The sequence below is a fragment of the Pipra filicauda genome, unplaced genomic scaffold (assembly GCF_003945595.2).
Source record: "Pipra filicauda isolate LSUMZ 115617 unplaced genomic scaffold, ASM394559v2 scaffold406_size631624_pilon, whole genome shotgun sequence".
Lineage (NCBI taxonomy): Eukaryota > Metazoa > Chordata > Aves > Passeriformes > Pipridae > Pipra > Pipra filicauda.
In genome coordinates this window covers 155201-216148 of record NW_024104539.1, presented here as the reverse complement: position 1 = coordinate 216148, position 60948 = coordinate 155201, and the positions used below count along the sequence as shown (strand labels likewise).

The window sequence follows — 60948 nt, the reverse complement described above, 5'->3', positions numbered from 1 at the left end:
CACTAAAATGTTTTGTTCCTGGAATTTCCAAAAGGGAATTTAGCTTTTCCTTTTACAAACAGTGGGATTATTTATTTTTTTCCAATTTTTTTAAATTTAAAGCTGTCTGAGCCTTTAAGGGTTAAACCAAAACTTAAATAACCCGAAAGCACCGTGTTCCCTCCAAGGTCACACGACGGGGTTTTAGGTGGCCCTTGATGTGCTTTTGAAGCAGCTCAACCTGATCCAGCGTGGTTGGACCCACAGTCATCCCTCCTCCAGGTCAGGAAATCTCTCTTCCATGGCAGGAGGTCCCTCCTGCGGGTCAGGAGGTCCTTTTTCCCTGTTCCCATGTCAGGAGGTCCTTCTTCCCTGTTCCCACGTCAGGAGCTTTGCTTTTGACTGGGTTAAAATGGTGTGAGTGGATTGTCCACCTCTTCACTCTCCAGGAAACCCCCAGGGAATGATGTCTGTCCTTCCTCCAGGTGGGCACACCCCGTGGCTCCCAGGCCCCCCAGCCACTCTCCCTGTGCTCCGTGCCTTGGCATTTCTGGGGTTCCCATCACACGGTCACTGGGGACGGTACGAAACCCCCCGGCTGGGACATTTATGATTATTCACCCAGTGACCATAATCACCATAAGGGGATGTCACAAGAGCCTGACAAGGGCTGCTGCCCATAAATCCCCCCTGATTGGCATTAATTGCACCGTCCTGCTCCGGCTCTCTATTAATTGAGTCCCTATCAGCTGCTCCATTATTCCCGGGATCGATGGCAGCCTGACAGCCCCGTAATTACCTGGGGCGGCTTGTTTGCCCTTTAAAGCACCGCCACAACAGCAGCTTTCTCCAGCCCTCTGGACCCACCCAGCTCTTCAAAGGCTGATTGAAAATCAACATTAATGGCCCGGCCGTTCCCCTTGGCCGGCGGTTTGTGACGTTCCCGTTCCCATTCCCGGGCTGCGGCTGAGCCGGAGCCGCCGAGCTCCACACGCCGGGTTTGACAGCTCAGCGGCCCCGGGAGGGACTGTGGCCATGGGAAGGCTTCCTTCACCAAGCAGAGATGCCAGCCCTGGGCTTCCTCCCGTCCAACAGCACCGAACCCCCCTGCCCTTCCCTCACCCTGCAGGTCAGGAATGCCAGGGCAGGACTGAGATAGGGGGAGGTCGAGCAGGGGGGTGGTGGGTGCTCTGTACTTGGGTGTGTCCAGGGCCAGGTTGGATAGGGCTTGGAGCAACCTGGGACACTGGGAGGTGTTCCTGCCCATGGCAGGGGGTGGAGTGAGGTGACTTTAAGGTCCCTTCCAACCCAAACCATTCCAGGATTCCATGACTCTATGACATTCTCCTGCCAGCAGCTCAGGTAACATCAGGGCCACGCAGGGTAGTTCCCTTTGGAGATCTCCATACGGGGGAAACCCCCCCAGCATGGCAGCCCCAGGGGCTGTGAGATCCCCCTTGGAGCATCCTCAGTGGTTGGCTGGAGTGGGGTATCCCTCACTCATCCCCAGGGATGGACACTTGGCATCCTGCTGGACCGTGTCCAGCCTGTGGGACCTGCAGCCGTGTGTGGCCCCATTTCCAGCTCTCCCCACAGCCAAGGAACCTCCTTGGTGCATCCTCCACCAGCCTGATGGACACAGGGATGTATTTAGTGTTAAACACAGGTTTGAGGAGGGCAGCTGGGGAGGAACCTGTAGAACAGAAGATGAGCAGAGTCTGGTGATTCCGGTGCCGGTGCTGGGTGGGCTCGGGGTGAGCCAGAGCCAAGGCCAGGACCCCCATGGCACCATGCCCAGATGCCACCCATGCTGTGAGGGTGCTGGGGCAGCCCCACGGGGTCTGTCATCCCAGCACACCCCCAGCCCACCCCAATAAACCCCTCTGCTCCCCCTGAGCTCTGCCAGGCTCTCCATCAGCAGCCACGGGGCAGAGCTGTGGCCAGGTGTGATCCCTGCCAGCCTCCAAACCGTGCCATGTCCCCAGCAGAGGTTGGGGACAGGGGTGGCTGGCAGGACAGGGGGTGTTACAGCCCTGCCTCCCCCTGTGGAGGGTTCTGTGAGGGTTCAAAGCCGGTGCCGTGGAACAACAATGGCTCTTTGTGTGCCGGGCTGGCCGCTGTTGGTGGGGTCGTCGTGGCCCAGTGGTGTGAGCAAACAGCTGCTGGGGGGCACAGCACGCCCAGGAGAGGCTGGGAGCACCCAGGGAGGGAGGAGAAACCTTGTCCTCGTCCTGCTGGGCACCAAGGAACAGAAACACCACCCTTGTCCTGCTGGGGACCGAGGAACAGAAACCTCGTCCTGATCCTGCCGGGACTGAGCCGGGGCCAGGGCACCCTGGCAGGGCGATGCCACCCCCACACCAGGGCAGTGCTCAGCACCCACCAGGTCCCAGACACGCCCTCTCCTCCTGCTGTGTTTGCTGTCAATAAACCCTGTTCTGGAAGCAGCCCCTTCCCGAGTTCCCTCCCTGCTGCCGGCGGGTTTTCCCGGGCAGGAGCGGCGGCAGAGCCCGTGCCTGTGGTGGCTCACACAGCTCCAGCACCTCCCATTTGTCTCCATTACCTGGAAGAAAGGCACAATGATCCTTGTAAAGGGCCCCTTGTTGGGCCACACCACTGCTCCTTCCCAGGTTTCCTGCGCCTAATGAAGACAAATGAACATTATCCTAACCTGTTCCAGCAATTCCCGCTTCCAGCCAGCGCTGGGAGGATGGGCAGTAACCCTTCCCTGGCTGTGCAACTGCACTGGCACTGCAAGGGAGCTGGGGGGCCCTGTGAGCATTCCCAGGGGAGTCCTGGCTCCATGAACCGGGCTTTGCTTTATTGCTCACATAAAATCATGGAATGGTTTGGGAGGGAAGGGATCCAGTCCCACCTCCTGCCATGGGCAGGGACACCTTCCACCAGCCCAGGTTGCTCCAAGCCCCTTCCAGCCTGGCCTTGGACACTTCCAGGGATCCAGGGGCAGCCACAGCTTCTCTGGGCAACCTGTGCCAGGGCCTCCCCACCCTCACAGGCAAGAATTCCTTCCCAGTCTCCCATCTCTCCCTGCCCTCTGGCACTGGGAAGCCATTCCCTATGTCCTGTCCCTCCATCCCTTGTCCCCAGTCCCTCTCCAGCTCTCCTGGAGCCCCTTTAGGCCCTGCAAGGGGCTCTCAGCTCTCCCTGGAGCCTTCTCTTCTCCAGGTGAGCCCCTCCAGCTCTCCCAGCCTGGCTCCAGAGCAGAGGGGCTCCACCCCTGGGAGCAGCTCCGTGACCTCCTTATTTTCCACCACTCCTGAGCATTTCCAAACGCAGCCAGGACTGCAGGACCAGTGGCCAAATCCCAGTGTTTGCACCCAAGGCCAGGGGTGACATCCCGGGCTCAGGAGGGGACACGGGAGGGTTTCCTCCTCTTTTATTTTATCTCCCCTCAGCAGCTCTTGGGTCTGCTGGGAAGGAACAAAGCCTGGGCTGCAGAGGAAAGGGAATATTGATGCCAGGAAGTGTGTTTAGGGGAAAGAAGTGGAAGGGTCTGTGTGGGATTATGGCTGAGATGTGCCACAGCTCGGGAGGGACAGGAGCAGCGCCTGTCCCAGGAACAGCTCCCACCCCCTGGCAGTGGCTTTAAAGGAGCAATTGTGCTGGAATGTGGGGAACCCAAATCCCAGCCAGGCTCTGAGAGCCAGGGAGCAACCCCGGCGCTCCGGGGAGGGCTTTGGTTGCAGTAGGATTTGGTGGGGGGCCACGGCAGAAAGGTTATCTCGGCTGCTGGGGGTTTGTTTTGGATGGTTTTGGCACAGGATGAGCCGTTCTGTAACCTGACGTCGGGTGTTTAATTCCCGAAGCCGGGCTGAGCTGCGGGAATGTCAAGCGAGGCTAAGTGCTTGCCCCAGCGTCACTCCCAGACAAAAGCTGACACTTTCTGGCATTAAATAGCTGAGAGACAGTCAAGGACTCTTCAATGCGGCTGCGAATTGTGTGGCCAAGCTGGGAAACACAAGGCACAGGCTCCTCTTGGCCTGCACACACCCGGGATCAGGGAAAATAACGGAGCAGGGAGCGAAATAACACCCCAAAATCCTATTTTTGGCTGGTTGAAATGGTGGGGAAAGCTCAGCCTGTGTCCTGCCTGCCTGGCAAACTCATCCCCCGGGCTGCAGGATCCTGCATCCTCATTTTCCAGCTCGGTGTTGGGGGTGTTGGCAGGATGGAGGCATTTGATGCCCGGGTTTGCAGGCAGGGATCGGGCTCCAGAGCACCAAGTGCATCCGTGGGGTGGGAGTGGCACCCACTGAGGCTGGGGAGGGTGCTGGGGCTGCAGGGAGGGTGTTGGGATCCCTTGGAAAGATGCTGGGGCTGCAGGGGAGGATCCTGGGGTGTGTGGGGAGAATGTCAGGGTACCTGGAGAGGATGCCAGGGCAGCTGGGGAAGATGCTGGGGCTGCTGGGAGGGTGCCAGGCCTACAACGGGAGGATGCCAGGACTGGAGAGGATGCCAAGGTACCCGGGGAAGATGCTGGGGCTGCAGGGGAGAGTGCCAGGGCTGCTGAGGAGGATGCCAGGGTACCCAGGGAAGATGCTGGGGCTGCTGAAGGGGATGTTGGGGTACCCAGGGAGATGCCAGGGTTGCTGGGGAGGATGCCAAGGCAGCCGGGGAAGATGCTGGGGCTGCTGGGGAGGGTGCCAGGGCTTTTCGGGAGGGTGCTGGGGCTGCTGGGATGGATGCTGGGGCTGCCAGGAAAGCTGCCAGGACTGCCGGGGAGGATGCCGGGGCTGCGGCTTCGAGCCATCCATTGTGGCTGCAGAAATGTTTAGGAATCAGCCGTTTAATGAGAACAAAAGAAATTAATTGGTGGTTTAGGCCTAATGAGACCGCTGTGCAAATTAACAGTCCTCATCAGCAGAAACAAACAGACTCCTTAAACGAATCGCGGGCTGATAAATAGGGGGTCGGCGGGACCATCTGCGCGGCCTCCCCGGCACAGGCTGCGGGCGGGAGGAGGCTCCGGGAAAAGAAAAAAAAAAAAGTAAAATAAAAACCCACCCCAGATCTCAATAAAGCAGAAATTCTCCGGTTTATTCATCCGGGCCCAGCTTGACACCACCATCTTAGCGCCCGGATAAAGGCGAAACCCACTCGCATTTGCATCTGAAAGGGGCGAGACGCGGCCCCTCGCTCGGGAGCCGGAGCGGGGGCTCGGGGGGCGTTTAGCCCCTATTGAGGCCGCACAAAGGGGCCCCCCCGGCCCGGCTGCCGGACCCTGGGTATCCGTCACACAGCCCGTTTGTTCCCGCTGTTTACTTAAGACGTTCCTCAATTCCCAGCGAGGATTTGTATTTCGGGCTTGGTTTACTTCTGCTGGAAAAAAAAAAAAAAAAAAAAAAAAAAAAGGAGGGGAAAAAAAAAAAAGAAAAAATAAATCTGTCTGATCTTTAATAATCAAAGTAATTAGAATAATCCTTTCAGGGCTGAATGGGGGATTATTTCTTCGTGTCATTTTAGTTTCATCCTCATTTGGGCTCATAAAATGTGGAAAAAGCACTTCAAAAGCCCCACTGTAGTCCCCGGCCCTTCACGCTCTTGAAAATTCCCACCCAGGCGCCTGCCGAGCCCCCGTTCTCAGGGAAAGCGCCTGTTTGGCTACAGCAAATTTATTTATTTCGGCGCTGGTCAAATAAACACCGGGTCCGGCGAGATTTGGGGATCGTTTGTTGTTTCGCTGTCTTGGGCAGATAAGGAACCCTTTGATGGAGTGAAGGGACTTTGTGTGTCTAATCTGAGCCCAGCAGCGATGGTAAAACGCTGCCGTGTCTGCAGGGAACAGTAATTACATCGGAGGATTAAAAGGTCCTAAACCTCACCTATATTTCACTTTTGTAAACTAGCGAGGAACAAAGAATTCTTGGCTCGCCCAGAGGAAAGAATAATTGACACAATTCGCAGGCTTGGGATTATTATAATGTAAATAAACGAAGGGAAGAGGACAAAACTAATTTAGCCCTGAAACTTTTCAGCTGGTATTTAACAAGGGGGATAAACACAGCTCCAAAAAAACCCCAACCCCCCCCTTTTCCCCCACCAGTCGCCACTTCCCACTTGGGGTGCAGCTCTCCGGGGGTTGGGGCTGAGCTGGGGGGGGGGTAAAAACAGAGGGAGGGGCGTTGCCCTGGGACTCTGCCGTGATTTAAATCCCTGGGGAATTCCTCTCCTGCAGCAGGTTTGTGCTCCCAGCGTGGACACGGTCCCGCTGTGGGGGCTGGAGGGACCAACATCCGTGTCCAGAGGGGACAAGGGACAAGGGACAAGTGCTGTGTCCCTTCAGAACTCTAGAACCATTAAAATAATAGAATTACGGAATTCTTTAGGTTGGAAAAACCCTCTAAGATCCGGGAGGCCAACCATTCCCCCAGCACTGCCAAGGCCACCACTAAGCCATGTCCCCAAGTGCCACATCCACAGGTCTTGTACCAGAATTAGACAGGAACAGGGGGAAAAAAAAAAAAAAAAAAGAAAACCAAACCCCATAAGGTAAGTATTAAAAGTAAAAAAAGGCCTGTTGTTTTTGGTCTGCTTGACTCCTGATTTCAGGTAGGAAAGGGGGCAAGGTCCCATCGGAGGCTGAAATTCAGGAAGGGTTTAAGGGGTGCAGGAGGGAGCCTGGCTCCAACCCAGAGAGGGTTTAAGGGGTGTAGGAAAGAGCTCAGCTCCAGTCTAGGAAGGGTTTGAGGGGTGCAGGGATGAGCTTGGCTCCTCTGGATTCTTGGAGTCCGGGATGAATTTCCCAGCTGCTGATCCCCTTCCAAGGAGCGCTGGGGCTTGCCCCGTGGAAAAGCAGGGCCTGGAAACATAGGAGAGGAGCCCGGGGGGGTGTGAGGAGCGTGATGGGTGTTGCTCCTTCAGGGGGAAACACCCCGGGCTGGGGCTCTAAATTGTCAACAATTATCAGCGGGAAAATGACTGGAATGAGAGAATGAACAAAGAGCTCAATCCAGGGGCTAAATGCCTGCCATAAACGCGTCCCTGTTAGCCCGTCGATATCGGGCTGGCAGCTCCTGTCTGTGCCCATTCCTCATTAGACAAAGCCTTGACCTTGACCTCATTGTCCTGTTTGCCGGGAGACAGAATCCCATAACAACTCGTTTGGCGAATGTATTGGACCAGTAATCCATAAATATTGATTCATTGTTTGCAGTGTAATTTAAATGTCAGTTATAAGCCCAGGGCAGATAAAGATCTGTATCAACAATAAAACTGGAGAGGCCATAAATCCCCCGGGGCCGCCCGGGTTAGAATGGATATGCAATGCCGGCGTCCTGTGAAAGGAAAAGCAAAAACAAAGGGGAAAAAACTCCCAAAAGCCACGTTTCCTGTACATTAGAAGGAAGGAGGATATTGATTATCTGGGCAACCAGCCCCGAACTGGGTGGCCCTGACTGTGCAGTGTCCCTGCGGCCTTTTCCACCCTCCCCATGGGACAGGAGGATCCTGCTCTGTCCAGTGATCATCCCCACTTCTGGTGAACCCCCTCTTGTCACCACTCCTTCTCCTCTTCCTTCTCCTCCTCCTCTTCCTCCTCCTCCCCTTTGTCCCCTCCCTCCAGCCTGGCAGAGGTTCCCAAACTGTGGGACTCCAGCTCGGGGGCTCTCAGCACCCCCCCCACACACACCCATGGCCTCCCTGAATTGTGTTTATTTGTTTGCCCTCAGCCAAGAGCGGGGGATAAACCTCGACTGACAGTTTAGGAAACAGAGGGAAAAGCAAGTTTTTGCAGTAAGTTTTACAGCAGCACTTTTATAACTTTGTGTTGGTGACAAACCTCGGCATCGTTTCTGCTGCCACAAAGGTGCAAAAGTGTTGTTTTTTAAAGAAAAAAATAAAAGCCCTTTTCGCTCTGACAGCCACGACTCCAACAGAAATGGGGTTGCAGGCCCAGATCCTGGAAATGCTTCTTCCCTCCGGGGCTGCAGCACTGCAGGATCAGGAGCCCCCTCTGCATCCACAGCTGGTGTCCTGGGGCTGAGCCAGCCCTGGCACGGCACAAAAACCTCGGGAACTGCCCCGGGAGCGGGCGCAGGGTCAGGCAGAGGGAGCAGCACCCGCTGCCGCCGCAGCCCCGCCCGGCCCGGCCCCGAGCGGCGCTTCCCGAGCCGGCGCTGCCCCTACCTGGGCTCTGTCCCCAACCCGGGCTCTGCCCCTAACCCGGGCTCTGTCCCCAACCCGGTCTCTGTCCCCAACCCGGGCTCTGCCCCAACCCGGGCTCTGCCCCCAACCCGGGCTCTGTCCCCAACCCGGGCTCTGCCCCTACGCGGGCTCTGCCCCGCACACACTGAGCCTTCCTTCGCTCCTCCCAAACATTTAATTCCACCCCCGGTTATCCCCCGGCTCAGGCTGGATGCTGCCGGACTAATCGACTTCCCTGCCACACAAAGCAAATCCTATTGAGAGCGGGGGCCGCGGGCGCAGCTGCCGGCCCGGCCCGGCCCGCAGGGGTGGGTGGGCGGGCGCTGCCCCCCGGCCCCGGCATATGGGACCCTCCGACCCGCCTGGCCGCCCCCCCGGCCCTGCCATTTGGCAGCCGAGCCCACACAAAGGCTCAGCCGGTCCGTGTGCTCGCTGGGTGAAGGGGAGGGAGCTCTGATCCTGCTCCGGGCACAGCCCCGAGTCCCGGCCGGCCCCCGGATCCCGATCCCAAAACGGCCCCGACCCACTGGCCGGCATCGCGGGGTGGGGGGCTGGAAGGGTGGCAGGAGGATCAGGATCCCACGGGGGGATGGCAGGGTACACCTGGAATGTCACCATTATGCCCACGACAGAGGGATGTCACCCCTGGCCATGGGAGGAGGGATGTCCAGAAGGAGGGATGCTCAGGAAAGAGGGATGCTCAGGAAAGAGGGATGTCCAGAAGGAGGGATGCCTGGAAAGCAGGGATGTCCATGGATGCAGTGGGACACCCCAGGCTTTGGGGGTCCCTCCTGGCTGCTTGGCCTTGGTGGGGAGGAACTTCTGGAGGTTTCTCCATCCTAGTTCTCCTCCAGCCTTCTCTCCCGGTGTCCAGCCCAATTCCAAAGCATGGGAGAAGCTATTCCTTGTTTTCTTGGAGCAAGGACTCTCCACAAGGAGATCTCAGCCCCGTCCCCTTCCCTCGGCGCCAGCAATGGGGAGGGGCAGAGGAGCACAAAACCTTCCTGCTGCCACTTGGCTCCTGGAAATGAGACACAGATTCCTGGCTCTCCCTGGCAAATTCACTCTTCTTTCTGCAAATGTGTGTAAACTCAACCCCATCACACATCCAGGTGTGAGGAGATGCCAAGCTGAAATGTTTCTTTTCCCATACTTTCTCCCCCTGGAATTGTTTTTATGCAACACACCACAGTTTTGGGCTTCGGTTTTTTAATTTTTTTTTTTTTTTTGTTTTTGTTTTGGCTTTAAGTAACAACCATTTAAATATTTTTTATAGTCTAATATCTCTGGGAAGCAGCTCCAGACACTGAGCTCATTATTTATTGAGCTCTATCAGTGACTTTAAAAGAAATCTTTTATATCAGATTTGCAGCGTAATAATCTCCTTAGTCTGTTTGACAGGAAGAAAAACCACAGTAAGTAAACTCCTCTACTGCTGCTGAATATAGGTTAAAAAAATCACATTTTTCCTGGTTGGAGGGGAAAATCTTGGGGATTAAACAGATTGGTGGGACCAGCACTGCTCCTGGGAGTGGGATGTTCACAGGGTTTAATCTCCCAGCTTCCCACTGCCAGAGGACAGGGATAGATGGGATATGGGGAAGGGATTCTTCCCTGTGAGGGTGGGGAGGCCCTGGCCCAGGTTGCCCAGAGAAGCTGTGGCTGCCCCTGGATCCCTGGAAGTGTCCAAGGCCAGGTTGGACGGGGCTTGGAGCAACCTGGGCTGGTGGGAGGTGTCCCTGCCCATGGCAGGGGGTGAGATGGGATGGGATTTAAGGTCCCTTCCAATCCAAAGCATCCCAGGATTCCATGTTTTGGGCATCTCATAACAAAAAGGACACTGAGGGGCTGGAGGGTGCCCAGGGAAGGGAACGGAGCTGGGAAGGGGCTGGAGCAGCAGGAGCAGCTGAGGGAGCTGGGGGGGCTCAGCCTGGAGAAAAGGAGGCTCAGGGGGGACCTTCTGGCTCTGCAACCCCCTGACAGGAGGGGGGAGCCGGGGGGGGTCGGGCTCTGCTGCCAGGGAACAAGGGACAGGAGGAGAGGGAACGGCCTCCAGCTGGGCCAGGGGAGGGTCAGGTTGGACATGAGGAGGAATTTCTTCATGGAAAGGGCTGTCAGGTCTTGGCAGGGCTGCCCAGGGCAGGGGTGGACTCCCCATAAGCCCTGTGGGTGTGGCCCTTGGGGACATGGTCGGTGGTGGCCTCGGCAGTGCTGGGGAAGGGTTGGACTCCATGATTTTAGAGGGTTTTTCCAACAGCAACAATTCCATGATTCCTCTCTTTTGGGGCCCAACAGCCCTTTGTCCATCTCCAGCTGCCCAGTTTGGTGGCAAAGCCCCCCTGGAACAACCTGAGGCTGGAGCCCTTGGGAGCACACCCTGTTTGTGCTGAGCTTCACCCCAAAGCAGCACCTCAGCTCCCTGCAACCTCTGCCTTGGGAGTTTTCCCTCTGGAATTAATATAAACATCCCTTGGAAGTTTTCATTAAGGCCCCATTACCCCGGGGCTGGGGGGCTGGGGACGCTGCCCAGGCACCTTTCATGTGGTCCCGAGGTATGTGAGCTCTAATCTCCCTGGGATCAGGGGCTGGAAGTTTAGGAGTTTAATTCAAACCCCATTATTATGACTTACCCTTTATGTTCCCCTTGCCATGATTAATCCCTGAAAATAAAAAGTCCCTCCCCTCATAAATTTGCGAGACACAAAAGGAGAAATAAGACATTTTCTGGAATAATTTAAGCTTTGGAGACAGATTTTGGAGCACTGGGATGGATCAGAGGGGGATGGGGGGGGAAACAGCTTATGGCAGCCTTTCAATTCAGGCAGTTACATTTTAATCCCATATATAGGAATAATGTGACCAAAAGGTCTTTTCAATTAGAAAATAGGAAGTAAAAAACTACCAGAGCTGAGCTGGAGCTGGTTGGGTAGAAGGGAATCCCAGCTCAGGAATCCAGGGAGAGCTCACACTGATGGCAGATGAAGGGAGCAGGACCTCCCCTTGCAGGACCTGACCCCTGAGTACCACATCCCCTCCCTCCTGCATCCTGGGTACCACATCCCCTCCTTCCTTCATCCCTGGGTACCACATCCCCTCCCTGCTCCATCCCTGGGTACCACATCTGCTCCTTCCTTCATCCCTGGGTACCACATCCCCTCCCTCCTGCATCCCTGGGTACCACATCCCCTCCCTCCTGCATCCCTGGGTACCACATCCCCTCCCTCCTGCATCCCCTTGGGCAGGGATCCCCCTCAAAACCGGGATCCCCCCAAGTCCCTGGATTCCCAGACTCCATTTCCCAGAGGAGGAAGGACCCTTCCTCTATGTTCAGGCTCTTTAGGATGCACTTCCCAGGACCCCAAACCCTCTGACCCCTCTCTCCACCTCCAGCAGCCCCTGCCAGGGTGGATGGATCAGGGGGTGCAGCTCCCCTTGCTGTGGGATCCAGCAGGACGGGTGCCCACGGATCCAGCAGCAGGATTTGGCCCCATCTGTTTTGCCTCTGCTTTAATTTACATTCCAGGACTGGATCAAAACCCCAAATAAAAGTGGGAAGGCAGTGCCAGCTCCCACATCTGCCTTCGGGAAACTTCAGCTGTGGCCGCTCATGTGGCCTCATCCCGGCCAGGCAGCACAGCTGGGAAGCTTGGGATGGGGGGACAGGTCCCACTGGGATCACAGACACTCCTGTGGGGGAGACCCCCACGTTCCCTCCACGGGAATCCTCCAAAGGCCATCACAGAGGGGCTGCACTGTGCTGGGGGAAGGGGGGAATCTCCATCCCAGCGCCGGCTTTGGCCTGGATTTTAATGGTTTGTGCTGAACTGATGGCACCAGATCCCACCCAGGGCCTCCCAAAACACCCCATTAGCAGCCAGGCAGCCCCGGGGTACGTTGTTTTTCCAGAGAGTTCATGGAGAGGCCGCATTCCCCCCTGAGCCCCCCGGTTTTGGAAGTGTTTCCATGTCAGCCAACGTGTTCTGCTTTGATCAACACGACTGCAGAGGCACTGGGGCTGCTGGTAATAGAAAACAAATTGAACCAGGCTGGAAGTGTTTAAAAGGAACACTCCACGCACAGGAGCCAAAAGGCACAGCCCAGCCTGTCCCAGGAGCTGCATCTTGGGACACCAAACACTGATGGGGCAGCGAAACACCCCCGACCCCTGCGCCCACCAAAGTGCTCACAGGGAGATGGGTGGGGATTGTTGTGGCTGGTTTTGCCCTGCAAGGCCTCGAATCCCTTCAAATATCCCTTAAAATGTGGCCAGTTGGAATTTTCCCAGGGATGCAGCTCTGCAGGGACACCTTCCACTGTCCCAGGTCGCTCCAAGCCCCGTCCAACCTGGCCTTGGACACTTCCAGGGATGGAGCAGCCACAGCTTCTCTGGGAAACCTGTGCCAGGGCCTCCCCACCCTCACAGGGAGCAATTTATTCCCAAAATCTACCAGAGCAAAAGAGATTAAAAGGTGTAAAGTAACCCCAGCAGACCCTGGGGAAGCTGCAGAGATTTTGCAGGTGTACAGAGATATCCCAGTGTGGGCTGAGGTTGGATCTGTGACACTGCAGGGGGATTATCCCATCAGCAGGATACACGAGATGGCACAAAGGCCCCCAGATCCCTACAGAGCAGCCCAGGGGTATTTTATTTTTATTATTTTGAAAACACTGGGCTTGAAAACATCAAGGAAGTCGCTGGGACTCTGGAGCCAACCCTCACTGGCACGTTTGGAAAGTGCACCCCCTAGATCAGACGAGGAAAAAGTTTCCACTTCCCAATATTTTAACCCTAATCCCCAACAGAAAATCAGATTTGGGATGTAATTTGCATAGCATGTCTCATGATTTCATTTAATCTGCCCAATCCTCTTAGGGAGCAGAACAGCATAAGTTATCACAGACAACGGGGCTGCTTAGGAGCTGCAAATCCCCCCATCCAGCAAAGCCTGGACCTGGAGTTAATCCCACTCCTGCCAGTGCCCATCACCAGGGAGGATGAGGAGGGAGCAGCTCCAGCCCCACCCTGCAGGGTCACCCCCAAACTCCCCGGAGACAGAGGGCAATCACAGGGATTTCAGCCCCTGCCTCGCTCTCAGGCACTTTGCCCATCCCAAATCTTATTAGGAACTCATCCCCCCCGACTGACACAGTAAAGATGTGCCGGGCTCCGTCCGCCTTCCAGGACTGGCTTATCCCGAAATTTCCTCCGAGCAGGGAAGCCACCCATGGCTCTGGGCTTTGTCAGTTAATAGAGCATCTCCCAGAGCCTTCGGGCTTCATCTTTAATTTGTGCCCATAATTACAGAGAAAACATATCCTTCCCAACGACCCGGGCCCGGATCGATCCCGCCGGCGGAGCCACGGCCTATTTTTCAATTAACTCTTCACCCCCATCCCCCCCCCCAAAAAAAACCAAAACCCAACAAAATACTTTTAAAATGATTTGTTGTGATCGAATAACTCCCCCAAATACCACCAAGTATTAAAATCCCTACTTCAATATCCTTTATCCTTTAAGGTTCTTTATAATTCAATAAACAGGATTTCAAATCCTCCCCAAACTGGGGGGGGGCTCGTTCTGCGCCGCCGTTCCAGGGCCACTCTTCTAATGCACACTCTTATTAAGCTGTGCAAGCTTACAGCTCTTTAATCTTTTGGAACACATGTTGAGAAGAATAAAAGCAATTTTGTTTGGGAAACTGAAGGCCATGTTCAGCTGGAAATCAGCTTTTTCTCTCCCCTCACCTCTCGCTGCACAGAGGCGGCCCCGGGGCCCTCACCCAGTAACCCCTGAAAGGCACCACCTCGCTCCATTCATCTGCTCTCTTTTCTCAGCCGGGGAAGGGGGGAATTAAGGTGGAAAAAAAAAAAAAAAGGCCTAATTTTGGCTCTTTTTCCCCGGATTGGTACAATTTTACAATTTCTGCCCTCAAAATAATCGCAGATCTGGGCTTCCTCTGGCTCAGAGCTAATCTGGATGTAATTCCCCTACCTCTGCCTCTGCCCTTGGCAACACACAAATACAGATTAGAGGGTTATATAAATGTAATTTTCTAATTAATCATTTCGGGGCAGCTGACGTGGGGGTTTGTGTGCGAGGGGAGGGTTTATGTAACCCCAGCTCCTGCCACGGGCTGCAAAATGAGCTGCCCCTTCCCACCCAGCTCAGCCAATCCCCCACAGAGACACCAGAGGAACCCCCCGCAGCCAAACCTGCACCCCAACAGGCTCAGCACACCCTAAAAGGGGTGGGACACCCCAGAAGGGACAGCACACCCTAAAAGGGGTGGGACACCCCAGAAGGGACGGGACACCCTAAAAGGGGTGGGACACCCCAGAAGGGACAGCACACCCTAAAAGGGGTGGGACACCCCAGAAGGGACGGGACACCCTAAAAGGGGTGGGACACCCCAACAGGTTCAGCACACCCTAAAAGGGGTGGGATACCCCAAAAGGGTCAGCACACCCCAAATTCCATCTCCCGTGGAACGACACTTTGTTCCACCCCAAACTGTGGGAAGCTGAAAGAAAGAGGATTTTGTTTCCTTTCTGAGCATCTCACAGAAAAACACCTTCCCGGCCTCTTTAAAACCAAACTGGAGTGTTCATTAGCTGCCCTATTTTTTCAGGTGTATTCTAATAGCACTAATTAACTCGAAGGTAGATTTTAGCACTTCAGCCTCCCTTTCTGCCTTCAAATGCCAAAACAAATCTTGCCATAATTACCAGCAATCCTTTTCATTACCGGCTGCCTAATTATCCTATTAATAGCACATCCTAAGAGACTATATTTGCTTGGCAGGCAAATATTTGTTTTTAAATTAGCAAACACAAAGACAAACTGCTCTGTTTGCTGAAGGATTTTGAAATGCAAAATGGTTTATATTCAGGGAAAAAAAAAAACATTAATCCAAGTCAAACCCAAATGCTTAATCCAGTTGAAGCAGTTGGATCTCTTCAACAAGGGGGGAGGGTCCCTGTGCCAAGGAGGTGTCTTGGGATACCTGGGCACCATCACCTGTGCCTGGGCAAGGGGTCCTGGTGGTGTCATTGCTCAGGGAGGGATGTAATGCCCAACAAACTGAGGGTGCTGCCAGGGAGGGAAGGTGCTGGAAAGGTGGGAGCAGGCAAGAGGATGGCACGGCAAGAGGATGCTGCCACGGTGGGAGGATGCTCCTGGGGTGGGAGGGTGTTGTGGTTGGTGCTGGGGGGTGTTGCCATGGCAGGAGGATGTTGTGGTGGCGGGAGGGTGATGTCACAGCAGCAGGATGATGTCACGGTGGGAGGACGTTGCCATGGCAGGAGGATGCTGCCGTGGGGGGGAGGGGGTTGTGACAGGAGGATCCTCTCGAGGTGGGAGGATGCTGCTTCCACCATGGAAGGATCTTGCCGTGGCAGGAGGATGCTGCTGAGGCAGGAGGATGGAAGGTTGCTGTTGTGGCTGGAGGATGTTTTTATGGCAAGAGGATGTTGTCGTGGTAGGAGGATGATGTCACAGTGGGAGGATGCCGTGGCAGGAGGATGCCGTGGCAGGAGGATGCTGCAGCCTCCAGGAAGCCTGGTGTCTCTCTGTAATTTACCCCACCAGGTCGGGAAGATGATGCCATAACGTTTGCTTTTAACAGGGAGCAGAAGTGCTCGCTTGCAGCGTGAAAACCCCCGAGTGATTAGCCAGAAGAGTTAATTATCCTGTCGTTAAGAGGAGAGGTGCTAAAGGGCCTCAGCAATGGGCTCTTGGAGGGGAGGGCACCGGGTATTTCTCAGGGGAGGGCACCGGGTGCTTCCCGGCGGGATGGTGACTCAAACCTCCATCCTGGAGGGGTGGAGGATGCCAAGACGCTCCTCTGCCTGTGCAGGGGAGAGCTGGCAGAGCCTGTGTGGGAAGCTCCATCCCCAGGATTCAAACCAGAGGAGGATCAATAGACTTATCTGAGCGGAGGAACTCGGTCTGTCAGAGCAGCTGAATTATTTATGGACCTGGAGGGGCCTTTCCCGGGAGGCTGCAGAGCATCCACCTTCACAGCCACAATTACAGCTCTCTTTACAAAACCAACACCTCTTCCCTGTCTCTTTTTTTTTTTTTTAATATAAAACCCCAACTGTTTCATCCCTGGGTTACAAAAGGAGCAACAAACCCTGAACCTGCCACCCTCTGAGATGAAGGAGATGAATGGGCAGTGCTCTGCAGCCCTGTGCTTCCCGCAATCCCAGCAGGCACAGGGAAGCTCCCTGGCTGGAGGGGGGTTCCCACACTCGGGGTGCACGTTCAACACAGGCTTGGGCCTGTCCCCAAACCCCTTGTGGTCACCTGTGCCCTCACACCTCCCAAAACCTCCCCCTCCCTCGCTGTTCTCTGCAGCCCGAGGGGGGTGAAACGTGTGCCCCTTCTTTCCAATTTGAGACCACCCTCCCACGCTGGGGGATCTCAGCCCTGCTGGAGCGGGATGGGGTGTCAGTCTGGATGTGATCCCGGTGCCTGCCATCAGTGCCATCAGTGCCCCCACAGTGCTGCCGCAGTGTCCTGCCCGCAGCAGGCAGCCTTGCCAAGGAGTTTAGGGGAGGTTTTTGGGGATTAGAGGGCCCAGCCATAGGACCAATCAGCCACAGACCCAAACCCTCTGCCAGGGACCCAAACCCGGCCCCTTCCTGGCACAGCCCGGCCCGGGGGTGCCACCCGGGGACACCCCTCTGAGGGGCAGAATGAGGCCGTGCCTGGGAAAGAAGAGGTTAATCATCCTGCACAGGGCCTTGCCCGGGTTTCCTTCAATGACTGGAGCCCAAAATCCAGGGCAGCAGCGCACAAAGGGGCTCTGCAACCCATTGTGCCCCGGAGACCACCCAGGGGAGGGCGGCAGTGAATGATGCAGCACCGCCCCAGACAGCCTGCTCCCTCCCTCCCTGTGCCCTCCCAGCCTGCTCCCTCCCTCCCTGTGCCCTGCCAGCCTGCTCCCTCCCTCCCTGTGCCCTCCCAGCCTCCTCCTTCCCTCCCTGTGCCCTGCCAGCCTCCCTCCTTCCCTCCCTGTGCCCTCCCAGCCTGCTCCCTCCCTCCCTGTGCCCTCCCAGCCTGCTCCCTCCCTCCCTGTGCCCTCCCAGCCTGCTCCCTCCCTCCCTGTGCCCTCCCAGCCTCCTCCTTCCCTCCCTGTGCCCTGCCAGCCTCCCTCCTTCCCTCCAAACACCAAATCTCTTGCAAAACTGAAGCCAAGGTCCTGCCCCGCTCCCTGGGGGACAGAAGGGCCGGGGGGTGATGCTCTTGTGACCCCCCACCCGTGGGGTTTCACAGCCTCTGGGCCTCTCAGTCTGTGGCTCAGGTTGACACGGATGTCCCTTGGCTCTGAAAGGCACCTGTGACCATCCCAAATACTGTCTGACTCCAGCAGTGGGACCTCTGGGACCTGCCAAGCCTTGCTGGAGCAGCCCAGGGATGCTTCCCAAAGCACCAGAAGCCAGTGGGTGCCTGATCTGCCTCCCAGAGCATCCCACGTGCATCCTGGATCCAGATCTGCCTCCCAGAGCATCCCACATGCATCCTGGATCCAGATCTGCCTCCCAGAGCATCCCACGTGCATCCTGGATCCAGATCTGCCTCCCAGAGCATCCCACGTGCATCCTGGATCCAGCAGCGACGCCTGGATGCCGTTTGTGACGTGTCCATGGTCACACTGCTTCCAGCCCCGAGCCTGGTGGGAGGAAGCCAAGAGCTGCATCCCTCCTTGAGGACATCCCTGCAGGTCCTGCTGACACCCACTGCCTTTGGAGGGAGATAGGGAATGGCCAGGCCTGTATCCCCACCATGGAGTCCTGGAATCTGCAATGGTTTGGGTTGGAAAGGACCTTAAAGACCATCTTGTTCCAACCTCCTGCCATGGGCAGGGACACCATCCAGCCCCCAGCCAGAGCATCCCCCAGAGCTCCTGGAGCACCTGGTCCAAACATCCCCTGGAATTCCTGGTCAAAACATCCCCCAGAGCTCCTGGAGCACCTGGTCAAAACACTCCCTGGAATTCCTGGTCAAAACATGCCCTGGATACCTGGCCAGATCATCCCCTGGAGCTACTGGATTCCCTGGCCAAAGCATCCCCTCTATTTCCTGGAGAGCCTGGCCAGGGCATCATCTGGAGTTCCTGGAGCTCCTGGATCACCTCCCCAGAGGATCCCCTGGAGTCTCTGCACAGAGGATCCCCTGGAGTTCCTGGAGCCCCATCCAGAGCAACCCCTGGAGTTCCTGGAGCCCCATCCAGAGCAACCCCTGGAGTTCCTGGAGCCCCATCCAGAGCAACCCCTGGAGTTCCTGGAGCCCCATCCAGAGCATGCCCTGGAGCTGCCCAGCCCCTGGTCACCCGCAGCTGGAGGAGCAGGGCAGGAGCCCTGTCTGGAGCTCTCCAGCCGAAGGCAAAGGGGAGGAAGCAGCGGCGGAGGAACCCAACCCCTCTCCCACAATTCCCGGGCTCCGTTTCGGCAGATGGCGAGCCGAGGGACGGCCCCGCCCGGGGCTGGGTTTGATGAGCTGTGCACATGTGAAACCCGAACATCTGCAGCGCCATGTGGTGCCAGGAGCGCCCCCCGCACCCCGACCCAGCTAAACACCATCAATTATTCATGACCGAGTTATTTGTGGTGCAAAGGGTCCATCAGCGACTTTGATTAAAAACCCGATGAGTAATGAATATGCAAAAGGCAGCGACTGCTCCGAGGAACAGATTTGTCAAATTGTCCATACTTCATCCGCGGCGAGGAGAACCTCCAGAGGTCCCGGGATTGAAAAACTGCCCCCCAGATCCCGGCACTGTGGGAAGGATGAAGTCCCTCTGCCACACCAACGCGTCCCCTGCATCCGAATGGGAAAGTGTTTGCGTGTGGAAGCCGAAGTGAGGGCAGTGAGGAGAGGGGCATGCACACGAGAGGAAATGTGATTTTAATTCACATTGTGACTCCACAGCCATTTAATTATTTTAATTAGGCTTAATTAGTGGTAAATTTACAATGATATGCTTGATACCTGGCATTAAATCTTTCATGCATAAATGTTTTGTTAAAATGAGAAAATAGGCACGTGGCATCCTGCCAGCAATTAGTGCTGAATGCGCTAATGAAAGATTACGGCTCTGCCGTGATTCCTGGTGACAGGAGCCGGGGGGGCCCCACCGGGAACAATCACCCGGCACCTGCAGCTCTGCCACTGCCTCCAGCCCGGCAAAAAGGCATCCCCAGGGAACTGCTGGTGGCCCCACAGGTGGCCCAGGAGGGTGTGGCCACCGGCTCCCACCCCGGGGCAGGAGAGAGATCACCCAGCACATCCCCCTTTTTCCCGACCCCTGCAGACTGGTCCCTCTCTGCACCTCCATCTCCATCCCAGAGTCTCTGCTGTCCCCCTCTCCCGGCCTCTCCAGGGTCTTGGGAAGGAATTCCTGGCTGTGAGGGTGGGGAGGCCCTGGCACAGGTTGCCCAGTGAAGCTGTGGCTGCCCCTGGATCCCTGGAAGTGTCCAAGGCCAGGTTGGACGGGGCTTGGAGCAACCTGGGCTGGTGGAAGGTGTCCCTGCCCACGGCAGGGGGTGGAACAAGATGTTCATTAAGGTCCCTTCCCACCCAAACCATTCCAGGATTTTCTGATGGTTCTATGACTGCTCAAAATTCCTCAGGGGTGGGTGTGTGCATCCTAATTTCCTAGGAAAGCCTTACATTTGGACTGTACTCCACAAACACCCCAACCCCACAGTGTGGAACAAAGGAGCTGCTCGGGCTCTTCAGGAGAAGAGTTTATTGGCATCTCCCCCCCAGATCAGGGTCTCCTGAATTTCCAAAGCTCCAGGGAAGGGCAGCTGGACAACCAGGAGGCTGCTCTGAGCCCCAGGACCAGGTGAGGAGAGGGATTAGGAAGGGAATTAAGTCTCTGCACAGAATCAGCTCACAGAGCAGTCTCAGATACGGTTGCCCAATGTTTCGGTTACAAATGTGCTAAAAATCCCAGGAAGATGAATTCCAGTGTTTCCCAACTACAGTTAAGTGCACCGGGAGGGTATTAACTCCCTCCCATCCCTATTGATCTTCCTGTCTCCCGCAACTACTGGAAACAATTAGAGGTCAATAAGCAACATGAGCTGAAATCCACAGCTGCCAGATAAACCATTTGGAAATATTTCCTTGCCCTTCTCCACCGGTGGGTCTGTCAATACCGCCATCAAACATTTTTTATGGAAAAGGACGGCTCTTAGAAAATCTATCCGTGCTGTCTCAGGGCCCGGGAGCAGAGCAGACGAATCCAGAGGCTGCTCCCAGCCCTCGGAGCGAAACCCGGAGTACAAATGGCAGCGAGACTCTGCTCCAACAGCCCCATCCGTCCTGGAGCCGCGCTAACGCAGTTACCCTCGCCGTGACCCCGCTGCGCCGGGAGAAATCCTTCTCCCAGGGCAGCCAAGGAGGAAATCAGGGCACGGGAAGGTGGGAGGCAGGTTGGGAATGGCAGATGGGCAGCGAGCCCGCGGACGGGGAGGGGGGAACACGGAACCGCGGCACCGCTGCAGGGGCTGGGGGGGGATGTGGGTTTGGGGGCTGGGATGTCCCTGTGTGCTCCTGGGGGCATGGGGGGGCTCCAGGTGGGATGCAGGTGTTGGACTCCATGCTGGAAGCTGTGTGGGATGCAGGTGTTGGACACACAGGTTGGATGCGTGCGTTGGATCCATGTATTGGGTACATGCATGTGGATGCACATGTTGGACACACATGTTGGATGCACCCATTGGGTACATGCATTGGATGCACATGTTGGATCCATGCAGTGGATGCACATGTTGGATACGTGCACAGGGAACATGCACTGGATGCACACGGATAAACATTGGACATGTGTTGGATGTATCCATTGGGAACATGCATTGATGCACATATTGCATACATGAATTGAGTGCACGTATGGGAGACGCAGTGGGAACATGGATTGGATCCGTGTGTGAGATGCACATGTTGGATACATGCACTGGGAACATGCACTGGATTACATGGATGCACATGTTGGACATGCACTGGGAACATGCACTGGATTACATGGATGCACATGTTGGACATGTGTTGGATACGTGCACTGGATTACATGGATGCACATGTTGGACATGTGTTGGATACGTGCACTGGATTACATGGATGCACATGTTGGACGTGTTGGATGCATCCATTGGGTTCATGCACTGAACACACATGTTGGATGCCAACCCCGGATCCGTGTTGGGTGCACAGGGACACCCCAGGAGCGGAGGTGCAGGAACACCACGGACCCAGCACAACGCCCCGGGATCTAATTCATCTCCTGCAGAGCTATCCAACCCGAGGAGATGCAGTTCCTGCATTAAAACCCCGGGAAGGCTCCCAGACGTGACGGATTTACTGACGCAGGAGTCACCGCGGAGCCATCGGCTCAATCCCGTCAGGAATCATTCATGGTACATTTAGTGGCTCTGGGATGAATGGGCTGGAGCATCCAGCTGCCATTTATCTCCTGCTTTCCCTGCTTGTTAACTCCTCCTCCCTGAGCTCGGCTGTCACCACATTCCCACCCCGATCCACCCGGCAGCCGTGTGGGATGGGAGAGCCGTGCCGATGGAGCTGGTGCTGCAGGGGAGGGCAGGGCTGGGGACAGGCAGCCCCCCACCATTCCCACTGCCAGAGGGACATCTCCGGACACGCAGGACCCTCCGGCTGCCAGCTGAGCCTGCACGTGGACCGGTCCTGGGAGGGGTGTCCCAGTGATCCCTCCTCCACTCCCACACCTCCATCTGCATCCTCGGAGCCACCCCAGAGCCATCCCTGACCTCCCACCCCAGCGCTTCTCCTTCCCAAGGGCTTTGGGGCTGGTTCCTCAGGGTGCTGGCTGGTGGGACACCACCCCCTCCTGCCATCTCTCCAAGGCTCAGGAATGGCTGGCTGGTGGTCCATTTGGAATCACAGGATCATGGGATGGTTTGGGTTGGGAGGGACCTTACAGACCATCTTGTTCCACGCCCTGCCATGGGCAGGGACACCTTCCCCTATCCCAGGTTGCTCCAAGCCCCGTCCAACCTGGCCTTGGACACTTCCAGGGAAGGAGCAAGTTTGTCCCCATTTCCCTGCAAAGGGCTGAGCCAAACCTCCAAACACTGACTCCAGGAGCCTCTGTTAAATCGACCCCTTGAGCCTTTTCCCAGCCAGATTCCCTTCTGAATATCCCCCAAATCCCCTCTGCATTCCATCCCCCTGCACTCCATCCCCTCTGCTCCTGCCTGACCCCCAGGCCCACTGGCTCCACACATGGTGGGATCTCTGACACTTCCCACCCCAGCCCTGCAGTGCTGTGGGGTATCCTGCAGGTAAGCAGCATTCCAGAGTGACAGAATCAAAGGAAACCTCTTCCTAAATCGCCCTTTTCCCCCCAGAGCTGGGTTTGGCGCTTCCATAACTGCAGCCACATCCTCCCCATCCCGTGCCTTGCTGCTGCTGGTGCATCTCCACAGCCTGAGCACGTCCCCCACAGCCCCTCTGTGCAGGCAGTGGCTCATTATGGGTTTTCTGTTCCCAGTCAACCCCTGGGCTCGGCTCCATCGATCCCTCACCCTCCCAATACCTGGAATTTGGGCAGGGAGGGAGCTGTGCATCTGCGCCCGCGTGCCACTGGGAGCAATTTTGTCAACAGCACTTTAACATCCAAGTGATTCTCATCACAGCTGGTGCCAGGGGCGCTGGGAGCGGCAATAAAAAGGGGTTTATATAAATTACCTCGAATTTGCATACAGTGTGGATAACAGCACACACTGACACGGACACCGGAGACTCCTCCATCCAGGGCTGCTCTGACAGCAACAAGGACAACAGTAAACACTGGAAAAGCTCTTCCCCTGCTTATACCTGATGGCAAACAAGGGCTGGAGCAGAAAACGGAGCAGTTCTTCATTAAACACTGATTTCAGAGTCCAGCCAGGTCCAGGTCAGGGAGCAGAACAGCATCTGCCTCTTGGAGGTGAGGACACGGGGAGGGAGGACACGGCAGCCCCCTTGCTCCATGTCTGCTCCATGTTTTCTCCATGATTTCTCCATGTCTGCTCCGTGTCTGCTCCCTGTCTGCTCCATGCTCACTCCACACACTCCACCAGTGGTCCCCAAACCCCCGTCAGCACCTCACCCCACCTCCATTATTCACCAGTGAACCCACAGGCACCTTCTGGAGAACAGAAGGCTCCAGGGAGACCCCCTTCCAGTGCCTAAACAGTGACCTGGCAAGGTTGGAAAAGCTTCCTGGCAGGTTTCTTTGCCAAACAAGCACCCCCAAACCTCAGGGCTGGAGCATCCCTCGTGCCCCAGACTGCAGAGCTCCAAGGGAACCTGCTCTTCCTGACCACCAAAATAATTTTCTTTCCCAAACTCCCAATATATTGGAGTAGGACCAGCCTGCCGGAGGCTCATCCATCAGCTGCTGTTTCATTATTAAAGCCTGGGTTGGTATTTTGGAGGATTGGCTATGGAAAAACCGTGGCACGTGTTCTGCCTCCAGGCTTTGGGATGCTTGGAGTGACTCGGCCACGTGAGGTGAAAACAAACACAAAATATTCCTACCTGGATGCTTTGGTTTGACACACTCCAATTGTCCTACTTCTGTTCCTCCTAAAGAAATCCTTGGCAAAGAGAAAAGTACACCTTGGAATTGTCCACATCCACAGCTTTCCTGGATTTAAACAGGAAAGAGAAAAGACAATTCAGGGACTGGTTATTCTGGGGAACAACAGCCTGGAGAAGGGCTGGGGACATCACCAGCCTGGAGATAAACCTGGGAAAACCCCACCTAACCCACCCCACAGCCCAAGGCTGGGACACCCCAAACGGTGCAGGAGCCCCTGGAGTGTTGGTTCTGTGGGAAAAAAACAAGGATGTTTTTGGACACACACACTCAGACCCAAAGCTGGACATCTTAAAACGCCAGAGCTCCCAGTGGCAGCCTGGAGCAGGATCCCATGGAGCCGAGCTGGGCCCTGTGGGACACAGAGAGGCCTTTGGAGCTCCCAGAGCAAATGTCACCGTTCGGGGGGAAGAGCCTGTTTGCCCAACAGCACAGCCGGAGCTCACGGCAGCTCTGCAATCCCAAAAACAAACTCACAGCCAGGGTTCACTGTTTGACTAAGGGAGGGCTCCCAGGGAGGAGATGGCCCTGCAGAATCCTGGGAATTTGCAGAGTGACCGGGGCAGAGGGATGGTGAGTGCAGGCTGGGAGTGTGGGCAGCAGCTGGGGGGGCTCGATGGCAAAGACTCTGAATTTGGCCATTCCGAGGAGAAATTCCCTCTCCCCAGAGCAGCCCCTCTGCAAACACCAGGATGCTGCTTCGAGGAACGGGATGAGGAAGCTCTGCCAAATTCAGACACAATTTTGAAAGCATGGAATTGTAGAGTCATGGAATCCCAGAAAGGTTTGGGTTGGAAGGGACCTTAAAGCTCATCCCATTCCACCCCCTGCCATGGGCAGGGACACCTTCCATTAGCCCAGGTTGCTCCAAGCCCTGTCCAGCCTGGCCTTGGACACTTCCAGGGATGTGTTCTTCCTGGGAAGGGTGTTCAGGAGCCCCTGGCCTCACTGAGGGGAGGACCTCAGCCCTGAGTATCCCCCCAGCTCTATGTATCCCTCCCAGCCTCCTCCATCCCCTCCTCCCCGTGCATCCCCCATCCCTGTGCATCCCTCCAGCCCCTTGCACCTCCTGGCTCCCTGTATCCCCTCATCCCTGTGTATCCCCCCAATCCCTGTGAATCCCCCCACTCCCTGTGAATCCCCCCACTCCTGTCCATACCCCGATTCCATCTCCAATCCCACAGCCAAGCTGGGAGTGTTGATCTGCCCCCATGCCCCCAAACCCCCCAGTCCTGTCTCCCAGCTGAGAGCAACCAGCCCCTCTCAGGAACAGCCCCTCTGGAAAGCTCGGGGTTAAACCCATCCCATTCAAAAGGCTCCTTATGGAAAAAACAACATTATTTACAGCTTCTCCCTCCTCCAGGGGGAATTTGCAGCCACATCATTAAGCACAGAGAAAAGCCTTTAACCAGGCTGGGCTGGGGCATTCACAGCTGGGGGGGGGGGACGGGGCTGGGGGTCCCCATCAATGGGTTTTGGTTAAAAAGGGGAGAATCCCAGAGCGGCCCCATCCTCGGGAGCCACACGGGGCTGAGTGACCCCGACAGCGCCGGGACACGGAGCCGATTTCCCGCCTGGCTGGAGGACACCCGGGAGCTCAAAGGGAGGCACACCCAGAAAAACCAACATCCCTCCCCCTGGGCCCTCCAGCCCCACATCCTTCTGCTCTCCCTGCTGTCCATCCTCAGCACCAGGAAGACGTGGAGCTGCTGGAGTGAGTCTGGAGGAGGCCACGGAGATGGTCCCAGCACTGGAGCCAGGCTGGGAGAGCTGGGGGGGTTCACCTGGAGAAGAGAAGGATCCAGGGAGACCTGAGAGCCCCTTGCAGGGCCTAAAGGGGCTCCAGGAGAGCTGGAGAGGGACTGGGAACAAGGGATAGAGGGACAGGACAAGGGGGAATGGCTTCCCCCATTAATAAATGGGAGACTGGGAAGGAATTCCTGGCTGTGAGGGTGGGGAGGCCCTGGCACAGGTTGCCCAGAGAAGCTGTGGCTGCCTCTGGATCCCTGGAAGTGTCCAAGGCCAAGATGGTCCCAGCTTCTTCTGAGGGGAGTTTCTCCCTCCTGCCAGCATTAGTTGAGGACAACATCCCAGGTGGAATAAACTGGTGGTTTCTTTAGAGGTGACAAAAACGGGCTCTCCTTCCAGTGGCAGGGCTGGAGCACCGTGGGCTCCTTTTGGATGGAAGGGTGATGGAAGGAGAGATTAAATCCATCCTCCCAGGGCACTCCTGAGAGCTGGTGGTTTACATCACACAGCCAAGAGCTGCTGCAACCCCCTGCAAAACGCTGTGCTGCTGGACCCCATTAATTCCCGTGCTCCACCTCCGGAGCTGATGTGCTTGGGATCCATCCCCACATGGATCCAAGAACCCCCCAGGATCTGATCCTCGGAGCTGGGGGTGTCTTGGAGCCCATGAAACGAGATTAATCGGGGCTGAGGAAGGAAAGTGGGAGATCAGAGCCCGGCTGGGGAGGGTGAGGGGGCGGAGGAGGTGCTCTCATCGGAACAGCTCCAAACACGGAGAGATTCACCACTCCCACCCCACCCCAGGGCACTCCTGAGAGCTGGTGGTTTACATCACACAGCCAAGAGCTGCTGCAACCCCCTGCAAAACGCTGTGCTGCTGGACAGCACAGAAGGACAGCTGGACAGATCAGAAGGATCCTGCTCCGGGTCACAGTGCAGACAACAGAAAGGTGTGTTTCTGTGGGTAAAATGAGGATACTGGGATTCAAACGAGCTGCCCTGAGCTGGGACCCAGCCAGCCCTTCTCCCGGGGATTCCCCCCGGCACTGACACATGTCACTACTCCCAAAATAATTTCCAGGGCACCTGAGCACTCCTGAGCTGCACCAAGACACGCTCTGGAATGTGCCCTGATCCCGGAGGCAGCACTAAATCACCCCGTCACTCGTGTTGTGTATCAGAGGTGGAACAGAGCCACAGCACTTGGATGTGGATTTGGACAGTCCCTGATTTAGGAGAGGGTTGGGTTTCGTTCAAATCCCATCAGACACACGGGCACTGGGGGGTTGGTTTTCCAGGAGCTGGGAAAAAATAGAAAGCAGCTCAAAAGGAAGGAGAAGAACTTTCTTCTCAGGCCTCCTTAACATGGCTCTGAAGGCAGAAATCACTCCAGAGATCCTTTAGACATGCTTAGCTGATAATTTAAGCTTATAATTAAAAAATGATTTATTGACATAAGCTTTAGTGGAAAATGATGTTAGAGTTTCATGTTAAATCCATAAAACTCCTCATTCAGATCCTTTAGACTCAAGGATTATTTATAACGAGCCCTTTATACCTCCGAGGGGTGGGGTGGGAGGGAAAGCTCTGTACCTGCTCCACTTCCCCCAGGGGGATAAATCCTTCTCCATTAATCCTCGGGCGGGATGGGACTGGAGGAACCACTTCAGCTTCACACTCCATCCCACGTGCCCTTCTTCACTGCACCAGGATTCCCACTGCTCCTCAGAGGAGGCAAATCCGAGAGCCTGAGCTCCCTGCAGGGTGCTGGCTGTGGCATCCCAGCTCGGGGCAGGATGAGAGCAGCCCCTGGAATCAGGACAAACAGGGGAGGCACAAATAATTAAGTGTTAAAGGTGACAAACAGGCCAAGAGAAGTGATTTTCCCCCTCTGCCCTGCTCTGGTGGGACCCCCCCCTGCAGAGCTGCCTCCAGCCCTGGAGAACAACATCCAAAGGATGTGGAGCTGCTGGAGAGAGTCCAAAGGAGGCCACGGAGCTGCTCCCAGGGCTGGAGCCCCTCTGCTCTGGAGCCAGGCTGGGAGAGCTGGGGGGGTTCCCCTGGAGAAGAGAAGGCTCCAGGGAGAGCTGAGAGCCCCTTGCAGGGCCTAAAGGGGCTCCAGGAGAGCTGGAGAGGGACTGGGGACAAGGCATGGAGGGACAGGACACAGGGAATGGCTTCCCAGTGCCAGAGGGCAGGGTTAGATGGGAGACTGGGAAGGAATTGCTGTCTGTGAGGGTGGGCAGGCCCTGGCACAGGTTGCCCAGAGAAGCTGTGGCTGCCCCTGGATCCCTGGAAGTGTCCAAGGCCAGGTTGGAGCCACCTGGGCTAGTGGGAGGTGTCCCTGCCCATGGCAGGGGTTTGGATGGAGATGGGCTTTAAGGCACTTCCAGTCCAAACCATTCCAGGTTTCCAGCTCTCCATGATTCTCTAACAGGTGCCAGCAGGAGGACTCCCCATCCTTCCGAGGACACAGTTCACAGCCCACTGAGCTTACAGCACCTCCAAGAACAGAGTTTCCCTCCCCAGTGACACCCCCTGGGCCTCAGGAAGGTGACAATTAGAGCCAACATCCCTCACGAGGTAAGGAAAACGTTTTCCTGCCGAGCTCACACCTCTCGGCGAGGCGGGAAGAAACCCCGGGAGAGGCGGCGATGGCAGCAGCGTTACTCCCGTTTCCTTTTCATCAGTTGTTTTAGGTCAAAGTCTTCCCTCTCCACGCTCTGTCAACAGAGGGATGCAGGGGGGAGGCTCACACGTGACTCTTTGCCGAGCAGCTGCGTGTGACTCGACTTTCCTCGGCGTTTACTCTGCGTGGTGCCCACAAATCCACCTGAAGGGAGAAGGTAAATATTTCCCGAGCTGCCGCTCTCCCCGAGGAATGCTTGCACATCACTCAGCTCGGCTGGAAATGAATCACCTCTCAAATATTTGCTTTATCTCACCTTACCGTGTAATTACCACCTCCACTCCCCCAGCAGCTGTAGTTTGTGAGCATTAAATAGTTGGCTCGAAACCCACGCGGAGCCGGAGGAGCCTGAAAGTGCTGGAGTAGGATCGTGTGGGAAGGAAGAGCCCGGACTACAACTTCCATCATGCACTTTCCCCCCCGGGACCTGCAGCCTATCCCTGATCCCAGCCTTGCTCCGAGCCCCAAACCTGCCCGAAATCAAGATAACCCCCCCAAATTCCCAATCCGGGGGATTCCCTGCTCAACCCCCTGCAGCAACACCAACCTTCCTCATCCTCATTGTTGGAAAAGTTGTCTCCCAGCAGCCTCTAAAGCGAATTATGTAGCTTTAATTAGTATTTAATTTAGATCAGAGAAGATAACGATTACATGTTTACTAAATATCAATTAGTTATTGAAGATCTGTTTGTCGCAGCTCCCGACGAAGCCAGAGATGTGTATCAGGCCTCCCTTAAACCTCCATAAACCTGTGGATTCTTAACAATCAGCTGTTAAAACACAACGGCTCTTCCAAGAGATGAAATGAGATTACCCGGGGCCAGGGCGGGATTGGGATGCTGGATGAGGGAGAGGAGCGGCGGAGGGGCCGGGAAGTGCCGTCCCACCTCCTGCTTCTCCAGCAGGACCCGCGCCCAGCGCCGGGTGGTCCGGGCTGTCCCGAGCATCCTCCTCCTCCAGGAGCTCTCCTGGGCCTTAAAGGCACTCGAGTGTGAGGCTGGGGATGAAACCGATGCTCCATCAGCAGGACGGGGACGAGAGGGGACTGTCACAAACAATGACTTTCTTTATCCCTCTGCGTTTTGTTCCCATGGCACGAAGGTCAGGAGGAAAGCAGATTTATTAAAGCATAAACAAACTGCATAAATGCTTATGGTAATTCCACTTCCGTTAAAAATAGCGGTTATTTTTAAAGCTACTTTAAATTATCTCCTTTCTAATGAAAACTCACATGTAATCTGTTAGTGAGGGATGTCTGTTGAACCATGAATTATTCAAAGAAGTCTCTGTTCTGTTATCTGGAGCCTCTGGAGATTATTCCCACCATTGTCCGTTGTGATGGGTCATTATGCACTCTGTGAATTTAATCTTTTAGGCTATCCAGCAGCACAGAAAAAATGTATGAATAACAATTTTCCTGTAATAACCTTCAACTAACCTTTCAACCAGAGTGAGTAATTCCAATCCTATTTTCACATCAATAGAAGAGTCAAAGCCAGGCAATTATCTCTTATCTGTTCCATAACCCTCCCCCTTTAATTTTTAAAAAGGATGTTAAAGCACTTACTGGAGGCAAGAAGAAGAAAGGAGGTTGGGATGAAGTGCGGGCAAATTTTGATGAGCAGTGATAGGGGTGCGGTTCAGATAATTATTAATTTCTCTCCCCCCCCCCCTCCCATTTTGCCGCATTCCTCCGTTCCCAGTGACACACCAGTTGCCTCACCCTCATCCCTGCCGGGACAGGCAAAGGAACATCCCCCCAGCTCCGTGGCTCCCCACTTTTTGTCCTTGAGCTGCGTGGGAGACGCCTCCGAGTGTCACCGACAGCTCAGGGGGCTCTGATGTGCTCCTGGGTGACAAGTGGCCCTTCCGAGGGGTGACACCGCCCAAACCCGCTCAGCAGCATCCCCAGAATCCCAACCCTGCTCCCTGGGATCGCAACACAGAGGAGAATCACCCCTCTCACCCCCCGAGGGGCGGCCCGTGGGCTGCGGCCACCGCGGGACCAGCGCCCAGCAAGGGTCCCCCGAGGACTCTGGTGTCCCCAAGGGGGGGACATGAACCTGCAGGGAGTTTTGGGGCAGGAATCGGGCTGTGCTGCCGATTCCCAGCTGTTTGGATGGCGGTGTGCTCGGCCAGGCAGCGCACCGGCCGTGTCTGAAGGTCAGAGGTTTGGGATGATAAGCCAGGAATGAGTAAACATCGCCCGGCGCTCCGGTGGGAATTTATATCGCCTGAACGCAGGGAAAACACTCTCCAAGCTCAGGAAGGGACTTTTTATCAGCGAGGGAGGCTCAGCTGGGGGTAGGAGCCGTGTTTGGGGAGCAGGACTTCCCCGTTCCGTCCCTGACCCCCGAGCAGCGCCCGCATCTCCCTGTTCCCGACCCGCTCCAAGCACCTTTCTCACCTGGTGGGATGTGGGCAGGAAGGGGAGGAAGGGATAACCCCTGGCAGCATTCCTGGAGTTGCAGAGCCCAGAGGTGCTGCTGTCCCGCTGTGTCTGCGTTATCCACCCCAGAAGGTCCCTCAGGATGAAGCCCCTCCCTCAGCTCTGGCAGGAGCTGGTCCCACCACCCCCGGCTCACATCGGGCCCCCTCCCCCCGGAAAACCAGCCCTGCAAGATCCCACGGACACAAAACTGCAGAACCATGGAATGCTTTAGGTTGGAAAAGGCCTCTGAGATCACCGAGTCCAACCAATAACCCAGCACTGCCCAGGCCCTAACCCATGTCCCCAAGTGCCACATCCGCAGGGCTTTTAAATCCCCCCAGGGATGGGGATTCCACCACCGTCCTGGGCAGCTGTGCCAGGGCTGGACAATGCTTTCAGTGATAAATTTCCCCTGAAATTCAATTTAAACCTCCCCCGGTGCAACTTGAGGCCCTTTCCTCTTGTCCCATCCCTCGGGAAAGAGCCCAGCCCTCACCTGGCTCCACCCTCCCGTCAGGGAGTTGTGGGGAGTAAGGAAGTCCCTCCTCAAGTTGTACCAGGGGAGATTTAGGTTGGATATTGGGAAAATTTCTTCCCCAAAAGGGTTGTCCAGCCCTGGCACAGCTGCCCAGGGCAGGGGTGGAGTCCCCATCCCTGGGGGGATTTAAAAGCCCTGTGGATGTGGCACCTGGGGACGTGGGTCAGTGGTGGCCTGGGCAGTGCTGGGGAAAGGGATGAACTCGATGGTCTCGGAGGGGTTTTCCAATCCGAGTGATTCTGTGATTCCATGATTCTGTTTTCGGGCACAACGATCCTTTCTCCATCTCCAGCTGCCCAGTTTGGAGTGAAAGCCCCGCTGGAAGAACCCAACTCGAAGCATCCCATAATTCTATGAGTATATATAAATATAATGTAAAGAGGGCGGGAGTTGCGGCCGCCTTTGCCGTGTGATCCGTGTGTGCCCTGGCCCAGCTGCCGCCGCCGCGACACAACAACCCCCATGAATGCAAATCCCCTCCCCTGGAAGTGTATAAATTGCCCTGTTTGCACTCGCTATTGCCTGCAGGAGCAGGAATATCGCCGGAGCGATCTGGGCCGGGCTGCACAACGCTCGCATTTGAAAGTCTAATGACGGGCAGATTCCTCCTAATCAGAGCAGTAATTTCATGGGCAAAACAGCCCATTGTGTGGCGGAGAATGGCAACCAGGAAACAAGAATGCCGCGCTAAACATTAATTGTATCAGTGCCCAGGCATTTAAGAGAGCAGGGACTTGTCGGAGCAACCCACCCCCCGGTTTTGGGGCCGGGTGTCTTTAAGAGCCCTGGAAGGGGATGAGAAGCTGAGCTGCCGCCAGCTGGCAGGATGGGAGCTCCGGATAAATCCCGGCTATTGTTCGGGGCTTCGCAGCACCAGCGGGATCAGAGGGAAGGGGAAAATAAAAGAAATTAAAATAAAAAATCGGTTGGCACCTCAGAGGTGAGGGAAGGAGAAGGGATGGGCAGGACAGGGACAGGGATGCTCACGGGGACACAGGTGCTTAAGGCAAGATCAGGAATGGGCAGGGCAGGGACAGGGATGCTCAGGGCAGGACCAGGGATGTTCAGGACAGGAGGGACAGGGATGCTCAGGGCAGACCAGGGATATTCAGGACAGGAGGACAGGGATGCTCAGGGCAGACCAGGGATGTTCAGGACAGGAGGACAGGGATGCTCAGGGCAGGATCAGGGTTGCTCAGTGCACAGGACTTGCCAGCACCTCTGCCCAGCACGGGGGTGCTCAGGGTGTCCCCCACCACCCAGGGGGGTGCTGGGTGCCAACTCACCCCTGGCATCCCTCAGTGGTGGGATTGTTGGGGTTGTCCTGTGTAAGGCCAGGATTTGTACTCAATGGTCTTTGTGTGTCCTTTCCAACTCAGGATCTTCTACATTCCTGTGCTCCCACGATCCCACTGGCCGTGCTTCCAAGGCCTCATCCTGCCCAGCTTGGAGCTGTGTCCAGCACCTCTCTCCAGCAGGGACCCCAGCAGGGAGCTGGCTCTGCTCCAGACCCGGAGCACACCATCTACCCTGGCTGTAAATCAGGATGGGTAATCACTGCCTGGCTCACCCCTCGCCGGGAAAGGTTCACAACCAGACCTTGTCATGGGGGAAACTCCTGTCCCGTGACCCTCCCCAGCAGCCCAGCCGTGCCCAGCCGTGCCCCTGGCCCTGCTGGGATGGCAGGGAGCATCCCTGGGCCCAGCACTGCCCAGTTCCCACCAGTTGGAGCCCGTGGGGGATCGGGAGGTGCTGCTCCAACGCCCTCTCCACGCGTGTCCCGGCGCGTCTGTCTGGGCAGCAGAACTGGGGGAGCGGCGCTGGCCAAGTGTCTATAAATTACTTCTTACTCACCCAGACTGAGATCTGCATCCCACAGCTCCCAAATAGCTGTAGGCTGAGAACAGTCTCTAAAAGCAATTAAAAAGACCCAGAAAATAAACAGAGCTGGGGGAAAACTGAGAAGCCGCCGAAGCCGGAGCTCGGCTGGGTCTGCTCAGAAATGTTGGGGGATTTTCTGTGGAGGGGGTTGGAAGTAAATCAGGCACTTGGGAAGAGCTCAGCCAGGTGCATTGTTATTGCCTGTGCTGGCTGTTCCTGGGCTATTCAGAGGAGAGGCAGGAATGCCTCCATCCCTGCCAGGGCAGGTGTGGGCAGTGCCAGCCCTTGGAGTGGTGATACCTGGGGAAGGAGATTTCGTTCAGCCCTTTGCTCCTTTCATTTGTTTAGTCCTCAATCAAAAGTTTCAGGAGTGAAAGCAGTGTGGGGGCCTGAGGATGATTCCAAGGGCTTGGGGACCCTTCTGTCCCCAGGGTGTCCCCAGCCCTGCAAACCCACCAGCCTCAACAGAGACCTCACCAGCAGTTACCCCCCCCTCTCACAGGGACCCACCAGCTGATGATCCAAAGGAGGAAGCATCACTTCCCGAACACCCAAGGAGCATCTGGGCTCCCAGGGATGTTGGGAGCAAGCCCACACACCAACAGCTGTGCCACATCTCTGTTGTCCCCACAGGTGGGCACTGAGCTGTCCCCACAGCCCCCAGCTCCTTCCAAGGCTTCCTCTGCAAATTCAGTGAGTCAGGGATCCCTTACTCGTGGAATTGTCCCTCAGGATCCTTTGCTTTTGTTTGATGACTCTCATAAGGGGAAATCAAGCCCTGGCACAGCTGCCCAGGGCAGTGGTGGAGTCCCCATTCCTGGAGGGGTTTAAAAGCCGTGTGGGTGTGGCACCTGGGGACATGGATGAGTGGCCTTGGCAGTGCTGGGGGACATTTGGACTCAATGATCTTAGAGGGCTTTTCCAACTTGAATTATTCCAGAATTCCATGCAAAGTCTCTCACCAGTTGCTATTTCAGGACTCCACAAACTCACACAAACCTGAGGTTGGACCACGACCCAACACTGGAGCTGTAAAACTCTGCCCTCCCAAGGGCCCGGCTCTCTCCAGAGGAGGATTTAATGACTCCACTTGGCTTCAAAGCCTGAAACACAATTGTGCTGCCCGTGGCCAAATTTCCACTCAGACAAGTCTTAAAAGTGCAGCTGCACGTCTGGGTGTCTGGATGCTCGTCCTCCAAGTCCCCTTGGGAGCCGACAGCCTCGAGAGCTCCACACGTCCGTGCTGCCCTGCTCAGCCCCAGGAGGTGGGAAAAAATGGGAATTGGAGGGTGGGAATCAGGAGGTGGGGATCAGGGGTCAGACCCTTCTGTTGGGACAAGGCAGTGGGTTTGGGGGATCACTTGAGAGGTCCCAGCCCTCCTCGCAAGTAACAAGTGACAGGACATGAGCAACAGGCTTTAACTTGCAGCAGGGAAGGTTTAAGCTGGTTATTGGAAAATTCCTTCCTGGAAAGGGCTGTCCAACCCTGGCACAGCTGCCCAGGGCAGTGGTGGAGTGCCCATCCCTGGAGGGATTTAAAAGCCCTGTGGATGTGGGGATGTGGGTTAGCACCGGCCTTGGCAGTGCCTGGTTAATGCTTGGACTCGATCTCAGAGAGCTTTTCCAGCCTCGGTGATTCCATGATTCTATCCCATGATTCTGTGGACTGGTGCCCACCACGCAGCCCCCCTGCCGGTGTCCCCACCGTGCCCAGCCCTGCTCTGCCCTGGTTTGCAGTTGTGGCAATCAGAGGCAGAGCCAACACCCCCTTCCCCATTCCCCAACACCCCCTTCCCCATTCCCCAACACCCCTTTCCCCATTCCCCAACACCCCTTTCCCCATTCCCCAACACCCCTTTCCCCATTCCCCAACACCCCCTTCCCCATTCCCCCCCCAGTGAACTGCAGAGCAAAACGCCCCAAACTTCATTCCCGGGTGGAGCAGAGGAGAGCAGGAGCTCATTTGCCACCTCCACTCCTCAGCACAGCTCCATCCCAGTTCCATCCCAGTTCCATCCCAGCTCCATCCCAGCTCCATCCCAGTTCCATCCCAGCTCCATCCCAGCTCCATCCCAGCTCCATCCCAGCTCCATCCCAGCTCCATCTCAGCTCCATCCCAGCTCCATCCCAGCTCCATCCCAGCTCCATCTCAGCTCCATCCCAGCTCCATCCCAGCTCCATCCCAGTTCCATCTCAGCTCCATCCCAGTTCCATCTCAGCTCCATCCCAGCTCCATCCCAGCTCCATCCCAGCTCCATCCCGGTTCCATCCCAGCTCCATCCCAGTTCCATCCCAGCTCCATCCCAGTTCCATCCCAGCTCCATCCCAGTTCCATCCCAGTTCCATCCCAGCTCCATCCCAGCTCCATCCCAGCTCCATCCCAGTTCCATCCCAGCTCCATCCCAGCTCCATCCCAGCTCCATCCCAGTTCCATCCCAGCTCCATCCCAGTTCCATCCCAGTTCCATCCCAGCTCCATCCCAGCTCCATCCCAGTTCCATCCCAGCTCCATCCCAGTTCCATCCCAGCTCCATCCCAGCTCCATCCCCGCCGCTCCGGCACAGCAAACGCTAACGAGGCAGCAAAGACAAACATTTTGTCAGCGCTGAAAAAGGTGAGCTTTTATTAAAGGGAGAGGAAAAAAAAAAAAAAAAGAGAAAATAGAAAAAATCCCATTAATTGGGCCATCTTGCAGAGGAGCCCCGGCGCTGGAAGCAGCAGCCAGCGGGGAGCCAGGTGTACTCCCACCAACGAGAGCCATCCAGGGCTGGCTGCGAGCAGGTAATTGGAGAGACAATGATTTAGAGCGAAGCACAGAGAGGATTTCGGAAACCATGGTACCAGGTCCCCACGGTGCTCATTAAGGTTGTACAGATTGCATTTCCCATCTCCCCGCCAGCCCTCCAAAGTGCCTGTTATTAATTCATAAAAACATTGCAAGAGTGATTGAATCCAATGATTACTGGAGCAGGCAAACACAAGAGATGGTAAAATATTCTGTCTCTCTCTATCAAGGCTCTCTGAGCAGCAAAAAAAAAAAAAAAAAAAAAAAAAAAAAAAAAAAAAAAAAAAAAGAAGAGGGGGAAAAAAAAAAAGGAAAAGTGTTGTGAAATATTAATCAGAGCTGTTTGCCCCCGGGCAGCGAGAGGGGCCCTGCAATCAATGCAGCACAAACCTCGCCGGTGACATCTATTTGAGAAGCTGATTACTGTGGGTAAACATCACTAAATATTCGGGATCCTTGGATTTCACCTCGAGTGTCGCCGGGAAAATCCGATTCCCTTATCGGCCCTCTGCAGGCGCGGCCCCGGGGGGATCCGGCAGCGCGGGACGGAGCTGATCCCCCGCTCCAATGGCATTAGGAACGGGATGAGCCCTGAAAGATGCCGCAGGAGCCCTCGGCAGAGCAGAGGGTTTATTGCCTGCTACGATCCCTGCAAGTGTAACTAATGGATTGAAGACACACGGGGAGTGCAAACAATTAATGGGAAACGAGGGAAAGAGGAGCAGCAGCGCCATGACAGGCGGGTCTGGAAGTGCCATCCCGAGGGGCCACAGGGATGCTCCGATGTCCCCCGGCCATCCCGACACCTCCACCACCCCGGCCCCTCCCGGAGCTCTCACCGCTCAGGTTGTTAATTAGCACGGAGTCTAATCTAATTGTTTCAGCTATAATTGAATGTAACAGACCCGTCCGTGCCGTTGTTCCTCCGTGGCTGTTGGACATGGAGGAGCTCCCAGCACTGATGGACGCTGAGGGTGATGCCACAGGGTGGCACCTGAGTGCAGGCAGAGCAGGAGGGCACTGCCCACGGCCCACACCGTGACATCTTGCCTTGCCCTTGTGCCAACAGTCCCTTTCCATTTATGTTCTATTTTCCTCTGGGCTTGTCCATCATTTACAGAATCCCAGGATCACTGAGGTTGGAAAAGCCCTCCCAGCCCATGGAGTCCACCCTGTGCCCAATCCTCACTTTGTCCCCCAGCCCAGAGCACTGAGTGCCACGGCCAGGCCTTCCTGGGACACCTCCAGGGCTGGGCACTGCAAACCTCCCTGGGCAGCCCCTGCCAAGGCCTCACCACCCTTTCCAGGAAGAAATTCCTTCTGATTGATGTCCAACCTGACCCTCCCCTGGGGCAGCTTGAGGCTGTGTCCTCTCATCCTGTCACCAGTTACCCAGGTCTTTCTCCCAAAAATCAGAAAGCTCTGGGCTGAGAAGGGATTTTTCCAACAACTGAAAAGATCATAACATCTTTTTTTAAGAAAACCTCCCAAACTCTCAACAGAAGACAGAACTGAAGAGAAATCATTTTCTCAGAAAGCCATTTTTCTTTGGAAATAAAACCTTCCAACTGGTTCTAGCTCTCAGGAAGCCATTAATTACCTGTCGTGCACTTCTGAAACAACTCTCCCTCCCGCAGCCTCCGCAGATCCCTGGCCCAGCCCGGCTCCGCTGGAAAAGGCTCGGCACAGCCAAAGCAAATGGCTCTGGGAGCACAACACGCATCTCTCCCAGATGTTCAGCACTAAAACAAGCATTAGGAAACGTGTGTGAGAGTGGTGAGAGGCTCCTCTCATTGTCAACCCTTCCTGGCTTGGCAGCGGCTCCGGGGCTGGCGCGGCTCCGAGGCCGCGGAGCCGGAGGACGTTGATGGAGCCGCGCGGGAGCTCCGGCCGCTTCCAGGAACGCTCCTGCTCCACGTGCTGCTGGTCTGCCTTCAGCCAAGGAGGGCTTTCCCACAGCTGGGAGGTGCTGCAAGAGCAGCAGGCAGGGCTGCAGCCCCACATCCCTGTGCTGGCAGTGCCTCCGGGGAATCTTCTCCAGGCTCATGTCATGGTGACCTTCCTCTGATCACGGAATCCTGGAATCCTGGAATGGTTGGGGTTGGAAGGGACCTTAAAGCCCATCCTGTTCCACTCCCCTGCCATGGGCAGGGACACCTTCCACTAGCCCAGGTTGCTCCAAGCCCCATCCAACCTGTTCTGGAATGTTCCAGGGATGGAAGAGTTTTCCTGACCCCCCTACTTTCCCTGTACATATATGCAAACTTTTCCTGTGGAGTAAACAATCCCTCCATCCCCAAAAGATGCAGTGGAGGGACCAAGCCAAGGCCTGCAGAGCCCATTTAGTCATCCATGGTAGGTTGAAAACAAGCCTGGACATCTTTACCAGAGTATATATAAATGCATCTACATAAAATATGTATAAAAAAATAAAAATTTCTACTGCTTAAGTCCCATTAGAAAACAACTCCAAAATGTGAAAAGCAGCACTATCCTTTCCTAACAGTAAAATTAAAAATTTGGAGCAGGAACTGGAGATGGGCTGAGGATTAAGCCCAGTTCAACTGAGCTCCTGGATGATCTAAACCACTTGTGTGTACAAACCAGGGCAGGGAATCCCAGGGGAACCCCTGTGAAAACTTTCGCCTGTCCTGAATTTCAGTGGACTTTTCCTGTGGTGGTTCAGTGTCTTTCCTGCCAGGTCCCTGAAGAAAACAGGAAATGAGGAGTCAGATGAGAAGTCAGATGAGAAGAAGTCAGGAACATTTCTGACCTAATAAAAAGGTCCAATTCAAGGGCCAAGCAAAGTGATCTGGAGTTTGTATTATGCTGCCTGTTCCTGGTTGTAGGGATCCTGGAATGGTTTGGGTTGGAAGGGACCTTGAAGCCCATCCAGTTCCACCCCCTGCCATGGGCAGGGACACCTTCCACTAGCCCAGGTTGCTCCAAGCCCCGTCCAACCTGGCCTTGGACACTTCCAGGGATCCAGGGGCAGCCACAGCTTCTCTGGGCTCTCTGGAGTCGGTGCATCCCCACTCAGTGCATGGCCCGGGAGGTCTGTGAAGCTCCATCCAAGCCCCTGCCCTCTCATACACCTCCCATACACCTGGATTTCCTCCTGCTCTGGAAACCCTGTCCCCAGGCAGTGATGCCAGGCTGGCAGCAGCCTCACCCCTGCTCAGAAGGGGGTGCCCGGGCAGCTCCTCTGCCCTGCTGCTGAGGACTTGCAGGCCCTGGAGTTGGGAGGATGCTGTGATCCCGGGGGATGCCAAACTGGGGGAGCAGAAAGGAGCCTCTGGAGTGATGGATGTGGCCTGTAAGCTCCAGGACACCCCCAGCAGGCGTGGGGGGTGTCCCAACCACGGCAGCTCCGGTGCTGCCTCCCTCTGCCCAGCTCCTCGGGAAGCCTCCCGGCAAGGCTCCCCCTTCAAAGAACAACGGGGAGAAATATCTTCCTAAACAAACCAGGCCAACTGTGGGGTGTTCCCCAGAGCAGCTTCCCAGAGAGGCTCCGGTGTGTGCAGGAACAGGGAATGCAGAGGCAGCAGCTGGTGGAGGCCACGCACGGGGACAGGGATGGATTTAACATCCCGCCGGATGATCCGGGACGGGCGAGACCAAACCCCCTCCATCGCTTGGTGCCCGCTGGTGAGTGCTGAAAAGTCACTGTTAGTGCTGCTAAGGGGAGAACAGCCCTGCTCCCAGTGACCCGGCCGGGCTGCACGAGACAGGATCCGCAGGAACCAGGGAGCTGGGATGCGGCAGGAAAGCTAAAATTAACCCAGTGCTCATTAGCGAGGCGAAGGAACATCCAATAAAATGACATTTTCCTCTTAACACATTGCACTTGGAGGGCTTTCTGTCCCTGGCAATGGATTTGCTGCTTGTAGGTACTTTCCCTTCTGCTCAGTCACCAGGGCCAGTCTCATTATTGAATTTTTAATTAGGTTTTTTTTTTTTTTCCCTCTTGCAGTGAGACTGGAACTGAAGTTTCCACGTAAGCCGTGATTTGTAGCTATTCCCATTAACAAACACATTTTAGCCACAGGGCCACTGCCTCAGCTTGTCTCCAGCAAGGGCTGTTGGCTGATCCGTTCAAACCCGGTGAATCCCAAAAGGTTTGTGAAATTCGGCCCGTCTGGATCCTCTCTTCAGGAGACAGGTTAGTCATTATTTAGCCCTCCCCCCAGAAAAGGGCCCAGCCGGCCAATCCATGAGTAAAACCAGCACAAGGCTGCACCAAAGCCCAGCCAAGTGAATTCCCAGACTACAGTAAAACTCATTCATCCCGAAGGATGACGGCAGGGAGAGGAATCCTGGTGGCTTCACCAGTGACTTTCAGAGTAAACAAGGGACTAAAGTCATTAGATAACGGATTGGCAATTAATGCTCTGACCTGCCCCAGGCCCAGTGGAAAGGAGGAGAAAGGGGAGCTGGGAAAAGCTCCCTCCTTTTCACTGGGGTCCCAACACACGTTTTAATTGACAAATTAACTCCTGGTATTGTCACCAACCCAGGAAGGAAAACCACCTGCAGCTCTGATGATCCAGAAGTGGTGGAAGGGGAGAGGGATGACACAATGAAGGGAAGAAAGGACATGATGAAGAAAGGAGGAATGTCATGAGGGAGGACAGAAGAGTGTCACAACAGAGAGAAGAGGGATGAGATGATGAAGAGGAAAAGAATGTGATGATGAAGGGGAGAGGAATGTCATGATGAAGGGAAGAGGGATGAGATGATGAAGAGGAAAGGAATGTCATGATGAAGGGAAGAGGGATGACATGACTTCACAGCCATGCCAGTCCCAGCCAAGGTTCACTCATCATTCTCCTTTTTTTCCCCAAAAGACGGCAAAGTTGAGGCAACTGGAGCACAGTCCCCCCAAAGTAAAGCACTAAACGGTCATTTGAATTTTGCCAGAACAGCCAACACAAGCAGGTGCTCACCTTGCAAGTGTGGTCCCTCCTGGGGGAACCAGCTCTCCTGGGAATCAGGAGAGGGGCAGAACCAAACCAGGCTGCAAATTCAGCAAGAAATGGGCAAAAGCCCTGCCAAGGCTTTGGTCCAACCCCATTCCAGCACCATCCCGAACATCTGGGGCTTGCTCAGATAAATGGTTCCACTTTTGGGTTGCGATAAATAAATAAATATGTTTTGAAGCTGATAAAGTCTTTTAAAAATTCATTAAAGAGAAAGAGCCTGGCAGAGATTGCAGCCTGAAAGCCTTTCCATCACGAGTTCCTGCTCTGATTTCCCTGGAAGAGAATGCTGAGCTCTCTCCCTGCAAACCCCGTTGGGCAGCACCAACCCCTGCCACGCAGGCCAGAGAAAATTTCAAGGGCTGTGATTAATAAGAATTAATTAACCTCATGAAATGGGGCTTGTTGCTGGTGGCCCAACGTGTTTATTGACCGATTCCCGTCCGAGGCAGTTCCCCTCCATCTCCCTCCTTCCCTCACGCCTGGCTGCGGATCAGGGAGCGGAGGCAGCTCCAGCACTTTAAGGAGACGTGGGGACACAGAGGGGATAAACCAGACAAGGCACTTCACATGGTCCACTACACCTTTAATGTACAGAAAGTAATTAAAATGGGAGACAAATTCATCAGCAGTCAGTTCAGTTCACGGTGCAGCCGGGCTGGATCTTCCTTATGCATGGGTGGCGTGATGTGCAGATCCGTCATAAAACCTGCATTAAAAATTAGTCAAAGCTGTTAGTACATCACAGCAGACCAGATGGTTTATGCTCTGAAGTGTTTCAGGAACCTCATTTTATTATACATGAATGCCTCGTGTCGGGGGCCCGGGCTGATATTTTCATTAAACACACTCCACGAAGCATCACAGCTCTGTTGTCATCTCACTCAGCACGGATGAGTTCCTGCGGCCCGGCCCCGCGCCCGGGGCTACGGCTGCTCCAGAGGCACGGCATGGAACAGGCTGGGGAGGGCACGGAATGGGCTGGGGAGGGCACGGAATGGGCTGGGGGGGCATGGAACCGGCTGGGGGGGGCAAGGAATGGGCTGGGGGGGGCATGGAACCGGCTGGGGAGGGCACGGAATGGGCGGGGGGGCATGGAATGGGCTGGGGGGGCATGGAATGGGCTGGGGAGGGCATGGAATGGACTGGGGGGGCATGGAATGGGCTGGGGGGGCATGGAATGGACTGGGGGGGCATGGAATGGGCTGGGGGGGCATGGAATGGGCTGGGGGGGCATGGAATGGGCTGGGGAGGGCATGGAATGGACTGGGGAGGGCAAGGAATGGACTGGGGAGGGCATGGAATGGGCTGAGGGGGCATGGAATGGCTTAGGGAGGGCAAGAAATGGACTGGGGGGGCATGGAATGGTCTGGGGAGGGCAAGGAATGGGTTGGGGAGGGCAAGGAAAGGACTGGGGAGGGCAAGGAATGAGTTGGGGAGGGCAAGGAATGGGCTGGGGAGGGCATGGAATGGCTTAGGGAGGGCATGGAATGGACTGGGGAGGGCACAGCATGGAATGGCTTGAGGCAGGCACAGCATGGAGGATTTCTTCCCAATCTCCCATCTCTCCCTGCCCTCTGGCAGTGGGAAGCCATTCCCTGTGTCCTGTCCCTCCATCCCTTGTCCCCAGTCCCTCTCCAGCTCTCCTGGAGCCCCTTTAGGCCCTGGAAGGGGCTCTCAGCTCTCCCCAGAGCATTCTCCTCTCCAGGCTGAACAATCCCAGTAGGTTTAGGTGGGATATTGGGAAGGAATTCTTGGCTGTGAGGGTGGTTTTCCAGAGAAGCTGTGGCTGCCCCATCCCTGGAAGTGCCCAAGGCCAGGTTGGACAGGGCTTGGAGCAACAAATGTGCTTTCAGTCACTAGGCCCCAGGGATGCATTTGGTGAAGTTTTCAGCTTCCTCTTGGGTTGAGGGTCTCGTTCACTTCACTGCAACCACTTTCTCTACCAACTCTCCCTCTTTGTGTCCTCGCAGCCGTTTGGGGTAAAGGCAATTCAACATTTTAGATTAAGTTGAAATTGGCTCAGGTCATGTGTGTTATAATTTAAAATTTGTTATCTGAGCTCAATAGTCCATTAAAGAAAATACCTCACTGCTGAGAACAATTCCGAGTGATCACATTGGCTAAAACGAGCCCTGGGATGGAGAAAGAGGGAAGGAAATAACATTTTAGACTCATGGCACAGTGATCCCTCCAGGACAGAGCTGGTGCAGTGGCGGAGCTGGGATAACACAATAGAGAGTCCTAATGATTTGGGGGTTATTTTTTCCCCTTAATTTCCTCTCTGCAGCAAAGATAAACTACTTGAATTAGATGGGGGTCACCGAGAGGAGCATTTGTGCTGCCCCAAGGCTGCTGGCAGAGAGGCCCCGTGGGGAGGGCTGGGGGGAGCCCCTTGGTGATGCCCCCCAACCCCACAGCCAGCAAACAAGGACATTTCTGTCTGTCCCCCAAAAAAGGAACTCTGCAGCCTCCCTGCCATCCCCACAACCATGGGGGGACAGCTCTGCTCTGGACAGGCTTCCCTCGGGCATCAAAGCCATGGCCACACTGTGCAGCCTTCTCCTGGTGTCTTGGGCCACTCATTTCACCCCATCCCAATTGGGAAGGCCTTTCCTCAGGCTGAGTCACACCCACGGATGGACAGGAGGAAGGAAGGGTGGGATCCAACACCAGTGACCACCAGAGAGCCCAGGCAGAAGGTGAGGGGCTCATTTGGTGCTGGGCTGCAGCACCCAAACCTCTGCTGGGGGGCTCAGCCCTGGGCTCTGGGAAGGAGGAGCTTCCATAAGCTGGTCTTCCCTTTTCCACCTGTTTGCTTGGCCTGCACTGGAGCGATGTTTTCCCCAGGGAACAGGCCCCTGGATAACCACGGGCACAGACTGTTACCTGCTCACCCCACCACCACCACGTGTGCTGGATCCCCTGCCCTGCTCAGCATCCCAGCTCCTGCCTCCTCCCCCTCCCAGGGACATCCTCCAGCTGCTTCCCGGGAGTCACCAGCTCCTCTGGAGCCAGAGCAGTTGTGAAACCTCCCGTGCAAGGGCAGAGCAGGGCGGTCTGTCAGCGCTCCCCCCGTCCTTGTGCACGGCTGTGTCAGGGCCCGGCAGGGATTGAAATGGCTCCTGGCAATTTCCAAGGCCATCTCCATCCATCAGGAGCCTAACGAGTCCATTACTGTCAGCTGACAGCTCTCAACACGCTTCCCTGCTCCCCCAACGCCCGTGCTGATGGAGCTGGAATGGTTTGTGACATCCCCCCCTCCGGGAGCTCCGGCCTCGCCTCCTACACCCACCCTGGAGGGTCCAGACGAGGGGCAGCACTGACCCCCAGCCCTGGGGGTGCCCAGCTGGGCTGTGGGTACATCCCCTCCCTCACCCAGCCCCTCTGCGGGGGACAGGAATAGGAACAGGGATGGAAATGTCGGGGAAAATGAGTAACTGGGAAAATTCAAAGAAATTAGCCCAGAGAAGCTGTGGCTGCTCCATCCCTGGAAGTGTCCAAGGCCAGGCTGGACGGGGCTTGGAGCAACCTGGGCTAGTGGAAGGTGTCCCTGCCCAGGGCAGATGAGTGTACCTGGATGGGTTTTAAGAACCCTTCCAACCCAAACCGTTCATGGATTCTGCCATTCCATGAGAAGAGATGACATGAAACTCTGCTGGGGGTCACCTCCTCCTTATCAGGTTTGATATGTGCGTAATAATGGGGAAAAAAAATAGATCTCCATAGCAATTCCATGCCCATATCCCTCCATATCCCAACAGTGCCGTGATTCACGGCTGACCACGAGTCCCTGGGAGCGGAGCAGACGCGCTGACACAACAGCACCAGCTTTGTTTCCTCCTTTTCCTAAAGCTTCTCGTGACCTTTCAAAGAAACCTCACACGAGTTCTGTGCCATTTCCCCTCTCCCTTTCATCCTGCTGCACGGCTACGGATCAGCCCCTGGACAAAGCGAGGTCTCAGCACCACCAGCCCCTATTTATCATTTATCATCAGCTAAAGTGTGTTTGCGACGGAGAATAAATTTGATTTTTTTTTTTTTTATTATTTCAAGGAGGATCTTCAACTTCTGCCAACAGCATTAACAATCTGTAAAGTAATGAGGTGCTGTTGATGGTCTCAGGCAGGTCTAGACACAAACATAATTGCCTTCTGTGCTGTTGGAGTTCATTAAGGCAGACGTGTTGCAGACCAAACCCCCACGTCACAAAGTGTGGCTCAGTCCCAAATATTGACAGCCCAGGAAGGGACAGACCCCTGACCCCTCCTGATGTCCCCCAGACAGAGCCGGGGGGGTTCATGGGGCAGTTCCACGGCTCTGTCCCAGAGGCAGCCCTGGTACCAGAGGGCATTGTTAGTGCCAATTAACACCAATTATTCCTCCGGGAGCCCTCACGGAGAAGCAGGATGGGCCAGGTACGACAGAGCCACGTGGGCTCCTCTCTCTGAGCTGCTCCTCCCAAGCACAGAAGGGCTGGGCTGGGTTTCAGGGATCCTCTCTCAGCCCTTTTGACCCCAGGAACTGCCCCTTTTTAACATGCCACAAACCATAATGTCACCCCAACATACTCACTCATATTCCCAGCTGGATCTGCAGCTCCTGGTGTTATCTACACTGGGAAGTGGAGCATTGGGAATCACAGAATCAAAGAATCATGGAATGGTTTGGGTGGGAAGGGACCTTAAAGCTCATTTCCTTCCACTCCTGCCCTGGGCAGGACACGTCCCACTAGACCAGGTTGGTCCAAGCCCCATCCAAGCTGGCCTGGAACATTCCAGGGGTGAGGCATCTGAAGATGGACACCTGCTCTCCTCAGGAAGCCCCACTCCCTATCCCAGCCCCCTGTTCCCCACTCTGCTGGATCAGAGCAGAGCCCCCCACCAAGGGTGCACCCCCCAACCCCAGGCTGCTCCTCTCTGCCCCAAAACCACACTGGGGGCTCACCTGGGACCCTCCAGAAACCTCCCAAACCACCCCAAGGCACGCACGGGGATAAAGCAGCTTTTGGGGAGGGGATTTGGGGTGCGAGCCCCCCCAGGCTGCAGGTGTCGGGGTGGGAGCTCCGAGGGGTTTAACCAGGCTCTGTCTGTGGTGACAAAAGCTCCCCCTAATCAGCACAATAAGTTCCCGCGGTGCCCTCTCTGGGCTGCAGCCCCATGCAAATTGAGCCGAGCACTCCATCGTTATCCCGGCGCTCTAATTAGGCTTCCCAGCACTGAGAGCGGGGTGGAGCCCGTGCGGGGCCATTCCTTACTCCTTAATGATGTTCTCCCTTCCCGGGAACAGCTCCGGGGGACGCTGTGTGCGCAGACAGAAAGGGCAGCTCGTTTTGTTAAACGCATCCCTTGATCCTTTGGGGAAAAAAAAAAAAAGGAAAAGCCTGGGATCAGCATCACATGGGGGAATTGCTGTCATCACGCTGCATCTCCTCCAGGAGTGGTTTAATCCCTCCTGGAGCTGGAACCCTCCCAGGCTCTTGCAGCAAAGGAGCTTTTAAGCCATCCAAGGGAAGCAGGGAGTGATGGACTTCCCCGGGATCAGAGTGGAGGAAAAACAGCCCATTTTTCAGGAGACAAACGCAAACACTTTGCTTCCTGCTAGTGCTGCACGACCTGGAGCTGAAAGGTTTCCTGTGATAGAGCTTTGGCTGTAATTAAAGAACCACAACCACTCACCTGATGGTTTGAATGCCTGGATCTCTCCCCACATCCATCGGCGTGGTTCTGGCAGCCACTTTGCATCGCAGATCCCAGGCCCTGCTGTGGCTTCTTCCCAGGTCCAGCCCCCCCAATTTGGATTCATCACGAGTCCCAGAAGGGTTTGGGTTGGAATGGACCTTAAATGATATCCAGTCCCACCCCCTGCCATGGGCAGGGACACCTTCCACTAGCCCAGGCTGCTCCAAGCCCCGTCCAACCCGGCCTTGGACACTTCCAGGGATGGGGCAGCCACACATATTTGTATCTCAGGAGAGCCTGGCTGCTTTTCCCCCTCACAGCTTCCCATCCTAGCTCCAAAAGTCAATCAGCAAAAGAAAAGGTTATAAAACCTTAACTGCATCACCGGCCACGGACACAATTCCTGCAGAGCCTGGCAGGACCAGCAGCAGGGACACGGATGTCTGTGCAACGAGGAATTTTGGGTGCAAACAGGAGAAGAGATGGAGCAGTGGCCGTACCCCCACCCCACCCCACAGGTACCCACTGCCCACAGCAGTGCCAGCCCTCCCCTGGCAAAACCCCACTAGGAAACAGGACACGAGGGAAAAAACCAGGCATAAATGATGCATGTGCCAAGCCTCTGGGTAATTAACGTCCCCCTGAGCTGGCTGGGGAAGCTGCACCTCAGCCCTGCCCGGTGTTGTGCTAATTAAAGGCCGATTTTGTTACGGGGAGCCCTTTGTGTGAGAGGTTCACACAATCCAGCCTGAATTTTATGACCTGTGGGCTCCGTGCAGTGGGTAAACTGATGATCCTGGATTGTGCAATGCTCATTAAACCTTAATACCGAGTGTGCTTCCAGCCCCGCTCCTGCAAGGCAACTAATCATCTCTGGAATAATGGCACAAAGCTCTGCTCCCCCCAGTCCTTCCCTGGAATCAGGAGCCACCACAGCACTGCCCATCCCGCCTGAGGAGAGGCTGGAAACTTCCTTCACTTCTTCAGTATCCTGCCAGTGAGGAGTTCCAGGGATTAGGAGATGGTTCCTGCACTGAGCAGGCCTGCAGGAACCAGGATTACAGGAATAATCGTGGAATCATCGAATAGTTTGGGCTGGAAGGGACATTAAAACTCATCCAGTGCCACCCCCTGCCATGGGCAGGGACACCTTCCACCGTCCCAGGTTGCTCCAAGCCCCGTCCAGCCTGGCCTTGGACACTTCCAGGGATCCAGGGGCAGCCACAGCTTCTCTGGGCACCCTGTGCCAGGGCCTCCCCACCCTCCCAGGGAATGATTCCTTCCCCATATCCCACCTAACCCTGCCCTCTGGCAGTTTGAAGTTATAAATTCCATCATGAGGTGATGCCAGTGAGGACCATCCCAACGCCTTTCCAAGGACTGTCCCCTGTCCCTGTGTCCATCCCAGCCTCCGGTGCTTCGCCTCCGCGTCCGCCGCCGCTTTTTCCGAGAGCACTTTGTGCCTCTGTGGGATTTTATTAAAGTGTGCCAAACAATTCTAATTTATTCCTGCCAGCTCAAACGATAATTTCTCTCCACTCCTGTTTTCCTAAATTGCTACCTTTATTTTTGCAATGTGTATATAATTACCAAATGTTACTCGATTCCACCCAAAATTCCTCTCCTTGGAATAGCGGCGATGTCTACTCACTGCTGTCAATTTTTTTTAAATGTTATGATTGATAAAATTAAACTGTGAAGCAAGGCATGAAATCTGTCTCATAGACACCATTTTTTTTTTTTTTTTTTGCTTGGCAAGAGGAGAAAACAATGCCAGGCAGAGAGGAATCCACAAAATGATTCACTGGAGAATGGGGGGAAACTTGTGGTTTTTTGCTTGAAGAACTTAATAAGACATCCAGAGCCACTCTGAGCTGGATTGTTATATTCAATTACTTATGAGGCCCCAAGTTTCTCCACTTTAATTGCTCGAAGCAGGGAAGCTTTAGTCACAGTGTAATGTACCCAGGCATGTACGGGGTTTAATGAATCATCCTAACTCTGCACTCCAAGCAATTAGGTAAATCTGGCTGTTAGTTAGTGAGGCATAAAATAAATTTAATCTCTCTTCTAAAAAATCAATTATAGTGCTGTAATGTATAATTCAATTTGGGTCATGCTACATAAATTTTCTGGTTTTAGTATGTTTTTCAGGCGGTTGTTATTAGGTTTGCAGGCTGCATGTGTGTGAGTGTGGGGGGGGGATGCTTTGGGAAACATCCCCAAAGTTCCAGCAGGAAATGGAGGGAGAGGACAAGGAGTTAGGGGTTTAAACTGAGAGAGGGGAAATTTAGCTCAGATACAGGGAGGCGATTCTTCCTTGGGAGGGTGGTGAGGCCCTGGCACAGGCTGTCCAGCCTGGAGAAGAGAAGACTCCAGGGAGACCTTAGAGCCCTTTCCAGTGCCTAAAAGGGCTCCAAGAAGGCTGGAGAGGGACTTGGGATAAGGTCTGTAGTGACAGGATGAAAGGGAATGGCTTCCCACTGCCAGAGGGCAGGGTTGGATGGGATGTTGGGAAGGAATTCCTGGCTGGGAGGGTGCTGAGGCCCTGGCCCAGGTTGCCCAGAGAAGCTGTGGCTGCCCCTGGATCCCTGGAAGTGTCCAAGGCCAGGTTGAACAGGGCTTGGAGCAACCTGGGCTAGTGGGAGGTGTCCCTGCCCAGGGCAGGGGTGGGATGGGCTTTAATGTCCCTTCCCTCCCAAACCATCCCAGGATCCCATGACTCTAAAACGTCCCGGCTGCTGCTGGAAGGTGGCAGATGTGGTGGCACAACCCCGGTGCTGCCCCTGGCATGGCAAGGCTGAGATCTCCTCTCCTGCCTGCAGGACCCCGGGGTGCCCTCCTGCTCCACATGGGAATCCCTCCAAAATCAAGGCAGCGCTGGAGCCTCGGAATGCCGGGAGCAGGTGAGTCACAGGCTGCTGCTGCACGGCGGGAATCACCGGGTGTGGGAAGCACCCACGCTTGGAATGGCGTGGGAGCTGCTGGGCCTTCCAGTGAAACACAGGGCAGCAACACCGAAAGGCTGTGAGTGCCCTGGGGCACCTCCCGGGCACCGGCAGGGCAGGGAGGTCCCGGATAAAGTGGCACATTGTCGGGTGTTCCCTCCTGGCACCAGGGGCTGGCACTGCTGGGACACACAGGGCTGCTCCCCCTGCCCATGGATCTCGTTCTTCATTTTCACAGAAAAGCCCAAAGGAAAAGGCTTTGCTGGCTCTGTGACAGGACAGAACCTGCTGGAAGAGCAGGAGTTTTAAACCACGTTTTCCCAGAGGGAGTAGGGTGTGATACCATAGAATCACGGAATCATTTGGGCTGGAAAAGATCACAGAAGCGTGGAATCACAGAATGGTTTGGGTGGAAGGGACGTTAGAGCCCATCCATTCCCACCCCCTGCCATGGGCAGGGACACCTTCCACCAGCCCAGGTTGCTCCAAGCCCTATCCAACCTGGCCTTGGACACTTCCAGGGATCCAGGGGCAGCCACAGCTTCTCTGGGCACCCTGTGCCAGGGCCTGCCCACCCTCACAGGGAACAATTCCTTCTGACCATCAAAACTAAATTATTGAGATCCCTGAATTCATCAAGTCCAACCAAAGCCAAGGAGCAGCAGAGAGTCCCTGAGGACACTGGAACATGGAAACCCAGCGGGGAGCCCAAGCACAGGCTCTGCTTCCAGAGGGTTTCCCCTTTCCCGGCCCGATTCCTGCTCCCCCAGGCACGTGGCAGTGCCAGCCCTGCGCTCTGGCAGGACACGGGGGCCGCTGGAGGGGCTGGGGCCAGGTTTTGGTGGGCACAGCCGTGTTCTGCATCCCGGGGAAGCCAAGGGAGCGCATTCCCAGCGCCTCCAGTGCCGCTCCCAGCACACGGAGCCTGCGCACAGCGCCCAGAGCGGCTTAATCTCCTAATTAAGCTTTGCTTCTCAGTGGGTGATCAGGGCTTCGCAGTTTATTAAAGCCTTTCCTCTTTTGATAATCTTTTCCTCTGCTTCCATTTCTTTTGGAGGAGGATTCTATCTAAAGCTCCCTCCAGCTGCCCAGTCTCTGACAAAACAAATTACCCCGGCCGGTTTTATACTGATTGGGAATTTTTCCACCCCCACATCTCCTTTCTGAAGTAAAAACCCAATAGATATTTATATTTATTCACATCGAATGTACTTCCCGATCCCTGAAAACCCTAATGAGTTTTCACGCTGCTTCCAAGGCTCTGGCTCGTATTTATTTAATTCCTTTATTGATTGGGAACACTCTAAAAACCTTTGTTTGCAATCTGCATCTGCTTTGGGGCTTCAGGGCTGACTAACAAACACCCAAAATAGGAGGTGGGAATAATGACAGGGAAGCCATTCCACACACGGCCGCGTTACGTCCCGTCTGGCTCCATCCATGAGATAAGTGTTATTTAAAATCCACCAGCCAAGTGCAGATTTTATTGCAGCACAACCTCCCAACTGCAAAAAAAAAAAGCCAAACCCTCCTCAACCCTCTGTCAAAATAAGCTCTCGCTATTGTTAGGCCAGCCCAACGTGTTGCTGAGCATTCCTTCCTCCTCACCAGCTCAGTGGAGTTTATTCCCTGGATTTTGAGCTCCAGGCATGTGGAGCTGGGGGATCCCCCCGGGGTGAACTCACAGGGAAGTGATGCTGGGTCCAGGCTCCTTAAGGACCAGGCTGGACTCCGACCCCACACGTGCAAACAAGGCATATTTCCAGGATTTTATGCAAGTCAAAGGATGCTCCTGCTCCAGGGCTCACCTCCAGAGAGGTGGGAATAACCCCAGTTCCAGCACAGCCTGGCCTGAAATGGCTCTGGGCAGTGGGATGTGTTCCTGTGGCATTGTCCCTCCCAGAGATGTCCCCTCAGGCTGCTCAGAGCCCAGACACACCCCAATTTTGGGAGGCAGGGCACATCCATCCACTCTCCATCCCGGAGTGGGATTCTGCAGGAAGCGCTTCCCTGACACCCTCGGTTTGGTACCACAGAGGGGATTTCAAATTAAAGCTCCCAAATTAAAATGCTTGGCCTTAATCACACCACGGCTGGAGGTGTCCTGGGGCAGACAGGAACTCATCACTCCAGGAGCTAGGCTCGGCCTCTTTCATCCCTGTCACTGCAACCTAATAATGATCCCAGATGGAACCATCGCTCCCAGTCCCAAACGTTGGTCTGGAAGCTGTGTCAGCATTTCATACAATCCTGGAATGGTTTGGGATGGAAGGGACATTAAAGCTCATCCAGTTCTATCCCTGCCACGGGCAGGGACACCTTCCTCCAGCCCAGGTTGCTCCAAGCCCCGTCCAATCTGGCCTTGGACACTTCCAGGGATCCAGGGGCAGCCACAGCTTCTCTGGGCAACCTGTGCCAGGGCCTCATTCCCCTCACAGGGGAGAATTTATTCCAGATCTAATCACTAATTCCATGATCAATATGCTCAGTGGGCTTTCAGGAATGGCCCCATCCCCATGCTCCTGCCATGCTGAATTTCCCCCAAACCGGGTTTTAAGGGAACCTGTTCCCTCCGCCCCAGCTCCCAACCAGGGGGGTTAATCAGGCCAATAACCAACGCTAAATTAGGAGTGAATTAGTGCAAAATAATCGTTAAGCCCTCCGAGTTCCTAAACTCCAGCAGACCTTTCCCATCCTTTGATGTGCCTGGGTTTTAATAAGCCCTGGAGAGGTTCCAGGACCACAGGGGACGTGGGAGAAATCGTCCATATAAATATATCCCCGCCATGTGTCCGAGTGCCCGCGGGGACGGACACACACGGGGGCCCTGTGGCACATCCCGATGGATACAGAGCCCTCCTCCTCCCGGGATCCTATTTTCACACTCGTAGCAGAGCTGACCTTTGGCTGGGGCTGCCAGCTGCTTATAATTTTGACAGATGCAAGCACATTTCTGGGAAGCCGTATCCCGTCGGTGGCTAAAGATCAACAGGCTCTGCTCAGGCGTTAGGAAGATTGATTGGCTCAGGAGAATCCCATTTGCAGCCCCAACTGAGAATAGGTTTACCACGGAGAGGCGTTAATGACTTTGATATCAACGATCTAAATATGTCAACCTGCGACTCGTGTTGGTATTAAGGCACACTATATTTATACAAAACAGCCATTAGCAGAATGCTAATTAATGTGATTCACTTTCCAAGTAAATCCCAGCCCTTCCAAGTGGTGTAATGCAAGACTTTAATCTGCCTGGAACTGCTGCTGTGCCCGGTCATTCCTCGGGATTAGCCAGATTTATTTTTGCTGATGTTTCACATGGCACCCCCAGGCTGGGTTGTTGTACCAGGGCTGGTGCCCCTGGGTGCTTCCCAAAGGCTCCTGAGAGACAACTCAATCTGGACAGTCCCAGTCCCACGACCTGCCTGAGCAGGTACAGGAACCAGCTCAGGTCCACAGAGCCCAGATCACAGGGGTTGGGTGGGAGGGACCTTAAAGACATTAAAGACCTTAAAGACATTCCTGTTCCACCCCCTGCCCTGGGCAGGGACACCTCCCACTATCTCAGGTGGCTCCAAGCCCCATCCAACCTGGCCTTGGACACTTCCAGGGATCCAGGGGCAGCCACAGCTTCTCTGGGAAACTTGTGCTAGGGCCTCCCCACCCTCCCAGCCAGGAATTCCTTCCCAATCTCCCATCTCTCCCTGCCCTCTGGCACTGGGAAGCCATTCCCTGTGTCCTGTCCCTCCAGTCCTTGTCCCAAGTCCCTCTCCAGCCCTCTTGGAGCCCCTTTAGGTACCAGAAGGTGCTCTAAGGTCTCTCTGGACACCTACCCTGAAATGGGATGAGCTGGGAATGCCAGCACTGTTCTCCATCTGCAGGAGATCATTAATGCTCTGGGATTTTCTCCTGCACACGTGTGGGCTGATCCTGGGACAGATGGAACCCTGGAGAAGGTGAGGTGTGGACTGGCTGCTCCACAGAGCCCCTGCTCCATCACCCTGCAGGGTGGGAACAGCAGCTCCATCAGCCTGGAGAAAGCCTTGGAGCTCCCCCAGGCTCTCCAAGCCAGCCCTGGCTGCCCAGTGAGCCCTGGGAGGGTGTCCCAGTCTCTCCTGGAGGATGTGTCACCCCCTCTGGCCTCTGCTGCCAGGCCCAGGTTGGGAACAGCCTCGCTGGCGATGGAAGCTGCACCTCAGCAGGTGCTACTCCATATAGGGGGTAATTAAATGAGGGAGTTAAGGAGTTTTATCCCAACTGCCCAGGCTCCAGGAGCATCTGGATCAGTCTGGACCAATCCCTGCCACGCTCCCGGGCCAGCAGAGCACAGCACTCCCATCACCCCGGCCATGAGCTGCATTCAGGCACCAAAGCCCGAATCTATGGATTACATCCAGTTTTGCTGCCTAAAGCTTGCAAGGGGGAAGAGGCTGGCACTCCTGGCCTGAAAGGTGCCACGAGAGGAGCCAAATCAAGCCAGTCTTAATTGCCACCGACTCCCTCTTGGCTGTGCCCTGGAGCAGGCAGAGCTGCAGAGCCAAGGCACTGCGGTTCCACAGCCAGGCACCGGGAAGCTGCTGCCACCGGGAAGATTAATGGAGCAGAGGCACAAAAATAGGAAAGAAAATGAAAAGCGAGTAAACACAGAGCTGCTAAAACGCTCTGCTGCTCCCCAAACACCCCGGTCACTGGAGGGTCCCCTCCCCCCCACTGACAGGCCGTGACACCAATCCCATTAACAGCCCATTAGCAGACATGCAAGATATTTTTTTCTCCTTAAAAAATGTGAACAAGTGCCTTGGGAGAGGCGGGAAGGGTTTATCCAGGAGCAAAACAAAGCTGCCTCTCTCCACAAGCTGCTCTGACTGGGAGATGATGGTGAAACTGGGTGAATTTACTCCCAAAGCCTTCGCCGTGTGGCTCCTTCGCCCTGAATTTGGTGATGCTTTTAAACATTGTGCTCATGGAAGATGCTGTGGGATGGCAAGAACCCCCCTTGCCAGATCAGTGCATCACTTGTTCTGCTGAAATCTCGATGGGCAGGGACAGCTTCCACTATCCCAGGTTGCTCCAAGCCCCGTCCAACCTGGCCTTGGACACTTCCAGGGATCCAGGGGCAGCCACAGCTTCTCTGGGCAACCTGTGCCAGGGCCTTCCCACCCTCACAGCCAAAAATTCCTATCCCATCTAACCCTGCCCTCGGGCAGTGGGAAGCCATTCCCTGTGTCTTGTCTCTCCAGGCCCTTGTCCCAAGTCCCTCTCCAGAGACATCCCTTCTGGAAATGATCAGCAAAATAAAAACCTGCTTTTTTTCCTACTGAGCCAGAAAAACCCCAGAAAGTGCTGAGGCCCTTTAACAACAAGGAGCATTGGGGCAGCTCCAGGGCTTCTCCTCGCAGCCAAAAAGTCTTTTTCTAAAAAATAATAAAAGAAAATAGCGTGCTGTGTGTCCAAGGCCACAGGCGAGGGGCCGGGCGGCTGCTCCCGGGCTCTGCTGCGCCGGGACACGGCGAGATTCCAGGGATGCAGCCGGCAGGGATGAAAGGCGGTGGCTGTGGCTGCTGCCTGCGGGGGTGAGCGGGGTCTGACGGCTCCGTGCGGGCAGCCGGGGAGGTCCCTCCTTGGGTGACACGCCGAGGGCAGATCCCGGCTGCTGCCGGAGCCGGGGCCAGAGCCTTGGCTGACACCCAGCGCGCCCCGGCCAGCGCCAGCAGCGCACGTTTTGGCTCATTACGCCGCATTTTCACCCAAGGCGGTGCCAAGTAACACCTCTGAGACGGGAAACTCGGAGCCCGTGCAGGCTGGGGGGGCCCGGCCCGGCCCGGGGGGTCACTGGGGCCAGGGTGACACCAGCTAGGTCGGTGACATTTGTCGTCGCTGCCACCGCCCACGGGGGTGCTGCCAGTGCGGGCGCTTCCCACCGGAGCTGGGACAGGGGAGGAGCCCAACTATCCCCCTCCTGCCTCTGCTGAGAGCGTGACCCGGACCAAAACCCTCTGGGGCGGGCGCTCGGGGTAAGTGGAAAATCCCCTGGGGGGAACTAATGGTGCAGGATCCTCGTGGGATCCCGGGATGGGATGCTGGGAGGGAGGCAGGCTGTGCACCTGGAGGAGGGGAGCCTCCTGCTCCAGCCTGGATGCCATGGGCAGTGGGAATCACAGAATCGATTAGGTTGGAAAATACCTCTGAGGTCATCGAGTCCCACCTTTGACTGACAGAAGGAAAAGGCTCTGGCAGAGCAGCATCAAGCACCCACCTTCCTGGGAAAGGGACCCCTTTATTCTCCTCTCCAGGGGAATTTCTCCAGCATTTTCCCATTCTGCAGCTCCTCTGATTCTTGGGATCCCCCCCTTCAGTCCCTCCCACAGGCCGGGGCTAAGCCCAGGCTTAAGGCAGCACCCTCAGGGACCCACACATCCCTGTTATCACCTCCCTCCCCAGCAGCACATCCCGGCAGCACATCCCAGCCTCCGACACATTCCAGCTGGAAGGCTCGGCCATAAATCTTGTGGGGGCTGCAGGAGCTCCCCTGACCCCGATGTGTGTCGGCTCCCTCCTACCCCGGCACGGCCGCGGCCGCTCCCGAGCCGCTGACAGGCCAGGCGGGGGAACATCTGGCTCTGCTCAGAGCCCCGCCACGGACAGGGGAGGGAGGGATACAGTGTGCAGTTCCCATATACAGTGTGCAATTCCCATATACAGTGTGCAATTCCCATATACAGTCTGCAATTCCCATATACAGTGTGCAGTTCCCATATACAGTCTGCAATTCCCATATACAACGTGCAGTTCCCATATACAGTATGCAATTCCCATATACAGTGTGCAATTCCCATATACAACGTGCAGTTCCCATATACAGTATGCAATTCCCATATACAGTATGCAATTCCCATATACAGTGTGCAATTCCCATATACAACGTGCAATTCCCATATACAGTGTGCAATTCCCATATACAGTATGCAATTCCCATATACAGTGTGCAATTCCCATATACAGTATGCAATTCCCATATACAACGTGCAGTTCCCATATACAGTGTGCAATTCCCATATACAGTGTGCAATTCCCATATACAACGTGCAGTTCCCATATACAGTGTGCAATTCCCATATACAGTCTGCAATTCCCATATACAGTGTGCAATTCCCATATACAGTCTGCAATTCCCATATACAGTGTGCAATTCCCATATACAGTGTGCAATTCCCATATACAGTGTGCAGTTCCCATATACAGTGTGCAATTCCCATATACAGTATGCAATTCCCATATACAGTGTGCAATTCCCATATACAACGTGCAATTCCCATATACAGTGTGCAATTCCCATATACAGTGTGCAATTCCCATATACAACGTGCAGTTCCCATATACAGTGTGCAATTCCCATATACAGTCTGCAATTCCCATATACAGTGTGCAGTTCCCATATACAGTCTGCAATTCCCATATACAGTGTGCAATTCCCATATACAACATGCAATTCCCACCCCAGCCCTGCTTTAACACTCCTGTGCTCGGTGGCCTCTGGAAAATCAAAGGAATGAGGTGTTCCAATGATAGGCCAGCCTGGGAAGTGCAGCCAGAGCAGCGTGTGGGGCACAGGGGGAGCAGGACCTGCAGGAACAGGGATTAGGAGCATAATCCCGCTCTCCCAGTGGGTTTGTGCCTGGGGTTGTATCAGTTTTCCACAGCTCAGGGAAGGTTCTCCCCAGCCCTGGGCTGCTGAGGAGGTTGATGGGTTCATCGTGATGTGCCCGAGGCAAAGCATCAGCAAAGACTCCCCCCTTCAGGAGAGGGACCCCCGGGGCAGCTCCATGGCTTTGCCTGGCTCAGCCCTTCCCGGGATTCTCCACCAAGCTTCACACCCAGGGAAAATGGGTTCCAGAAAATTGACATCTGGGATACGTCTCTGGGATAAAAATAGTTTAAAATGGGGCAATGTGGAGGGGTGGATGGATCACAGGCACAAGGAACTCACCAGAAAAGACCTTTTTCAAGGGAAACCATCCTAAAATTCAGCAAATTAGGAGACACATGGACCTGTTGGAGCAATTCCAGAGGAGGCCATGGAGATACTCCAAGGCTGGAGCCCCTCTGCTCTGGAGCCAGGCTGGGACAGCTGGGAGGTTCACCTGAAGAGGAGAAGGATCCAGGGAGAGCTGAGAGCCCCTTGCAGGGCCTAAAGGGGCTCCAGGAGAGCTGGAGAGGGACTGGGGACAAGGGATGGAGGGACAGGACACAGGGAATGGCTTCCCACTGCCAGAGGGCAGGGATGGATGGGATATTGGGAAGAAATTCTTGGCTGTGAGGATGGGGAGGCCCTGGCACAGGTTGCCCAGAGAAGCTGTGGCTGCCCCTGGATCCCTGGAAGTGTCCAAGGCCAGGCTGGACGGGGCTTGGAGCCACCACAAACCACTGAGTGATGCCCGTGGGGCACCTCCCCCTTTCCATGCCAGGGATCACCCACATCCCACCCACATCCTGCCCTGAAACCCCCCTGAGCTCGCACTGAATCCTGGAGCAAAGGAAATCACACATGAACACTCATGCCATCCATCCACCTGAATATTCCTGGCTCTGAGTTCTCCTGGCCCCGGGGCTGCCCCTTCCCACATCCCCAACCACGCGCCGGGGGATGATCGGGCGGATTTGCAACGTGTTTGTTTCCTTAATTGTCTCCCTGCTCTGTTTTCTAATTGGAGATGTCTTAACACAAATAATTATAGCCGAGTAACTGATTAATCATTCAAATGAAATTAAAACCGAGCGAGTGATTTAATATATTTAGATAACGCACATGTGCGGGGGGGAAAAAAGCGACACTTATCTCCAATTGTCACTCCAAAAGGATGAGCTCCAATTAGGGATGTGGGGAGAAAACAGAGGTGTAAAGTTCAGAATCCAAATTATTGTGTAAACTGTTGACACATTCTGAACACTGTTATTTAAATGCCATTAAATAGATATTTAAATGAGAATGAGTAATTGCATCAATAATTCATTTGCAGCTTAAATAGAAACTTCCATGCAATGTTTTCTGTAGGAACAGGACAGCTTGGCTTTGATGCTTTGAAATGTTGGAATGGAGGAAGAGCCTCTGAAACGCATTTAAAAGCAGCCCCAAGGCTGAGGTCTGATCCCAAACCAGACGGAAGGTAAAGAAAAACACAAGAATTCCCACTTCTTGTCTTCCCATCGAGGAAGGGGGGCTGCAGAGGTGGCCAGGTGTGTTGAGACCTGCAGGTCTCCATGCCCGGGAATCCATTACTCAGCAGAGACGTGGGATTGGAACCAGCAGACAATGTTTTCCCAATTATTTCATAATAACGGGAGCCCCTCCCCTGCCCCCGGACAGCAAACAACACGTGGGGACTCTGGAACTGGGGGAGAGTTGGGTTTGCTGCCTGTGCAGGCAGGGCCCAGGCCCTGCCCGGGATTTGGGCTCTTCAGAGTGAGCCCTCGTGCTCCCCACTGTGAGACTGGTGTCTCACAGGGCTGTGCTGGCACAGAATGATGGTGTCATGGAATTGGGTGGGAAGGGACCTTGGAGTCACCCAGTTCCACCCCCTGCCATGGGCAGGGACACTTCCCACTAGCCCAGCCTGGCCTTGGACACTTCCAGGGATCCAGGGGCAGCCACAGCTTCTCTGGGCAACCTGTGCCAGGGCCTCCCCACCCTCACAGGGAAAAATTTCTCCCCAGTATCCCATCTCTCCCTGCCCTCTGGCACTGGGAAGCCATTCCCTGTGTCCTGTCCCTCCATCCCTTGTCCCCAGTCCCTCTCCAGCTCTCCTGGAGCCCCTTTAGACCCTGCCAGGGGCTCTCAGCTCTCCCTGGAGCCTTCTCTTCTCCAGGGGAACCCCCCCAGCTCTCCCAGCCTGGCTCCAGAGCAGAGGGGCTCCAGCCCTGGGAGCAGCTCCGTGGCCTCCTCTGGACTCTCTCCAGCAGCTCCACATCCTTGTGCTGTTGTTCTCCAGGGCTGGAGGCAGCTCTGCAGGGGGGTCTCACCTGAGTGGGGCAGAGGGGCAGAATCCAGATCCATGCTGGGAATGAGCCCAGGATGTGATTGCTCAAGGAGACCTTCCTGTCCATGAGGAGCTGGGATCTGGGAGGTGCAGGGATGTGGTGGAGATGGCTCAGCTTTATCCCAGATCCTGGGGAGGCTCCAAGAACACTGACCCCCCTCTTGTCCCTGCTCCCAGCACAAGGTGTATATATATATATATATATATATAAAAATATATATTACTTAGCGCTGCTGCGTTAAAAATATGATTGTCAGCCTCTGTAATTTTCCAGTGACAGCTCGAAAAGAAACAGCTGAGCCACAGAGCTCCAGCTCCACATGCCATCTATTTCTCCTGTCAGCTCCAGAGAGATCTTAATTATAATGGCTTTTGGTGCTCATTCCTTCCTAATGCTGTAACAGGGAGATGATTGCAGCCGTAAATGAGCGATCAGTCTATTCCCTGCTGGGAAGTAAAACTGGTTGTCAGGCTGGGGAGGGCCAGCTCTGCCAGAAACGGCTCCCCAGCTCCAGCTCCCGTTGCAGGCTGGAGATAAAATTGAATTTGGCTTAGTCAGAGCTGCGAGTTACAGGGCACAAGGTGGTAATTGGGCCAGGAATGGAGAGGAGAGAGAGGTTTCAGTGGCTGCAGAGCCAGTGAGGGTCGAGTCTGTGTCGGCTGCAATAGGGATCACAGAACCACAGGACCACAGGATCTGCTGAGCTGGGAGGGATCCAAAAGGATCATCCAGTCCAACTCTCAGCCCTGCACAGGCCCATCCCCAAGATGTGCCCCAGAGGATCAGCCAAACCCTCCTGGAGCTCTGGCAGCCTTGGGGCTGTGCCCACTGCCCTGGGGAGCCTGGGCAGTGCCCAACCAGCCTCTGGGGGAAGAACCTTGTCCTGAGATCCAACCTGAGCCTGCCCTGGCACAGCTCCAGCCATTCCCTGGGTGCTGTCCCTGGTCATACAGAGCAGAGCTCAGGATGAGCCTGGCCCTGGTCTCTGGCTTGGCTGGCACTGGCTCAGGGCTGCTGTGTCCCTGTCACCCCTCCTGCACCTCAGGAGCTGCTGCACCCACTCAGCTTTGCCCAAGTGAAGGCAAATTCCAGCCAGGGAAAGTTTGGGATTTCTCTGACCCAAGGCAGAAGCAAAGCCCGGGGGACTCATGGGATCATGTCCCCTTGCTCCAGCAGGTGAAGGAGCCTCACATGGGAAAACACAGGGAAAACTCCACTGAAAGCCACTCCTGAATACTTTCAGCCTCTTTTCCCATGGAACAAGGGACAGGAGGAGAGGGAATGGCCTCAAGCTGCACCAGAGGAGGCTCAGGAGGAGGAATTTCTCCCTGGAAAGGGTGGTCAGGCCTTGGCAGGGGCTGCCCAGGGAGGTTTGGAGTCCCCAGCCCTGGAGGTGTCCCAGGAAGGCCTGGCCGTGGCACTCAGTGCTCTGGGCTGGGGACAAGTATTACAAGAGGAA

General features: G+C 55.3%; 1 long non-coding RNA gene across 1 annotated transcript; it reads left to right on the top strand.

The window, feature by feature from the left end:
• The first annotated feature begins 15489 nt into the window (after nucleotides 1-15489).
• On the top strand, nucleotides 15490-16195 carry LOC113994648. Its single transcript, XR_005565038.1, has 2 exons — nucleotides 15490-15620; nucleotides 15768-16195. It is a non-coding gene; the product is annotated as an uncharacterized LOC113994648 (long non-coding RNA).
• The last annotated feature ends 44753 nt before the right edge of the window (nucleotides 16196-60948 follow it).